This window comes from Mus musculus, chromosome 19 (genome assembly GCF_000001635.26).
Source record: "Mus musculus strain C57BL/6J chromosome 19, GRCm38.p6 C57BL/6J".
In the NCBI taxonomy this organism is placed as follows: Eukaryota; Metazoa; Chordata; class Mammalia; order Rodentia; family Muridae; genus Mus; species Mus musculus.
Window position 1 is genome coordinate 39,958,154 of NC_000085.6, and position 68,861 is coordinate 40,027,014.

Genomic DNA, 68,861 nt, shown 5'->3' on the forward strand with positions numbered 1-68,861 from the left:
TGTGATTTTTTTTCACTTGAATGTCAGTACAAGACATTTTAAATCTTTCGTACACATTGCATAAATTCAGGTTTCTTCAAAAAATAAAACCTCTAAAGACAATAAAGATAATTTATTATAATGGATACAATTCTGGCATAGTAAAGAAGTCACTGCAATATGTTTAAAATTAAAATATCACTAACCTTTATGAACAATGCTATCTAATCACTAAATTCTTCAGAAAAATATTATAAGAAAATGATTTGTAGAGGAAAATTTAGAATTTTGAATCTTGGTTGCTTAGTGTTTGTTTTTCAGATATGTACTTATGTCATTATGTATGTTACTGAAAGACGCACTATCAAATTCAGAAAAAGATCTATGCCACAGAGGTGACCCTGTGCCACAACTATCCACACCCTAATCCAAGCTGAAGAAAGCTGGTCTCCCAGGAGTGCTGACACATCTAAAATCACAGGTGAGACCAACACTATAACCCCAATACCAGGCCCAAGTGGGTCCTTCCCTGAGCTCACAGGACCGAAGAAATGATACTTCCAATTTCCATCTATGCCCTGGAGATGAACCTGTGCCACAACTATCCACACCCCAATTCTTCCCGGAGATAGCTTGTCTCCCAAAAGTGCTGACACACCTAAGATCACAGGCTCACAGGCTCACAAGAGGGACAAGCTCCATTCAGAGACAGCAAAACGAGCTAGCACCTGAGAAAACTAGGTGGCAAGAGGCAAGTGTAAGAACATAAGCAACAGAAACCAAGGTTCCTTGGCATCAAGAACCCAGTTCTCCCACCACAGCAAGCCCTGTATAGGCCAACATACCTGAAAAGCAAGATTCTGATTTCAAATTACATCTCACAATGATGGTAGAGGACTTAAAGAAGGACATAAATAATGACGTTAAAGAAATACAGGAGAACACAGGTAAACAGGCACAAGTCCTTGAAGAGGAAACACATAGGTTCCTTAAAGGAATACAGGAAAACACAACCAAACAGGTGAAGGAATTGAACAAAATCTTCCAGGAACTAAAAATGAAAATAACAATAAAGAAATCACAAGGGAGAAACGACCCTGGAGGTGGATAGCCTAGGAAAGAAAACAGTACTTTTTTATAATTTAATGAAAATTGTAACCTCCCCCAGCCTGAAGCTGGCTGAGCCAGACCTCGACTTTGCTGCCACTAAGGAGATTACCTAAGATGGAGCCTCCCTAGATCACTCTATTGTTCAGCCACTGTTGCTGTTCCTCTTCATGGTACTGCTACTTGCTGGGAGACCGCTGAGCTATTCCTGAGACTCCACCCTACTCTGCACGTGGTCATCTGCAGCTGGGCTCCAAGGATGAATTGGCAGGAATGGACCTCCCCCCTCCTTTATAAGCGCATCCGCATCCGCCATTAAACATTTGAGCCTTGAACAGACTAGTTGTCTTGGTTTCCATTATTTCTCGACCTGCCTAGGTTCCCTCTTCTCTTTCAGCTCTGGTTTTCTCCCAGGCTCGAACCTGGACATGAGAGCCACAGGCCAGCCCCAACAATTTGGCATACCAACTCAGGACCTGGGAATGGCAGAAGACACTGGAAGAAACACTGCTGGTATGGAGCTCCACAGATAGGAAATTCATACCAGGGCACAAAACAACGGGTAAAAGGTTGCTAGGGGTGCGGTATGGTTCAAGCTGGAACAGCGCTGACCCACGCGCTGGATTCACTTAGGTTCAGCAGTGATATCAGGATCTAGGAACGCGGCAGGCAGTTGGCCAGAGCTTTCAGAAGCTGCTTTTTAGGCAAGAGAAATAAAAGGGTGTAAATCAATGGAACAGGCAGATGGCCACAGTTGGGAACTGCATCAGAAGGGAGGAAAATGGATTTTGAAACTCTCCCAGAGGCAGAGAGAAATGTCGGGGGGGGGGTGCCCTGCCTTTTTCTCTCTAGCCCCTACAGCAGAAGTTCTCTGCCCTCTCTGGGTTGTCTAATGTCCGGTGCATGGTCTGTTCATGTGTTCAACTCATGTGTGTTCCTGTCTCCTCATCTGAATGACTAAATGTTCTGTTTCATGTTGGAAAATAAAGATGGCTAAAACATTATCTGCTGGTTCAGCAAGAGAATGGCCACATGCTTTAGCCAGGATCAAGCACAGCAGTAGGACTCCTGCTGGAAAAACAGTTTTTTGAGAAACGAAGTTTGTAAACTCTTAGTTTTAAGGCAAATAGGCTGGTAGTTGTTCCTTCCTAATAAAATTCTCTGCAATCATGATTATTGCGTTTAGTTAATGACAAGGTGCTTTTTTTCTTATAATTATGGCTAGAAAATTTGAAATTCTTTGATTAGTCTAAATTTATTAGACTCGTGTAGCCGCTTCATTTGTCTGGTCTTAGAGGTAATATGCTCTGTGTATCTTCATTACAGTGTTAGTTTATTGTTATTGTTATTTGATATGATCAAAAAGGTATAATACAGGTTACTAGAAAGTTGGCTTTAAATTGGTAACTCAGGTTTGGAGTCTTTCAAACACGTGGCATAAGGCAGGCCAAGAGGCTGGGCCTCTTAAGATACTTTTAGCTGAGATAATATTTAATGTGATTCTTATCCTAGAAAGTAGAATTCAAGATAAGATTTAAAGCAATGTCTCTTTAATAAAGCATTGAAGCTTGCACTGTCATGCATTCATAGGTATAAATTGGCAGCCAAATTTCACAACGTGGTAGTGAAGTTTTAATGTTGATTCTAAGGTGATAAATTGTTTTGAAATTGGGTTTTGCTTTCCCAAGGTTGTAGTTATGTCTAATATTGCAAAAGAAACTTAATAATTCTGATATCTGACCTCAAGGCAAGAGGAACTAAGCTCAGAGCAGCTTCTTTGAGGTTTGTGTAACTTCCTTTTGTCTTGCAAATGGTGCCTAAGGAAGCTCTGGAAACTTGCCTGTTCCTGCCTTCAGGAGAGAATTCCTTTTAGCTATAAGAGCACCTTTGCAGATCTACCCAGATGTTGTTCTAAATAAAGTTTAAATTCTAAGTTTATAAAAGGTCAATCAGGCTGTAGAATTTATCAGGACATTGTGATTTGACTTGACCAGTTATTCTAACTCAATCTTGGACTGGTCTAGTAATAATTCCAGTATTAGAGATTCTTAGGAAAGATAGCTAAAATCTTAATTACCTAGCAGAGTTAATTTGGAGCACAGCCTCCTCTCCCAGAAAGATTGCAGCCTTTCTTTGATTCTCAAGGCTAGCTCCCCCCACACCAGGAGCTCAAGATCTAGCTTGGTCGTTGCTAACTTGCAATGAATGGAGTACCTAGACTTCCCCAAAGAAGCTTGTATACTATTGTCTTTCACTGTCTTGACTTTGTTTTTCAAGCAGGTCAGTCAACGCCTTCAGCCTGACTGCAGAAGGTGTACACCCTAGCCTCCAACAGCGCAGGTGGCAGTTATTAAATGTTGGTTGAGGAAGCATTCTAAGTACATATTGCGGCTTTGGTCTGAATTTGGGAATAAGGTTTGCTATGAGGGCCGGACAGTCTAAGACAGGCACCCAGATCTCAGAATCATATCACTCTAGACAGAGGTACATGCTAAGAGGCCATGGTTTATGAATAATACACCACAGATTCATGTAAAAGATTGGAGGCAAAGGTTAATGTTTTAGAAGTAGTAGTCTTAACAATAGGGCAGGACATTAGCATATATTAAGGCTAGAAAGGCAGAAATTTCAGATAGTAGCAATAGTCACTTGGACACTTGGAACATTCATGAATTGGCAAGAGATTTAAAAAATAACCTAAGAGCATTGAATCCCCTGGATTGGGTTCAATATATATTCCTACTTGCTATTATTATTGGCATTTTTTTATTAGTAAGTCATTGTGTTCCCACTCATCTTTAGAGTACTTCTGAGATCTGTATCTATGATGAGGCGGGACTGAAGAATAAAAAATTACTGAACTCTTCCTCACCCCAAAGCCCGACCCCTCCCATCTAGAGAGTGTTCCCAGAACACTCCTGAACTCTTCACCCCAGAATGCATTCCTGAACTCCTCACCCTAGAGTTCGAACCCTCCCAACTAAAGACTGTTCCAAGAACATTTTTGAGATAAGGGCCTCCTGGAACAACCTCAGAATAAACCGGGTACATTGCCAAATAATAGGACATGACCCCTTAGTTACGTAGAATCCCTTGGCAGAACCCCTTGTCCCTTGGCAGAACCCCTTAGTTATGTAAACTTGTACTTTCCCTGCCCCGCTCTCCCCCCTTGAGTTTTTCCTATATAAGCCTGTGAAAAATTTGGCTCGTCGTCGATTCTCCTCTACACCACTAGGTGTATGAGTTTTGACCCCAGAGCTCTGGTCTATGTGCTTTCTTGCTGATGCTTTATTAAATCTTGCCTTCAACATTTTGAGTTCGGTCTCAGTGTCTTCTTGGGTCCGCGGCTGTCCCGAGGCTTGAGTGAGGGTCTCCCTTCGGGGGGTCTTTCATTTGGGGGCTCGTCTGGGATCAGCGCGACCACCCAGAGGTCCTAGACCCACTTAAAGGTAAGATTCTTTGTTCTGTCTTGGTCTGGTGTCTGTGTTCTGTTTCTAAGTTTGGTGCGATCGCAGTTTCGGTTTTGTGGACGCTCAGTGAGACTGCGCTCCGAGAGGGAACGCGGGGTGGATAAGGATAGACGTGTCCAGGTGTCCACCGTCCGTTCGCCCTGGGAGACGTCCCAGGAGGAACAGGGGAGGACCAGGGACGCCTGGTGGACCCCTTTGGAGGCCAAGAGACCATCTGGGGTTGCGAGATCATGGGTTCGAGTCCCACCTCGTGCCTTGTTGCGAGATCGTGGGTTCGAGTCCCACCTCGCGTTTTGTTGCGAGATCGCGGGTTCGAGTCCCACCTCGCGCCTTGTTGCGAGACCGTGGGTTCGAGTCCCACCTCGTGTTTTGTTACGGGATTGTGGGTTCGAGTCCCACCTCGTGCAGAGGGTCTCAATCGGCCGGCCTTAGAAAGGCCATCTGATTCTTTGAGTTGCTTGTGGTCGACGCGAAGTCGCCGCCGCTTTTGGTTTCTTTTTTGTCTCAGTCTCGTGTTCGCTCTTGTTGTGTCTACTATTATTCTGGAAATGGGACAATCTGTGTCCACTCCCCTTTCTCTAACTCTGGAGCATTGGAAGGAGGTGCAGGTCAGAGCCCACAACCAGTCGGTGGAGGTCAGAAAGGGTCCGTGGCAGACCTTTTGCGCCTCCAAGTGGCCGACGTTTGGAGTGGGCTGGCCACCAGAAGGTGCTTTTGACTTGTCACTAATCGCCGCCGTCAGGCGAATTGTTTTTCAGGAGGAAGGGGGTCACCCTGATCAGATCCCCTACATTGTGACCTGGCAGAATCTCGTCCAATTCCCACCTCTGTGGGTCAAGCCTTGGACCCCAAATTCTTCGAAACTGATGGTCGCGGTTGCCCAGTCTGATGCAGCCGGAAAGTCCGGCCCGTCAGCACCCCCCAAGATTTATCCAGAGATTGACCACCTCCTCTGGATGGACTCCCAACCTCCCCCTTACCCCCTGCCCCAGCAGCCACCTGCAGCCGCCCCACCACAGGGACCAATAGCGAGGGGGGCTCAGGGACCGGCGGGGGGGACTCGGAGCCACCGAGGCCGAAGCCCCGGGGAGGAAGGGGGGCCGGATTCAACAGTTGCCTTGCCACTTAGAGCACATGTGGGAGGGCCAGCACCAGGACCTAATGATCTCATTCCTTTACAGTACTGGCCTTTTTCCTCTTCTGATTTATATAATTGGAAAACTAACCACCCTCCCTTCTCAGAGAACCCCTCTGGGCTTACTGGGCTCCTTGAGTCACTTATGTTCTCCCATCAACCCACTTGGGATGATTGTCAGCAGCTTTTGCAGGTTCTTTTTACCACAGAAGAAAGAGAAAGAATCCTGATGGAGGCGAGAAAAAATGTTCTGGGAGAGGACGGCACTCCCACTGCCCTCCCTAACCTTGTGGACGAGGCTTTCCCCTTGAACCGCCCCAACTGGGACTACAACACCGCGGAAGGTAGGGGACGCCTCCTTGTCTATCGCCGGACTCTAGTGGCAGGTCTCAGAGGAGCCGCTAGACGGCCCACCAATTTGGCTAAGGTAAGAGAGGTCTTGCAGGGGCAGACTGAACCACCCTCAGTCTTCCTTGAGCGTCTCATGGAGGCATATAGGAGGTACACCCCTTTTGACCCCTCGTCAGAGGGGCAGAGAGCCGCTGTAGCCATGGCCTTCATTGGTCAGTCCGCTCCCGACATTAAGAAAAAGCTGCAAAGGCTGGAGGGGCTCCAAGATCATACGCTCCAAGATTTAGTAAAAGAAGCAGAGAAAGTCTATCATAAGAGGGAAACAGAAGAAGAGAGGCAGGAGAGAGAGAAGAAAGAAATGGAGGAGAGGGAAAATAGACGGGATCGCCGTCAGGAGAGAAATTTGAGTAAAATTTTGGCCGCAGTTGTAAATGATAGACAGTCAGGAAAAGGTAAAACAGGGCTCCTGGGCAACAGGGCAGAGAAACCGCCAGGTGGCAGAAAGATACCACTGGAAAAAGACCAATGCGCCTATTGCAAAGAGAAAGGACACTGGGCTAGAGATTGCCCTAAAAACTGGGAGCGATCCAAGGTCCTGACCCTAGAAGATGATTAGGGAAGTCGGGACTCAGACCCCCTCCCTGAGCCTAGGGTAACTTTGTCCGTGGAGGGGACCCCCGTCAACTTCCTGATAGACACCGGAGCAGAGCATTCAGTACTCACTAGCCCCCTAGGCAAGCTAGGCTCTAAAAAGACCATGGTGATTGGAGCCACTGGTAGTAAATTTTACCCCTGGACGACCGAACGAGCCCTACAGATAAACAAGAACATAGTGACCCACTCCTTCCTGGTGATACCCGAGTGTCCTGCTCCCCTCTTGGGGCGCGATCTGCTAACCAAGCTAAAGGCTCAAGTCCAATTTACTTCAGAAGGCCCACAAGTAAGCTGGGGAAAAGCCCCCGTTGCCTGCCTTGTCCTCAACACAGAGGAAGAGTACCGGTTGCATGAAGAGCAACCCAAAAATGCAGTCTCTTCAGGCTGGCTAACTGCGTTCCCCAATGTCTGGGCAGAACAAGCAGGAATGGGGTTGGCTAAACAAGTGACTCCGGTTGTGGTAGAACTTAAAGCTGATGCCACCCCCATCTCAGTAAGACAATACCCCATGAGCAAGGAAGCTAGGGAGGGCATCCGGCCTTATATCCAGAGGTTGCTAGACCAAGGAGTTTTAGTGGCCTGTCAGTCCCCCTGGAATACACCACTTCTGCCGGTTCGAAAACCAGGGACTAATGACTATCGCCCAGTGCAAGACCTCTGGGAGGTTAACAAAAGGGTCCTGGACATTCACCCCACAGTCCCGAACCCGTACAATTTATTAAGCTCTCTCCCACCCGAGAGAACATCTTATACAGTCCTGGACTTAAAAGATGCCTTCTTTTGCCTGCGTTTGCACCCTAAGAGTCAGCTCCTGTTTGCCTTTGAATGGAGGGACCCAGAGGGCGGACAGACTGGTCAACTAACCTGGACTAGGCTACCACAGGGGTTCAAAAATTCCCCCACCCTGTTTGACGAGGCCCTCCATCGGGATCTCGCGCCTTTTCGCGCTCGAAACCCTCAGCTTACCCTACTACAGTATGTGGATGATCTCTTGGTCGCGGCGGCCTCAAAGGAGCTGTGTCACCAGGGAACTGAGAGGCTCCTCACAGAACTGAGTGACTTGGGGTATCGAGTTTCGGCTAAAAAGGCACAAATCTGTCAAACTGAGGTAACCTACCTGGGGTATACCCTCCGAGGGGGTAAAAGATGGCTCACAGAAGCCCGGAAGAAGACTGTTATAATGATCCCATCGCCAACCACCCCACGGCAGATACGTGAGTTTCTGGGGACTGCTGGCTTTTGTAGACTCTGGATTCCAGGCTTTGCAACCCTAGCGGCACCTCTATATCCTTTGACTAAGGAAGGGGTTCCTTTTGAGTGGAAAGAAGAGCACCAAAGAGCTTTTGAGGCTATCAAGTCGTCTCTAATGACTGCCCCCGCGCTAGCATTACCAGACTTGACTAAGCCTTTCATCCTATATGTGGACGAGAGAGCGGGTGTAGCCAGGGGAGTGTTGACAGAAGCACTGGGACCCTGGAAGATACCTGTAGCCTATTTGTCAAAAAAATTAGATCCCGTTGCTAGTGGATGGCCCACATGTCTGAAAGCTATTGCAGCAGTAGCCCTGCTGATCAAAGATGCTGACAAATTGACAATGGGACAGCAGGTGACTGTTGTAGCCCCTCATGCCCTGGAAAGTATCGTGCGGCAGCCACCTGACAGATGGATGACAAATGCCCGAATGACACACTATCAGAGCCTGCTGCTAAATGAGCGTGTAACCTTTGCGCCCCCTGCCATCCTCAACCCAGCTACCCTTCTCCCTCTAACAAATGATTCCGTCCCAGTACATCAATGTACAGACATCCTCGCTGAAGAAACTGGGACCAGAAGGGACCTGATTGACCAACCCTGGCCTGGAGCTCCCAGTTGGTATACGGACGGCAGCAGTTTCCTGATAGAGGGGAAGCGAAAGGCTTGAGCTGCGGTGGTGGACGGGAAAAAGGTAATTTGGGCAAGCGCTTTGCCTGAAGGAACATCGGCACAAAAGGCTGAACTTATAGCGCTTATACAAGCCCTCCGAGAGGCTAAAGGTAAGATCGTTAACATCTACACTGACAGCCGCTATGCTTTTGCTACCACACACATCCATGGGGCCATCTACAGGCAGCGAGGGCTATTGACTTCGGCTGGTAAAGACATTAAAAACAAAGAAGAAATTCTGGCCCTGTTGGAAGCCATACATGCACCTAAGAAGGTAGCCATCATCCACTGCCCCGGCCACCAAAGAGGAGAAGACTTGGTGGCCAAGGGCAACAAATGGCAGACTCAGTGGCAAAACAAGTTGCTCAAGGGGCCATGATCTTAACTGAAAAAGGTGATCCGCCCAAAAGCCCTGAGGATGAAAGGTATAACATAAAAGAGCTATTGTGGACCAGTGATCCCCTCCCATACTTTTTTGAAGGGAAAATAGAATTGACTCCCGAAGAAGGAATAAAATTTGTGAAAGGACTACACCAATTCACCCACCTGGGAGTTGAAAAAATGATGAGACTAATTAAAAATTCCCGATACCAAGTCCCCAACCTGAAGTCAGTGGCTCAAAAGATTATAGACTCCTGCAAACCATGTGCATTCACTAATGCGACTAGAGCCTACAAAGAACCTGGAAAGAGACAACGAGGAGACCGTCCTGGAGTGTATTGGGAGGTAGATTTTACTGAAGTTAAACCTGGAATGTATGGTAACAAGTATCTGTTAGTATTTGTAGATACTTTTTCAGGATGGGTTGAGGCATTTCCCACTAAAACTGAGACTGCCCAGATTGTGGCCAAGAAGATCCTTGAAGAAATCCTGCCAAGATTTGGAATCCCTAAGGTAATCGGGTCCGACAATGGACCAGCCTTTGTTGCCCAGGTAAGTCAGGGCTTGGCCACTCAGTTAGGCATCGATTGGAAATTACACTGTGCTTACCGCCCTCAAAGCTCAGGACAGGTAGAGAGGATGAATAGGACCTTAAAAGAGACCTTGACTAAATTAGCCATTGAGACCGGCGGGAAAGACTGGGTGGCTCTCCTCTCTCTTGCGCTCTTCTGAGCCCGAAACACCCCTGGACGTTTCAGGCTCACTCCTTTTGAAGTTCTGTATGGAGGACCTCCCCCCTTAATGGAAGCTGGTGGAACATTGGTTTCCGACTCTGACCCTGTCTTACCCCCCTCTTTGCTTATTCATTTAAAGGCCCTAGAAGTGATTAGGACCCAAATTTGGGACCAACTGAAGGCAGCCTATACCCCAGGGACCACCGCAGTACCCCACGGGTTCCGAGTTGGAGACAAAGTCTTGGTCAGACGGCATCGAACCGGCAGCCTCGAGCCACGGTGGAAGGGACCCTATTTGGTGTTACTGACAACCCCTACTGCGGTAAAAGTTGACGGGATTGCCTCCTGGATCCATGCCTCCCACGTCAAGAGGGCCGCCAGTCAAGATGAAGAAAACCACGAAGACAATTGGACAGTGGCAGCCACTGACAATCCTCTTAAGCTTCGTTTGCACCGCAGACGCCACCCTGAGCCTAGGGAACCACAACCCTCATGCTCCAATTCAACAGTCTTGGGAAGTGCTTAATGAGGAGGGAAACATTGTGTGGGCAACCACTGCAGTCCATCCCCTCTGGACTTGGTGGCCTGATCTCACACCTGACATCTGTAAGTTAGCGACAGGATCCCCCAATTGGGACCTCCCCAATCATACTGATCTTAGCAACCCACCCTCTGAACAGCGGTGTGTCCCGGGCGGGATAGGGAACTCGTATGGATGTTCGGGGCAGTTCTACCGAGCTAATCTTAGAGCTGCACAATTTTATGTTTGCCCTGGTCAGGGTCAGAGCAAAAGGCTTCAACAAGAATGTGGGGGGGCATCAGATTACTTTTGTGGTAAATGGACATGTGAAACAACAGGGGAAGCTTACTGGAAGCCCTCCTCTGACTGGGACCTAATCACGGTAAAACGAGGAAGTGGCTATGATAAGTCAAACCAAGGAGAAAGAAACCCCTATAAATATCCAGAGAATGGGTGCGCTTTTAAAAACAGCCCCCCGGGATCATGCAAAGGTAAATACTGCAACCCCCTACTTATAAAATTCACTGAGAAAGGGAAACAACACCGTCTGAGTTGGCTTAAAGGAAATAGGTGGGGTTGGCGAGTATACATTCCACTAAGAGTTCCTGGGTTCATTTTCACGATCAGGCTGACAGTGAGAGACCCGGCGGTGACACTCGTTGGGCCCAACAAGGTCCTTGTAGAACAGGGCCCCCCAGTCGTACCGGCTCCCCCAAAGGTCCCAGCCGTACCAGCTCCACCAATTCCACAGCCCAACACAGTGGTACCCTCCCTAGGGACTAATACTCCCCTCATAAAGCCTACCTTGGCTTCCCCACCGCCCCTAGGTACAGTCTAGTCCAGGGAGCTTTTTTAGCTTTAAATAGGACTAACCCTAATATGACTCAATCATGCTGGTTATGCTATGCCTCTAGCCCCCCTTATTATGAAGGAATAGCTCAGATCAGGACTTATAATATTACTTCAGATCATTCTCAATGCCTTTGGGGAGAAAACAGAAAGTTGACTCTAGCAGCAGTTTCAGGAAGAGGGCTTTGTTTGGGCCAGGTACCTCAGGATAAAGGGCACCTCTGTAATCAGACCCAGAACATCCAGTCTAGCAAAAGTGGTCAGTATCTAGTGCCCCCCCTAGACACAGTGTGGGCTTGCAATACCGGTCTCACTCCTTGTGTGTCTATGTCTGTTTTTAATAGTTCCAAAGATTTCTGCATTTTGGTTCAGCTTATTCCTAGACTCCTGTATCATGATGATAGCTCCTTTTTAGACAAATTTGAGCATCGGGTCCGCTGGAGAAGAGAACCCGTTACCTTAACTTTGGCAGTTCTATTAGGATTGGGAGTAGCGGCTGGAGTAGGAACAGGAACTGCTGCCTTAATTAAGACCCCCCAATACTATGAAGAACTACGTGCAGCTATGGATGTTGATCTTAGAACTATAGAACAGTCTATAACCAAATTAGAAGAATCTTTAACTTCCCTGTCCGAAGTGGTGCTACAGAATAGAAGGGGATTAGACTTATTATTCCTTAAAGAAGGAGGACTCTGTGCTGCCCTAAAAGAAGAATGTTGTTTTTATGTTGACCATTCAGGAGTAATCAAAGATTCTATGGCCAAACTTAGAGAACGCCTAGATATACGTAAAAGAGAAAGAGAAAGCCAACAAGGATGGTTCGAAAGCTGGTTTAATAAGTCCCCTTGGCTCACCACTCTCCTCTCCACCATAGCAGGACCTTTAATTACACTTATGCTTTTGCTTACTTTTGGCCCCTGCATCCTTAATAAGTTAGTAGCTTTTATTTAGAGAAAGGATAAATGCAGTACAGGTTATGGTACTAAGGCAACAATATCGGGTCCTTCAGGAGGTTGAAAACTCGCTCTAAGATTAGAGCTATTTCCTAAAAGGAGTGGGGAATGAAGAATAAAAAATTACTGAACTCTTCCTCACCCCAGAGCCCGACCCCTCCCATCTAGAGAGTGTTCCCAGAACACTCCTGAACTCTTCACCCCAGAATGCATTCCTGAACTCCTCACCCTAGAGTTCGAACCCTCCCAACTAAAGACTGTTCCAAGAACATTTTTGAGATAAGGGCCTCCTGGAACAACCTCAGAATGAACCGGGTACATTGCCAAATAATAGGACATGACCCCTTAGTTACGTAGAATCCCTTGGCAGAACCCCTTGTCCCTTGGCAGAACCCCTTAGTTATGTAAACTTGTACTTTCCCTGCCCCGCTCTCCCCCCTTGAGTTTTTCCTATATAAGCCTGTGAAAAATTTGGCTCGTCGTCGATTCTCCTCTACACCACTAGGTGTATGAGTTTCGACCCCAGAGCTCTGGTCTATGTGCTTTCTTGCTGATGCTTTATTAAATCTTGCCTTCAACATTTTGAGTTCGGTCTCAGTGTCTTCTTGGGTCCGCGGCTGTCCCGAGGCTTGAGTGAGGGTCTCCCTTCGGGGGTCTTTCAGGACCTTCTGGAACTTCAGCAGAAATATAATAAAGGGGAAATGCCATGCACACTCCAGTGAAGTTTGCTTGGCAGGCTGAGAGGCCTGGGAGCACTCACAAGGCAAAGAGTTTCATGGAAACTCACCTCCTGAAACTTTGGCATTCTCATAACCCATATATTCTTACCCTATCCCCGCATTAGTCTGGTGTATGGATCTACGTGTTCTCTTTTAGTATTATCTTATTATAAGTGCCTTTTAAGATTGAACTGACATAGCTAAGCCTTCGCCAGTGTTCCAATGTCCTAGAAAGACCTTGAAGCCAACAAACTTGGAATTCAGTAGGAATTCAGTAAGGAAGTTACCTATTCAGTAACTAATTAAGCATTACAAAGGACCAAGCTGGAATAGCTCAGGTCTAGTCTGCAGAGTGTTTATTTGAGGCAGTAATCAGTCTTACCCAAACACAATGGCCTATCGAATAGGTGGGTTTACCATGAGAAAAGTTAGAGAATCTCACTGAGACAGGTTTCTTCACTAGGCCTAAAGAAGTCAGGCAGAACTATAGAGCATAAATAAATTTTATTCCTCAGTCCAGCTTTTTTTTTAATATTAATAACAGGTAGGAAATCGTAACCTCCCCCAGCCTGAAGGTGGCTGAGCCAGACCTCGACTTTGCTACCACTAAGGAGATTACCAAAGATGGAGCCTCCCTAGATTGTTCAGCCACTGTCACTTTTCCTCTTCAAGGTACTGCTACGTGCTGGGAGGCCGCCGAGCTATTACTGAGACCACACCCTATCCTGCACGTGGTCACCTGCAACTGGGCTCCAAGGATGAATTGGCAGGAATGCCCCCCCCCTTTATAAGTGCATCTGCCACTAAACATTTGAGCCTTGAACAGACTAGTAGTCTTGGTTTCCATTATTTCTCGAGCCACCTAAGTTCCCTCTTCTCTTTCAGCTTTGGTTGCCTCTCAGGCTCGAACCCAGACATGAGAGCCAGACCGGCCCCAACAGAAAATGAAGGCACAACATACACAAACTTATGGGACACAAGGAAAGCAGTGCTAAGAGGAAAACTCATAGCTCTGGGTGCCTCCATAAAGAAACTGGAGAGAACATACACTAGCAGCTTGACAGCACACCTGAAAGCTCTAGAACAAAAGGAAGCAGATATACCCAAGAGAGTAGACAGCAGGAAATTACCAAATTCGGGGCTATAATCAACCAAGTAGAAACAAAAAGAACTATACAAAGAATTAACAAAACCAGGAGCTGGTACAATGAGAAATTTGGAAGAGCAGAGGTGTCAGGGAGAGATAGAGAGAATAAGTCAGAAGTCAGGGCCTGGCCAAACAGGTGGGGGCTGTCCCAGAATCCCTGAGGTAGAACATCCCAGGTAAGTTGGGTAGAAAACTGGGTGTCAGGATCTATCCAGGTAAAGGCAAATATGTCCTATGACTGGGCATCTAGAGGGATAGAGAAAAATGTATCCTTGAGATCTAGGACTGAAAAATGAAAAGTTCTCAAGGGGATAATGCAAATAAGTATATAAGGGTTAGCCACAATAGGATGTAGGGGAACCACTCTAAAATTAATATGCCTGAGATCTTGAACCAGGCAACACGTACCATTAGCTTTCTTAACTGCTCATATAGGCATGTTAAAGGGGGAAGAGTTTTTTCCTTAAGAGGTCAAAAATGATAGGCTTAAGTCCACTGAGGCTCTGGAGAGAGATGGGGTAATGAGCATGGTGTTGCTATACCTGGCAGAGTCTAGTAACTGGATGACAGCAGGAGAATGATGTTTAGCAACAGGGATTCTGGACAGCTCAGAGGTCTACCTGAGAAGCTGGGAAAAGAAGTAACATGTTAGTGTTAGTAAGTTGACTGGCTAAAAGAAAAAGCAAAGGAACTGCTTGCAAACTTGGGTTTAGGCAAATGGGGGAAGCAAAGGAAATAGAAGCTCCCAACTTAGCTAAAAGATCCCTTCCCAATAAGGGGAAAGGACATGTTGGCACTACCAAAAAGGAATGGGTGAGAGATATACCCCTAAATATGTAACTAAGTGTTGGGGTCTTGTGAGGAAGGTAAGTTTGTCCTCTTACCACAACCATAGGGAAACACGAAGGGGAAGTGGGTCACCAAAATCCCTTCAGGCCAGAGGGTCCAATGTCTAAGTGGAAGGTGATGGGTTGCCCACATACCATGATGGCTACCCAGGGCCCCCGGCTAGTGATGGCCATGGTTGGCTTGAGAGAGCTCTGGCCTCTTCAGTTGTTTATAGTCAAGCCTAGGAGATCAGGTGGAGGGTTACCTGGGAGTGGTGTCCCTCACTCCTGCTCGATATGAGGGCAATCAACAGCCCAATGTCACTCCTTATGGCACCTAGGACATGCCCCCCTTGGACTGTGGGGTTGGGGGTAGGGCAAGCCATAGCCCAAATGACCTTGTTGACCACATCTATAGCAGGGGTCTGGTGGTCTCTGAGCCTTAAAAGACCAGGAGTCCTAGGTAGTAGCTGAGGCCTGTTGGACAGCTTTTACCTGTATGTGCTATTTTTGTTTTTTAGGGCTTTCACATATCTCTCATGGTACACCTTGAAGGCCAGCACCAAGACTTCTACCTGTGGAGTTAGGGGCTCCTTATTCAACCACCTAAGTTTAGCTTTTATGCCAGGGTCCAGATTAGTGTATTGTAATAAAGCCTTTGTGAAGCATTCTAAAAATTGAGATGGGTTTTTTTGCTTGTCCTGGACAACCTCTTGGAGTTTTTCAAAATTTGCTGGCTTTAGGGCTGCCTTTCTTAGGCTGGCCAAATGGCAAATTATAAATCTATCTCTGGCTAAAATACCACCTGAAAAATTATAATTCCATTGAGGATCCTGGTCAGGTACTGACTCAGATCCAATTGGATATGCTCTATCAGTTTGATGAATTTCATCTGCATGCTTTCTTGCTTCTTGCCAAACTTTCCTGTGTCCATCAGGAAGTAAATTATTAGGAAGGATCATATGTATATCATGGAAAGTCAAGCTACAAGATTTAGTAATATACTGGAACTCTTTAATAAAGGCAGAGGTGTTAGAGGTATAGGAAGCCAGTCTGCTTTCTATTTGAGAATGTTCACTGAGCAAGAAAGGAACATGTACTCTGACAAGGCTGTCTACCCCAGCAACTTCCCTTAGAGGAAGTGCCAATGCTAGGTCATGTGTCCCTGGGGATTTTGCTGTGGCCTTAGAGTACATGATAGGAGGGATAAAGGTCAGTCCCATTGCAAGGTGATTGGAGCAACTGGCAGTTTACACAGGAAGAGGGGAGAGGTCTGGAGATGTTAAGCTAGTAGCCTCTGGGGTATCCTGGTTAGAAGGAGAAATTGGGCAGCAATTTGGGTTTTCAGTGGTGTGGAAACATGTCTGTGGCAGAAGAGAGGTAGTTCATTAGTTGTATCAAGAGTTGTAGCATCATCTAGTGGAGGTTGTGTTAGTTTCATTGCTAAGAAAATTTGGCTGGAGAACAAGAGGAGCACATGGAGGGACTGGAGTGAAGATAAATGAATGCTTGGACATAGGGAACCTCTTTCTATTTAGCAGACCACTGGCAGTATGTACATATATCTGGGGCCTCGTACCAGTTAGTGTATGCTACCTGGTTGGTGGCTCAGTGTCTGAAATCTATGGGTTTCAGGTTAGTTGAGACTGTTATGATAGGAGAGTGGCTCGCATATGGATAAATCAAATACCATGCCAAAGCAGTTCCATGTGGCAGAGGTTTATTGTGGAGAATAGGGCAAACAGGGTAGTGAAAAAGAGGGGTGGGGAGAGATAGAAATGGCAGAGGGGTCTGCCTTTTATTTGGATAGTGGAATAGCTGCTTGAAGTTAAAGGTGGGCAGTGAGCCAAGTGGATTCTGGGAATGTATAACAGTTTCCAGGGCTACAAATGTTCAAGTCACTGTCACCAAGTGTGATTTCAATGAGTTCAGAGCTGATTCTGATACCAACAGGGGCTGCTGCTCTTCCTATGGGGTTGCCTTCCTCTACAACAAACCTCAACTGATAAAAGAATTTTGAAATAATTCCATGTCTCTTATCAGATCACCACAGACCAAGGATAGATTTCAATAACAACAAAAACAACAGAAAAAAACAAATATCCATGAAAACCGAACAAATTTCTACTCAATGGTCAGGGAAGAAATAAAGAAATCAAAAACTTCCTGAAATTCAATGAAAGTGATGGCACAGCATACTGAAACTTATGGGACACGATGAAAGCAGTGCTAAGAGGAAAATTCATAGCACTAAAAGACCAGGGAATGACATTGGAGAAATCTTACACTAGCAACTTAACAGTACACCTGAGAGCTCTAGAACAAAAAAGGGCACACACAGCCAAGAGGAGTATTAGGCAGGAAATAGTCAAACTCAAGGCTGAAATCAACCAAGTTGAAACAAAAAGAACTATACAAAGAATCAACAAAACCAAAACTGGTTCTTTGAGAGAATCAACAAGATAGATAACCCCCTAGCCACACTAACTAAAGGGCCCAGATGCAATAACTAAATTAACTAAATCAGAAATGAAAAGGGAGATATAACAACAGGAACTGAGCAAATTAAAAAAAAAAATCAGATTCTAATACAAAAGCACACACTCAACTGGAAAATATAGATGAAATGGATGATATTCTAGACAGACACCACCTATCAAAGTTAAGACCTATCTAAACAGTGTTTTTCTGTATTTCTTTAAGAAATTTGCTTCCTCTTTAAAGACTTTACCTGTTTGCCTGTGTTTCTCTGTATTTCTCAGTGAGTTATTTCTATCCACTTTAAAGGACTCTATTATTTTCATGAAATAGGATTTTGAGTCAGCATCTGCATTTTCAGGTGTGATGGTGTATTCAGGTTTGCCATTGTGAGAGAACTGTGTTCTGATGTTGCCAAAAAATATTGGCATCTGTTGCTTGTGGTCTTGTGTTTGCCGCTCATTATCTAGTTATCTCTGGTGTTAGCTGGCCTTGGTGTCTTTGTCTGAAGCCTGCCTCCTGCCTCCTGTATCCCTGGGTTGCTACATGTCTACTGGGAGGCAGTGGCACTGGCTGTAGCAGATATCCTGGGAGACCTTCAGGCTGTGTGGTCTTCAGAGGTGCAAACCTTTATTTATTATTATTTATTCTTATATTTATTTATTATTATTTATTCTTTATTTCTCTCTCCTCTTCCTGCTCTGTGCCTTCCAGCATCCACTAATCTACTAATATTCCATTGTAATATTCCAAATACATATCCACAGGTGGGGCCATATGTGGTGATTTTTTCTGTGTCTCCTTTATTTCATTTTTTGTGACAATTACTACTTCCATTAACACTGTAAGTAAAACTACATTAGAATGAAAGTAAAGCACTTTATCAAATATAGAGACCATGTTTTCTTTATCCATTCATCAGAAGATGTACACTTAAGTCACTTGCATACCTGATCTACAGTGAAAAAATCTACAGTGAAAAGAGCTACAATAAACAGAGGAGGGCATAGTGTCTCCAATATGCAAATAGTACTACATCCCCCAGAAAAACTGGTAGACAAAAAAGCATTTTAAAAAGGAGAGATCACAATATCCTAAGTCCAAAAGGGATGAATTAATGCATGACACAAGCCTACTTAAATATCTAAGGGCATGTCCTTTTGTGTCTGGATTACCACATTCAGATGATATTTTCTAGTACTATCAGTTTGCTTGCAAAATTCATGATATCCTTGCTTTTAATAGCCAAACAATATTCCATTGTGTAATTGAGCCACATTGTATTCATTCTTTGGTTGTGGGACATAAGGTTTATTTCCAGTTTTGTCTATTAGGAAAGAGACTGTTATGAGCATAGTGGAACACATATCCTTTTGGTATAATGGAGCAACTTTGGGTATACTCCCAGAAGTAGTATACTAGGTCTTTAGGTAGAACTACTTCCAGATTTCTGGGAGAATGTAATATTGATTTCCAGAATAGTTGTACAAGTTTGCAATCCCACCAGCAATTGGATGTGTGTCATCTTTCTCACATACATTGGATGTACTAACTGATAAGTGGATATTAGCCATAAAATACAGAATACCCATGATATACCTCAAAGACTCAAAGAAGTTAAAAGGAAGGCTCAAATAAGAGTGCTTTAATCTTACTTAGAAGGGGGAACAAAACAGTCATGGGAGTCAGATAGAGGAAGGAAGGGACTTCTTTGGGATCAGGAGAGGAGGAATGGGGGATCTTATCAGGTATGAGAAGAGACAGTAGAGAGTCCCAAAGGACAAGGAGAAGGAATCGAAATCTGCAGCTGTAGGGAATGGTGGTGGAGAATCTTTAGGCAGTCCCTGAGACCTAGGATGAGAGAAGTTCCTAGGAGTGAAAATGGGAGACCTTAGCTGATATGAATAACAATGAGGACATGGAACCTGAAAAGACCATGTCCTATAACCAGGCAGGATGACCAGTAGATGAATAAGGATATCAACTCCACCAGAAAACTTTCTAAGCAAATTGCATCCTGTCTAAAATAAATGTATGGACAAATACAGAGCAGAGACTGAAGGAATGGCCCATCAATAACTGGCTCAAATTGAGACTTATCCCAAAGGCAAGCACAAACATCTGACACCGTTAATGATCATGCTATGCTTATAGATAGAAGTCCAACAGTACTGTTTTCTGAGAGGCTCTACCCAGAAGTTGAATGAAACAGATGCAGATACCCACAACCAAACTTTGGATGGAGAACAGGGACCCTTATGTAAGAGTTGAGGGACTAATTGTAGGTCCTGTAAATGATAGGAACTCCACAGTAAGACTAACTATGTAAACTAACCTGAAACCCTGGCAACTTTCAGAGATTGATCCTGCAACCAAATAGCATACACAGACTGGACTGAAGCCTGGGACACATACATAGCAGATGGCCTCCTTGTCCTGCCTCAATGGAAGAGAATGAGCCTAATTTTACAGATATTTGAAAGAACAAGATGGAGGAATACATGGAAATCTAGGCCCTCAGAGGCAAAGGGAAGGAGCATTTGGGTAGAAGGACTCTGTGATAAGAGACCAGTAGAACAGCATTTGAAATGTAATTAAATAAATAAAAAATTATAAAAATAACAAAAGAGATCTATAGACAACTAAGGAGTGCTGAGAGTGGGAGAAAGAGCATTCCCCATGGAAGAGTTCACAAACTGGTTAGCAAATATTAAATGATCAACCCAGAAACATATAGAAAAGGCAATATTATATAAAATTAGCAAATGATATTAGATATTAAGAAGTATATGTGTGTGTGCTTATATACATATACACAAATATGTAAGAACCATTAATGAAGAAAGAGAAGACACAAACACATGAATATTATATATGAGTCTGAAAGCTACACTGAATTCCATCCTGGCAAAACAAGGCCACTGTTGTAATAACAACCTGAATACTCTTGGAGTCAGCAACCACTTTCTGAGTGAATTTAAGGCCCACTGTACGAGATAGAACTCATACCTAGAATTATTATTAGGGCCAAAACCCATCAATACCACAATAGAGCTAGCTACTAATACTTTGAAAAACATAGTACTTAAAAAATGCCTAAAAAGAAGTTAGTTCCATTTAAAAAAAAAAATTATACAACAGTTAACATCATGACCCAAGACTGTTCAGAATAAAGAGACTACAATATTGCAGAGTATTTAATCCTGAGTGGGACCCTTTTCACAACCTCACCTTCCAAGAGTCAGGAGTCACTGTAAAACCTGGGTCTAATTGATCATAAAAGGCAGCTTCCCTGTCTGAGCCAGTGTACATTGGGCTCAAACTTGGTGGCCACCCCCACAGCCCCCAGAAGATGCTCCATTCTCAGGTCCCTAGCACACCCAGGATCTTAGGATCAGTGGTGAGGAGAACACAAGATGTGTTTCAACACAACCAGAAATAACTGGAACAAGCAGGATCCATGGTTGCAAGAAAACCACCCGACCAGTGGCTCGAGTTCATTCCAATCAATGCCAGTCTACTTGGGTGTGAACTCGGTGGCTACCAGTCCTACAACTCCCAGAGGAGGCTCCACTCCCAGGTGCTCTAGCACTACCAGGATCTTAGGATCCCAGGAACCCAGGATCCCAGAAGCTTGGTCACACCAGGATCTCAGGGTAACAGACTCAGCTTGACTCCTGGGAACTCTGACACACCCAGAATATCAGGACCACAGGATCACAGAATCACAGGATCACAGAGAGAGCTGGACACGGAAGAGTTCTGACTTAACCAGGATTACAGTAAGGACTGTCTCCAGTCGTTTATAGCTACGGGAGGGAGCACTAGAGATAATCAGATGGTGGGAGGCAAGCATAAGAAGAGAAGCAACAGAAACAAAGGCTACTTGGCATCATTAAAACCCAATTTTCCCACCATGCAAAGTCCTGGATACAACATCACAACAGAAAGCAAGAGTCGGATCTAAAGTCACTTCTCATGATGATGATGGAGGACTTAAGAAAAACATAAATAACTCCCTTTAAAAAATACAGGAGAATATAGGTAAACAGGTAAAAACCCTTAAAGAGGAAACAAAAAATTCCTTAAATAATTATAGGAAAGCACAATCAAACAGGCAAAGGAAATGAAAAAAACCATCCAAGATCTAAAAAAGCAAATAGAAACAATAGAGAAATCACAAAGAGGGACAACCCTGAGATAGAAAACCTGGGAAAGAGATTAGGAGTCATAGATGCAAACATCATCAACAGAATACAAGAGATAGAAGAGAGAATTTCAGGAGCAGAAGATACCTTAGAAAACATTGGCACAACAGTCAAAGAAAATGAAAAATTCCCAAAGATCATAACCTAAAATCCAGAAAATCTAGGACACAATAGGAAAACCAAACCTAAGGATAATAGATATAGAAGAAAGTGATGATTCCCACCTAAAAGGGCCAGCAAACATCTTCAACAAAATTATAGAACAAAACTTATCTAACCTAAAGAAAAAGATGCACATGAACATACAAGAAGTCTACAAAATTGCAAATCAACTCATCCAGAAAGGAAATTTTTCCTGCCACATAATAATCAAAACACCAAAAGCACTAAACAAAGTAAGAATTTTAAAAGTATTAAGAGAAAAATGTCAAGTAACATATTAAGGCAGACCTATCAGAATTACACCAGACTTCTCACCAGAGATGATAAAAACAAGAACATCATGAGCAGATGTCATACACATGCTAAAAGAACATAAATGCCAGCCCAGACTACAATAACCAGCAAAACTCTCAGCTATGGAGAAACAAAGATTTTTCATGACAAAACCAAATTTACACAATATCTTTCTACAAATCCAGCCCCACAAAGGATAATAGATGGAAAACACCAACACAAAGAGGGAAACTATGTGATAGAAAAAGAAATAAAGTAATCTTTCAACAAATCCAAAAGAAGATGTGCACACAAACATAATGCCAACTCTAACAACAACAACAAGAAAACTGTGAGCAACAGCCACTTTTCCTTAATATCTCTTAACATAAATGGACTCAATTCTCCTATAAAAAGACATAGTCTAACAGACTGAATACATAAACAGGACCTAGCATTTTGCTGCATACAGGAAATTAATCCCAGTGACAAAGACAGACAATACCTCTCAGAGTAAAAGGTTGAAATACAATTTTCCAAGCAAATAGTGCCAAGAAACAAGCTGGAGTAGCCATTTTAATAGCAAATAAAATCGACTTTCAACCACAAGTTATCAAAAAGGATAAGGAACTCTCAATTCTGAACATCAATGCGCCAAGTGCAAGGGCACCCACATTTATAAAAGAAACTTTACTAAATCTCAAAGCACACATCCCACTTCACACAACAGGAGTGAGAGACTTTAACACCCCACTCTCACCAATGGACAGATCATGGAAACAAAAACTAAACATAAACACAGTGAAACTCACAGAAGTTATGAACCAAATGGATCTAACAGATATTTATAAAACATTTCATCCTAAAGCAAAAGAACATACTTTCTTCTCAGCACGTCTGGGAACCATCTCCAAAATTGACCATATAAATGGCCACAAAACAGGCCTCAACAGATATAAGAATATTGAAATAATCCCATGCACCCTGTAGGATCACCATGGACTAAGGGTGGTCTTAAATTCCAACAAAAGCAATGAAAATCACACATACACATGGACAGTGAACAACACTCAACTCAATGATAACTTGGTCCAGGAAGAAAGAAAGAAAGAAATTAAAGACTTTTTAAAATTTATTGAGAATGAAGACAGTTCGTACCAAAACTTGTTAGATACATAGAAAGAAGTGGTAAGAGGAAAACTCATAGCTCTGAGTGCCTCCAAAAAGAAACTGGACAGAGCTTACACTAGCAGCTTAACAGCACACCAGAAAGTTCTAGAACAAAAGGAAGCAAATAGACCCAAGAGGAGTGGATGGCATAAAATAATAAAACTCCGGGCTGAAATCAAGCAAATAGAAACAAAAGGAACTATACAAAGAATCAACAAAACCAGAATCTGATTCTTTGAGAAATCAACAACATAGATAAACCCTTAGCCAGACTAACCAGAGGATACAGACTCAGTATCCAAATTAATAAAATTAGAAATGAAAAGGGGATTAATTAGGGAAGCAGAAAACCCGGCCTGATCAGGGTCACAAGTCCCTTCCAGTCCACACCAGCACCGGGGTTCTTTGTGCACAGAGTCTCCAGACACCCGCAAGGTCCCCCACAGGACTATCCATGGGATCTTAAGACCTCTGGTGAGTGGAACACAACTTCTGCCAGGAGGCAGGTTCAAACAACAGATATCTGGGCACCTTCCCTATAAGAGGAGAGCTTGCCTGCAGAGAGTACTCTGACCAATAAAACTAAGGAGAGAGATAGTCTCCAAGGTCTGCTGATAGAGGGTAACATAATCACCTGAGGAACAAGCTCTAACCAGAGACAACTATAAAAACTAGCTCCAGAGATGACCAGATGGCAAAAGGCAAACGTAAGAATCCTACTAAGAGAAATCAAGACCAATCACCATCATCAGAACGCAGCACTCCCACCCCACGTAGTCCTGGGCACCCCAACAATCCCAAAAAGATAGTCCCAGATTTAAAAGCATATCTCATGATGATGATAGAGGACATCAAAAAGGACTTTAATAACTTACTTAAAGAAATACAGGAAAACACTGTTAAACAGGTAGAAGACCTTAAAGAGGAAACACAAAAATCCCTTAAAGAATTGCAAGAAAACACGACCAAACAGGTGATGGAATTGAATAAAACCATCCAAGACATAAAAAGGGAAGTAGACACAATAAAGAAAACCCAAATTGAGGCAACACTGGAAATAGAAACCCTAGGAAAGAAATCTGGAACCATAGATTCGAGCAACAGCAACAGAATACAGGAGATGGAAGAGAGAATCTCAGGGGCAGAAGGTTCCATAGAGAATCGGCACAACAATCAAAGAAAATACAAAATGCAAAATGATCCTAAATCAAAATATCCAGGAAATCCAGGATACAATGAGAAGACCAAACCTACGGATAATAGGAGTAGATGAGAATGAAGACTTTCAACTTAAAGGGCCAGCAAATATCTTCAACAAAATTATAGAAGAAAACTTCCCAAACTTAAAAAGAGATGTCCATGAACATACAAGAAGAATAGAGAACTCCAAATAGACTGGACCAGAAAAGAAATTCCTCCCGACACATAATAATCAGAACAACAAATGCACTAAATAAACAGAGAATATTAAAAACAGTAAGGGAGAAATGTCAAGTAACATATAAAGGCAGGCCTATCAGAATTACACCAGACTTTTCACCAGAGACTATGAAAGCCAGAAGAGCCTGGACAGATGTTATACAGACACTAAGAGAACACAAATGCCACCCCAGGCTACTAGACGCGGCCAAACTCTCAATTACCATAGATGGAGAAACCAAAATATTCCACAACAAAACCTAATTCACACATTATCTTTCCACAAATCCAGCCCTTCAAAGGATAATAACAGAAAACAAACAATACAAGGATGGAAATCACGCCCTAGAAAAAGCAAGAAAGTAATCCCTCAACAAATCAAAAAGAAGACAGCCACAAGAACAGAATGCCAGCTCTAACAACAAAAATAAAAGGAAGCAACAATTACTTTTCCATAACATCTCTTAACATCAATGGACTTAATTCCCCAATAAAAAGACATAGACTAACAGACTGGCCACACAAACAGGACCCAACATTCTGCTGCTTACAGGAAACCCATCTGAGGAGAAAAGACAGACACTACCTCAGAGTAAAAGGCTGGAAAACAATTTTCCAAGCAAATGGTCTGAAGAAACAAGCTGGAGTATCCATTCAAATATCAAATAAAAACAACTTCCAACACAAAGTTATCAAAAAAAACGAGGGACACTTCATACTCATCAAAGGTAAAATCCTCTAAGAGCAACTCTCAATTCTGAATATCTATGCTCCAAATGCAAGGGCAGCCACATTCATTAAAGACACTTTAGTAAAGCTGAAAGCACACATTGCACCTCACACAATAATAGTGGGAGACTTCAACACACCACTTTCATCAATGGACAGATCATGGAAACAGAAACTGAACAGGGACACAGTGAAACTAACAGAAGTTATGGAACAAATGGACTTAACAGATATCTACAAAATATTTTATCCCAAAACAAAAGCATATACCTTCTTCTCAGCACCTCACGGGACCTTCTCCAAAATTGACCATATAATTGGTCAAAAAACAGGCCTCAACAGATACAAAAATATTGAAATTGTCCCATGCATCCTATCAGACCACCATGGCCTAAGGCTGATCTTCAATAACAACATAAATGATGGAAAGCCAACATTCACGTGGAAACTGAACAACACTCTTCTCAATAATACCTTGGCCAAGGAAGGAATAAAGAAAGAAATTAAAGACTTTTTAGAATTTAATGAAAATGAAGCCACAACATACCCAAACTTATGAGACACAATGAAAGCATTTCTAAGAGGGAAACTCATAGCTCTGAGTGCCTCCAAAAAGAAACTAGAGAGAAAACACACTAGCAGCTTGACAACACACCTAAAAGCTCTAGAAAAAAAGGAAGAAAATTCACCCAAGAGGAGTAGATGGCAGGAAATAATCAAACTCGGGGCAAAATCAACCAAGTGGAAACAAGAAGAACTATTCAAAGAATCAACCAAACGAGGAGCTGGTTCTTTGAGAAAATCAACAAGATAAATAAACTCTTAGCTAGACTCACTAGAGGGCACAGGGACAGCATCCTAATTAACAAAATCAGAAATGAAAAGGGAGACATAACAACAGATCCTGAAGAAATCCAAAACACCATCAGATCCCTCTACAAAAGCCTATACTCAACAAAACTGGAAAACCTGGATGAAATGAACAAATTTCTAGACAGATACCAGGTACCAAAGTTAAATCAGGATCAAGTTAATGATCTAAACAGTCCCATATCCCCTAAAGAAAGAGAAGCAGTCATTAATAGTCTCCCGGCCAAAAAAAGTCCAGGACCAGATGGGTGTAGTGCAGAGTTCTATCAGACCTTCAAAGAAGATCTAATTCCAATTCTGCACAAACTGTTCCACAAAATAGAATTACAAGGTACTCTACCCAATTCATTCTATGAAGCCACAATTATTTTGATACCTAAACCACAGAAAGATCAAACAAAGATAGAGAACTTTAGACCGATTTCCCTTATGAATATCGATGCAAAAATACTCAATAAAATTCACGCTAACCGAATCCAAGAACACATTAAAACAATCATCCATCCTGACCAAGTAGGTTTTATTCCAGGGATGCAGGGATGGTTTAATATACGGAAATCCGTCAACGTAATCCATTATATAAACAAACTCAAAGACAAAAACCACATGAACATCTCCTTAGATGCGGAAAAAGCATTCGACAAGATCCAACACCCATTCATGATAAAAGTCTTGGAAAGATCAGAAATTCAAGGCCCATACCTAAACATGATTAAAAACAATCTACAGCAAACCTGTAGCCAACATCAAAGTAAATGGTGAGAAGCTGGAAGCAATCACTCTAAAATCAGGGACTAGACAAGGCTGCCCACTTTCTCCCTACCTATTCAACATTGTAATTGAAGTCCTAGCCAGAGCAATTTGACAACAAAAGGAGATCAAAGGGATACAAACTGAAAAAGAAGAAATCAAAATATCACTTTTTGCAGATGATATGATAGTATATATAAGTGACCCTAAAAATTCCACCAGAGAACACCTAAACCTGATAAACAGCTTCGGTGAAGTAGCTGGATATAAAATTAACTCATACAAGCCAATGGCCTTTCTTTACACAAAGAATAAACAGGCTGAGAAAGAAATTAGGGAAACAACACCCTTCTCAATAGTCACAAATAATATAAAATATCTCGGTGTGACTCCAATTAAGAAGTGGAAGATCTGTATGATAAGAACTTTAAGTCTCTGAAATAAGAAATTTAAGATCTCAGAAGATAGAAAAAACTCCCATTCTCATGGATTGGGAGGATCAACATTGTAAAAATGGCTATCTTGCCAAAAGGAATCTACAGATTCAGTGCAATCCCCATCAAAATTCCAACTCAATTCTTCAGCGAATTAGGAAGAGCAATCTGCAAATTCATCTGGAATAACAAAAAACCTAGGATAGCAAAAACTCTTCTCAAGGAAAAAAGAAACTCTGGTGGAATCACCATGCCTGACCTAAAGCTTTACTACAGAGAAATTGTGATACAAACTGCATGGTACTGGTATAGTGACAGACAAGTAGACCAATGGAATAGAATTGAAAACCCAGAAATGAACCCACACACCTATGGTCACTTGATCTTCGACAAGGGAGCTAAAACCATCCAGTGGAAGAAAGACAGAATTTCAACAAATGGTGCTGGCATAACTGGTGGTTATAGTGTAGAAGAATGCGAATTGATCCATTCCTATCTCCTTGTAATAAGGTCAAATCTAAGTGGATCAAGGAACTCCACATAAAACCAAAGACACTGAAATTTATAGAGGAGAAAGTGGGGAAAAGCCTTGAAGATTTGGGCACAGGGGAAAAATTCCTGAATAGAACAGTAATGTCTTGTGCTGTAAGATTGAGAATTAATAAATGGGACCTCATGAAACTGCAAAGCTTCTGTAAGGCAAAAGACACCATCAATAAGACAAAAAGGCCACCAACAGATTGGGAAAGGATCTTTACCTATCCTAAATCAGATAGGGGACTAATATCCAATATATATAAAGAACTCAAGAGGGTGGACTCCAGAAAATCAAATAACCACATTAAAAAATGGGGCTCAGAACTAAATAAAGAATTCTCACCTGAGGAATACCGAATGGCTGAGAAGCACCTGAAAAAATGTTCAGCATCCTTAATCATCAGAGAAATGCAAATCAAAACAACCCTGAGATTCCATCTCACACCAGTCAGAATGACTATGATCAAAAATTCAGGTGACAGCAGATGCTGGCAAGGATGTGGAGAAAAAGGAAGAATCCTCCATTGTTGGTGGGATTGCAAGCTTGTACAACCACTCTGGAAATCAGTCTGACGGTTCCTCAGAAAACTGGACATAGTACTACTGGAGGATCCCACAATACCTCTTCTGGGCATATATCCAGAAGATGTTCCAACTGGTAAGAAGGACACATGCTCCACTATGTTCACAGAAGCCTTATTTATAATAGCCAGAAGCTGGAAAGGACCCAGATGCCCCTCAACAGAGGAATGGATACAAAAATTGTGGTACATTTACACAAAGGAGTACTACTCAGCTATTAAAAAGAATGAATTTATGAAACTCCTAGGCAAATGGTTGGCCCTGGAGGGCATCATCGTGAGTGAGGTAACACAATCACAAAAGAACTCAAATGATATGTACTCACTGATATGTGGATATTAGCCCAGAAACTTAGTATACCCGAGATATGAGATACAATTTTCAAAACTCATGAAACTGAAGAAGAACGAAGACCAAAGTGTGGACACTTTGCCCCTTCTTAGAATTTGGAACAAAATACTCATGGAAAGAGTTACAGAGACAAAGTTTGGAGCTGAGACAAAAGGATGGACCATCTAGAGACTGCCATATCCAGGGATCCATCCCATAATCAGCCTCCAAACGATGACACCATTGCACACAATAGCAAGAGTTTGCTGAAAGGACCCTGATATAGCTGTCTCTTGTGAGACCAGGCCAGGGCCTAGCAAAAACATAAGTGGATGTTCACAGTCAGCTATTGGATGGATTACAGGGCCCCCAATGGAGGAGCTAGAGAAAGTATCCAAGGAGCTAAAGAAATCTGCAACCCTATAGGTGCAACAACATTATGAACTAACCAGTACCCCGGAACTCTTGACTCTAGCTGCATATGTATCAAAAGATTGCCTAGTCGGCCATCACTGGAAAGAGAGGCCCATTGGACATGCAAACTTTATATGCCCCAGTACAGGGAAATGCCAGGGCCAAAAAGTGGGAAGGGGTGGGTAGGGGATAGTGGGGGAGGGTATGGGGACTTTTGGGATAGCATTGGAAATGTAATTGAGGAAAATACCTAATAAAAAAATATTTAAAAAAAAAGAAATGAAAAGGGAGATATAACAATGGAAACTGGAGAAATTCAAAAGATCATCAGATCCTACTACAAAAGTTTACACTCAACTAAACTGGAAAATCTGTATGAAATGGATAACTTTACAACACATACAAGTTGCCAAAGTTAAAACAGGATCAGATAAAGCATCTACACAGTCCCATAACCCCTAAATAAATAGAAGCAGGCATTAAAAGTTTCCCAACTTAAAGAAGCCCAGGACCAGATGTATTTGTGCAGAGTTCTATCAGACCTATAAAGGAGACCTAATTCAAATACTCTTCAAATTATTCAAGAAAATAGAAACAGAAGGTACACTAGCCAAGTCATTCTATGAAGCAACTATTACACTTATACCTAAACCACACAAAGTCCAGTCGAAGAAAAAGAACTTCAGACCAATCTCCCTTATGAACATTGATTTAAAAACACTCAATAAAATTCTTGCCAAACGAATCCAAGAACATATCATTCAACATGATCAAGTAGGCTTCATTCCAAGGATGCAGGTATTGTTCAATATATGGAAATGCATCAACATAATCCACTACATAAATAAACTCAAAGGGGAAAAAAACACATGATCAATTCATTAGATGATGAAAAGGCATTTGACAAAATTCAACATCCCATCATATTAACAGTCTTGGAAAGATAACCAATTCAAGACCCATATATAAACATAGTAAAAGCAATATACATCAAACCAGTAGCCAACATCAAAATGAATGAAGAGAAACTTGAAGCAATTCCACTAAAATCAGGGACAAGACAAGGCTGCAAACTCTCTCCCTATCTATTCAACATAGTACTTGAAGTTCTAGCTAGGGCAATTAGACAACAAAAGGAGATCAAAGGGATATAAATTGGAAGGAAGAAGACAAAATATCACTCTTTGCAGATGATATGATAGTATACATATGTGACCCTAAAAATTCCACCAGATTTTATGATAAACAGCTTCAGTGCAGTAGCTGGATATAAAAATAACTCAAACAAATCAGTGGCCTTTCTCTACACAAAAAGAACAGGCTGAGAAAGAAATTAGGGAAAAAACACCCTTCACAACAGTCACAAATAATATAAAATACCTTGGTGTGACTCTAACTAAGGAACTGAAAGATCAGTATGATAAGAACTTCAAGTCGCTGAATAAAGAAATTAACGATCTCAGAAGATGGAAAGATCTCTCATACACATGGATTGGCATGACTAATACTGTAAAAATGTCTATCTTACTGAAAGCAATCTACAGATTCAATGCAATCCCCATCAAAATTCCAGCTCAATTCTTTGTAGAGTTAGAAAACACAATTTGCAAATTCATTTGGAATTTAAAAAAAATTATAGCATAAACTACTCTCAAAAATGAAAGAACTTCAGGGGGAAACACCATGCTGGACCTCAAGCTTAATCATAGAGCAATAGTTTAAAAAAAATACTTCATGGTATTGGTATAAAGATAGGCAGGAAGATCAATGGAAGAGAAATGAAGACCCAGAAATTAACCCACACATCTATGGTCACTTGACCTTTGACAAAGGTGCTAAAAGTATCCAGTGGAAAAAAGACAGCATTTTTTAACAAATGGCGCTGGTTCAACTGGCAGTCAGCATGTGGGAGAATGCAAATCAGACAATTCTTATCCTCTTGTACAAAGATCAAGTCCAAGTGGATCAAGAACCTCCAAATAGAACAACATAAACTGAGACTTATAGAGGAGAAAGTAGGAAAGAGCCTCAAACAAATGGGCACAAAGAAGTAAGAGCACAGATTAGTGAAATCAAAATGTGATGTATGAAATTCAAGGAATTAACAAAGACATATTGGAAAGGTTCTCCTCTCTAAGGGATTTATTTCCTGCATTATAGGAATGGATCAGCCAACAGAAAAAAAAAAAGGATAAACTGAGAATAAACAACCATTCTTCCATGTGTAAAATGATGCTGCTGTTAAATAACTATACAGCACTTACTTATCGAAAAACTAAGTTCTGTGAATTTGGGGAAATATAGGGCAATGTGCATCACAACAAATTACTGTTTACTGTGTTGTAGACTGGCAAAAAGCCCGTATCACAAAGTTCAACAAGTTATAAAAGCAAACTTTTCTGAACTCCATGCAATAAAAACAGTGATAACCTTATTTGCCAGATCTTTGTTTATTTTGTTTGATATTGATTAAAGTTGTTTTTGAAGCATAGGGCAAAGTCAATAAATATGTTGGATACAAGCAAATGGAATGTTACTGTGCAGGAAAACAACAGTAGGCTCAAGGCCTTCCATACCATTTCTCTCTGCTTTCATCAAGGTTATGAATCTATAAATCCCAGTTTCTCATGCTCAAATGGAAATAATCATTCTTTAAAAAGAAAGTCAATCACACATAAAAGAGTAAATGAGTGAAAATTGCCAGAACTGCCTCAGGAATCTGATGTCAATGTTTTCTATGGTATCTTCTGCACCTGAGATTCTCTTCTATCATTTGTATTGTTGGTGATTCTTGCATCTATGACCACTGATATCCTTCTTAGGTTTTCTATCTGCAGGATTGTCTCCCTTTGTGATTTCTTTATTGTTTCTCTGTGCATTTTTAGATCCTGGATGGTTTTGTTCAATTCCTTGACCTGTTTGGTTGTATTTTCCTGTAATTCTTTAAGGAGTTTTTGTGTTTCCTCTTTAACGGTTCTACATGTTTACCTGTGTTCTCCTGTATTTTTTTTAAGGGATTTACTTATGTCCTTCTTAAAGTCCTCTATCATCATCATGAGATGTGATTTTAAATCAGAGTCTTTCTTTTCTGGTGTGTTGGGGTATCCAGGGGTTACTGTGCTGGGTGAACTGTGTTCTGATAATGCCAAGTAGCCTTGGTTTCTGTTGCTTATGTTCTTTCCCTTACCTCTTGTCATCTGGTTATCTCTGCTGTTAGCTGGTCTTGTTCTCTCTGACTGTGGCTTTCACTTCTCTGCAAGCCTCTTGTCAGTACTCCTGGGAGATCAGTTCTCTCCTGGATGAATTTGGGTATGAAGATCTATAGCACAGGGTCAGCTCCAGAGTGCAGACAGAAACCAGAATGATCCTGTCCCCAGATGTTCCTTGGTTGCTGTGTCCTGATGGCTCTCAGTGGGTCCCTCATGGGCAAGTAATTTGAGCAGAAGTGTTGGTCTTACCTGTGCTCTCACATGTGTCAGCACTCCTGAAAGATACGCACTCTCCCAGTGGTATTTGTGTATGGAGTGTTGTGGCACAGGATCAGCTTCCAGTGCAGATGGAAACCAGAAAGATTGTGTGATAACATCTTTACAGAGGAGCCTTTGATTGAACAATGTCATTACCACTTAAATAATACAAGTCATTCTTCTAGTGATGAAGTTCCTTTGATAACTTAAGCCAGGCATTCAATTCTGCAAACCTTGGTCTTTTATAGGAAATGGTTTTGATCCTTAAACAGAAAAAAAAAAAAAAAAAGCAAAGAGCCGGAGATGTTTCAAAGTCTAGAAAGTACACTACTCCAAATGTGTTTATATATTGTCTTCTGCTCAGACATGGAAATCCAGGCTAACTTCTGAAATACAGGGACATGGAGAATCTTAAAAATTTGAGAATCTGTGGTAAATTCAAAGGCAGTACCAGAAACCATGAGATAATCACATTGAATCCTAAGTTTGTCCAGCTATGAGCTCTTAGAAACTGGCAGATTTTATGATATGTTAAACTGTTACATATAGAAAATACAGTAATTTTAACCTTCCACCATTGGGTTCCACAGTAGTAAAAGCCACACAGGTTTCTCTATATTGCAACAACATTTGTTTTTTTACTTAAAAATTTGTGCCTAATATATGAGAATTTTTGCTTAGTTATATAGCTCCAAGCATAAATTATGTAGTTGTAAGGAATCACTAGGCAGAATGTATGTCCAACTGCTTGTTTTGCTAGAACCACTTTAAATACACAGTTAAATATAGAAATAGTAATGTATGCATATATTGCTACTCATGGAGGAAACAGAATATGAACATTAAGTTTGAGGCTAGCCTGAACTTCATAGGGAGACAAACAAAAAAAAATCAATAAAACATAAGTCTTACATGAACACAAACCTGAGAATAGAGACTTTTGAAGAATTTCCATTTATTTAAAAGTTAACTAAATTGAGTGTGTCTCTAGGGAAGTCAGATGGTACACCCATTGTTTCAATTGAACAACTCTCTATACTTAATGTAGAGAACAACAGCAGTAGACACACTTACATGGAGAACTCAACCCTACACAAAGCACTACAGAAAATGTGGAAAGCTGACAGATGCAGAAAGAGTTTTACCCAAGATAGAGAACAATTGGTTATACAATTTCAAATGATCAGTCCTGAAAAATACCAAACAATCACCATTATACAGATTTAGCATGCTATACTTATATTTTTAGAAATATATATGTGCATAGAAATATGTATATAACAACTGTTAAAGGGAAAAAAGGTCATGGATTATTGAGAAAATAAAGAATTATAAATAGGAGAGTTTTGGGATGAGAAAATGAAAGAAAAAAGACACAATGATACTATAAATCTCATAAAATAATTTTTAAAGATTAAAGTATTTTCAAGAAATAAATATTGATATTGTAAAGATTTCTTTTAATGTTCATATTTATCAGCAATATTGGTCATACACAACTCAAGAAATTAAGGCAAAGTCTCTTATGGGTGCCGCATAAAAAGCAAGGTAAAAGAAGTTCTTTTTTGTCCTAGTATTGTAGCAAAGTCTAGTTGAATGAGAGATTAAGCAATGTTTGATTAGTCAAGAATATTCCAAAGTGCAATCAATTGATCTACAACTGCACTACAAAAACCTGCCCCCAATCACAACTGTGTCAGTAAGAAGAATCTCCATGGATCCAATCCTGGTCCTGGTGCTCACTCTCTCCTGTCTGTTTCTCCTCTCACTCTGGAGACAGAGCTCTGAAAGGGGGAAGCTCCCTCCTGGCCCCACTCCTCTTCCAATTATTGGAAACATCCTTCAGATAGATGTGAAGGACATCTGCCAATCCTTCACCAATGTAAGTATGCCTTATGCTCCTCCAGTATTTTGCACGGGGATATATTAGTCATGATGCTTTCAATAAAATTCTATCACTGGAGCAATATTATTTTAAAATGTTAAGTAAGAAACTGTAATGTGTCTATTTTGTCACTAGTCCTGGTTGGTAAATTACTAAAGAGCAAGGTTTCAGGTTGAAGAACAGTTTTGTCATTGCATTTTATAATATAATCAAAGAATTTTAAAGTTATGCTTATTCAAATCCTTATTTTCTAAACATTTCCTATTATTTTGGCTGAAGGTGGAGACTGTTGAATATTTCATTCAATCAGTCAGAAGTTTAGACACCAATTGTTCCTGGATTAGCATGTGATGCTTAACTCTAAAGACCTAACTGATGCTTGACATGAGGGGAAATCTCTGGACATGGCCTCACACGGGAAATGAAAGCCACAAACAGTGTGTCATAGGATATATCATAGCTTGCCAATCTATTTTTATTACTTACAAGACCTGTCCCTTGGGTCCAGAACACTTCCTGGTGATAATATGTTTTCTCCACAAGTGCTGCATTCTGTGGTGCACTTGCTATGATGCCTGCTTTCTATAGGTTGGTAACAATTATAAAGAACTAGACACTTTCATTACTTGTGACTGAGGAATTTAGGTTTCATTGTCATGGGTTCTGCTTTTTCCATAGGAGAAGTTTCACATCTAATCCTGCTGCAGTCATATGACTACTGATGGCTGTTTCTGTGTGAAGTGAGCATGAGCATCCAATAGAGAATAAGAAGAGTTCTATTTAATTCTTTACTTTTTTTTGCAATAGTGCCCTAGAAATGAAAGTACAATTATCATTCTTCAGTTTCTTTGTGAAATAAGATGAAGAGACATGCCTAATATCATAGTGTGATATTTTACAGTCATCAGTATGTCAGCTGTCTGTGTGGTCTCTTGTCACACTATAGATCATTCACATGTGATAAATACTCAAAATTCAAAATACATGCAATTAAAAAAGAGTCTTTCTAGATAAAAATATTATTGCACAGTACTATTACCAGTCTAAAAGTGTTCTAAACCATTGAGAATAAAGTGGCATTTTCCTAATATTTCCATTTTCTTTCTATTTCTAGTTATCAAAAGTTTATGGCCCTGTGTATACTCTATATTTGGGCAGGAAGCCCACTGTGGTGTTGCATGGATATGAGGCAGTGAAGGAAGCTCTGGTTGACCATGGGGAGGAGTTTGCTGGAAGGGGAAGGTTCCCAGTTTTTGATAAAGCTACTAATGGAATGGGTAAGTATACATGTACTGCATAGTATGCATAGTGAGCTAAAGGATGGAGAGCAGAGGCCAACTCTGCTCCTGAGGCACAGTTTGGGATTCTATGGCTACAACCAGGCATCTCATTCTTCTGTCTCCAGGATGTACTCTCTACTGAGTGTTCTTATTTCTTTAGGCCTTGCATTTAGTAAAGGAAATGTATGGAAAAACACGAGGCGTTTCTCACTCATGACGCTGCGGAATTTAGGCATGGGAAAAAGGAGCATTGAGGACCGCGTTCAAGAGGAAGCACGTTGCCTTGTGGAGGAACTTAGGAAAACCAATGGTAAGTGTAGGTTTAGAACCTGATCTAGGTATGGCAGTATGAGTGATTTTGTTCCTATCATATTTGAATTATTTTTTTCTAATGAGGTGTATAGGTCTCATGTTAATGTTCCAGTGAATGGCCAATCCATGCATTGCCATTAGCATAAATGGAGCATAGAATATATAAAGTATCTTAAAATGATAACAAGGGCAAGGTGTCTTCTATGTGTATTTTAATAATATTTTACACTTGTTTCCAAATTTTCAGGCTCACCCTGTGATCCCACCTTCATCCTGGGCTGTGCTCCTTGCAATGTCATCTGCTCAATTATTTTCCAGGATCGTTTTGATTATAAAGATCGGGATTTTCTTAACTTGATGGAAAAACTGAATGAAATAACAAAGATTCTGAGCAGCCCTTGGTTGCAGGTGAAGTCATGATTCCTTGATTCTGAGAACACACTTTGCTCTTTCTTACTCGTGAGTCACACTGAACAAGGACCGAGTAGTGAGGTGACCAGACATCACAGTTCTGACTAACGTATTATGGAACTAATATTTGGAAGCAAGTTCTAAACCTCTTGCTATACAAATGGAAAACCAGAAGGGGCAATGCCAAGATAGCTTTGGCCTGCTTACTAACACCCTATCCTTTGATTTCCCTATTAACTTCCCCACAAATCTTTTGATTAAGTACTGTATTCACTTCTAGAAAGTTGGCAAGTCACTCTTAGGACATTCTTCTACTATGTAAATTTATTGGCCTCTTTTCAACAATTACACACATCTTCATCATATTACCAGCAAGGAATATCTTAGTACAGAAAGACTATTCTCTTAAAGAGAAAGAATATGGGTGGCAATGAAAGCTGCCAAGAAGCAGTTACTTCAGTGGCTTGGTGCATAAGCAAGAACTCTAGTTTACAGGGTAAGAGGAAGAAGTTACAAGGTGCATGATTTCATTCTGTGTGGATCATAAGCATCCTCCCAGAATTGTCTTATGCTGAACTAGCCTTTCATGAAAACTGAATAAAGAATGGCTGTATGGAAAACCCCACACAGGTTTTGGTATATAATTTATTTTATGGAATAAACTCTTTTGTGTAAAAAGCTGCTTGGTAAGAATAAAATCTTCAGGTATCAAATTTCTTCTGTAAATCCAGTCACCCAGACATCTTAAGTTCTTCTGTAGAGTATGAGTGTAAGTAACTTGCATATGTGGTATTTCAAACACGAGATTAGAGTTCTTGGAGCTATCAAAGAAGAGACATGAACATATTTTGCACAAAAAAGATATGTGAGTGTGAAATTTTTTGCTATGTTCTTTGGTCATTTGGGTAGCAATTTCTCCCTCATATTTCTCTATTAGAATAGAGAATTGGGATGTATGAAAAAAAATTACCTATGTAAGATGAATTAAAGTACATATTTTGATCTACCAATGCCAATAAATCATGTGGTATGATATAAATATACTTTAGTTACGTCATTACAATGTATTCATTTAGTAAACTCTTGAATTCCCTATAGATTTGCAATACATATCCTGCTCTGCTTGATTATTGTCCAGGAAGTCATAAACAATTTTTTAAAAATTATGCTTCTATTAAAAATTTCCTTTTGGAGAAAATAAAAGAACATGAAGAATCATTGGATGTTACAATTCCTCGTGACTTTATTGATTATTTCCTAATTAATGGAGGCCAGGTAAGGAGTTTATATACATTTATACAATTACTAAATTGATCCAGTTCTTTACAGTACACTGAATACTCACTAATATCAAATGACGTCTAAAGTCGTAACAAAACTATGTGAAAAACAATTTAGTAATTATTATTTTGTTTGAGTATGAATGGAAGAAATAGAATTAATTTGTTAATTGACACTGGTTTTTAAATTACAAACAAAAGTGAGAAATTAAAACCATCTTGTGAGTTGAAAGGCAACAGAAAAGGTAGATGGGATGAAGCAAATTCCAATTTACTCATGCATCATGAACTGTCCTATCTTACCATGGACACAGATATCATCATACCACAGTAATGGATCACTAACATCCTACAGGTTAAAATTGATAGTGAGGTACTTGTACTGATAGACAGGGGATCTTGAAAGGACTGAGTGAAGTAGGGAGAGGTGTGCCTTGGTAAGAGTGGGTAGATGAAAGAGTAAAGCTTTGAATATGATCTCCAATTAATTTGCCCCAGTGGGGATAGAGATGGGAATTATTTGGGCATGTTGTAAGGATTAACTGATGGTATTGTATAATTTGGGAAAAACACAGATTCCCTACAGTTTCTGAGATATTCTCACGTAAAAAAGCAATCACTAATAAATATCCGTTATTATTGGGGAGAATCAGATCTGCTCCCCTCATCTCTTTATATCCTTTGCTAGCAGTCCAGTTCACATGGATTCTTTCCTGAAACACTTTAACAATATTTAAAATGTGAGCTCCTCAATGTCAGTACTCATTTTGCCAGACTGCTTGACCATTTCCATTTGAATTTACATTTCCATTTGAATTTTAAGATATATTAGCACTTTCTACAAAGCAGCCAGTGGGTACTCATACAAAAATTGCACTTAATCTCGCAATCATTTTAAAGAGTTGTTCCATTTTTAAAACAGACATAAAACTAACATATGATGCTAATAAGCGTATTTTGAATGCACTGTAGTATTATTTAACACATTTGGAAATACTGCACCGACCAAGTATCTTGTTTCAAGATGATATCTCATTCTCCAAAACATACCACAGTAATTAACAATTACTCCTCAACCTCCACCACATTATTAGTAACTGTTAGAGTAATTTCTGTCTTTATAGAGTTTTCTCTGTCTCTGAGACTGAGTAAACTGACATCTAAACCAGCTCTTTGTGTATGAGACTTTATTTTCTGTCTTCTTGCACTTACATAAAATCTTAGATCTTCCTGTAAGTGTAGTTTGCTTCCATACTTCCTACTTCTTTTACAGCAAATTTCATTTACAAGATTGAGAACCACAATGCAGATATTCATCATTCATGTATCTTTGTGTTATTTCTACGTCTATCTTACCTAAGTAATTTATCTGGGAATACATATGTATATGATTTTTGATATCATGTTTTCATTTTATGTATGCATATATCCAAAACCTGTGGTTTCTAATTCAAATGGTAATTTCATATTTATCTTTGTAAAGAACTGCTGTAATTTTCAAAAGACAATATATAATTTAATAGATAAAAGATCCTTTAGTTTTTTTAACTTTGATTTCTTGTGCGAGGCAGTTTGTTCTGAATATCTAGACATTTAAGTTCTTTGGGTCTTTATACTGATCCTTGGTCAACACTGCAACACTTTAATTTTTGTAGTTTGTCTATAGTAAGTTTCCACATTTGGGGAATATTCTCCACAGTTTCATTTGAATCTGGGGATTATATATCCCGTTTTAAATTTATTACTGTTGGAAGTGATTAATTACATTGCTTTGAGGAATATTTCCATTATTTGAAAAAAATTCCAATTTCAAATACTTTTTCACGAGCAATTTTCCACTTACTAATATAGTTTTTGTTTCTTACTATCAGAAATGGTTTGAAGTGTGTACATCTTTTATGTCTTTGATTATGAAATCTTGCCTTTTTTCCACTACTATAAATGTGATTATATCTTTGATTTCATTTTAGTTCACTAATTTCAATTGTAGAGAGTCATAACTAAGTTTAATTTTTAACCTTGAAATTATACTGACACAATTTACTACTATTAGGGCTATTAGGGTTTTCTCCTATTTTGATTTACATAGGAATATATATATATATATATATATATATATATATATATATATATATATATATATATATATATATACTTTGTATGGCATTGATGCAATTAATTTTATTGAGATTAGGTGAAGCTAACATTTCTCTTTCCTGAAGAATATTTACTTCTGTGGTGAATGGAGTATTCTGTATAGGTGTTTTAGACTTAGATAATTTCTATTGTTCTAAAAGTCATTGATTTCCAATCAATTCATTCTTTCTAGATGCTATGTATACAATTGAATATTATTATAAATTTCATACTTTTATTGTAAAACAGTTCATTAGTCTTTGAAATTTCTGCATCCTGCTCATTGAAGGTCACTCATTTGATGCAGATGCATTTACAATTCTAGTATTTTTTAATTTAGCACAATTATAAGGTCAACTCTATATCTTTATTTTTTTCCTTGTTTGATTTGATATTTTCTTTATTTACATTTCAAATACTATCCCCTTTCATGGTTTACCCTCCAAAAATCCCCTGTCCCCTTTCCCCTCCACCCCAAAGCACACCAACCTAACCACTCCCACCTCCACACCCTGGTATTACCCTACACTGGGGCATAGAGTCCTCACAGGACCAAGAGCCTCTCCTCCCATTGATGACTGACTAGGCCATCCTCTGATGTTACCATTGTTCAGATAGTTTTCAAGAAAAACATTTTTGAGATGGTCATAGCTTCCCTCTCATATCTAGAAGAAGCAATCTTGCAGCAGATATCCTATTCCCCTGGCTCTTACACTCTTTCTTTCTCTTCGTCCAAGATATGCCCAAGTTTTAAATATCAGAGTTATATTGTAAATGTTATAATTCAGGAGAGAGAAACCCATAGTCAGTTGTTCTATGCAATTTAAATAGTTGATTCTTTCTCCATTTGCTCCATAAAGAAACTTTATTGATGAAATGTAAAAGCTGCACTAGTCTATTGGTACTAAGAAAATTATTTATAATACAGTTAAGAAGTTTAATAGTTTAAGAATTATTACTTCAATGGAATAGTTGGGTAGGTTTCCACTAACAGCATGACTCCCATATTGTTGAGCAATCCTTAAATACATGTAGACAGATGTTTGTTACTGTTAAGATATAACTTCCACAATTGCACCATTTTGTATCCAAATGCATTCCAGAATAAGGAAATAAAATTACCATTTCAATGTACGGAAATAAAAGTATTAGTTTTTTAGTGTAAACCTTTATAGGTATTTGAGGATAATTTTGATGCAAGCCATGCTATATTTGTGGTTAGAAAATGATTTGGAGCTGCATTACAGAGATGAGTGGTTTTATATGGCAGATATGAATACAGAGAAAGTGATTTAATAATGTTGGTTATACAATATTAAACACACAAGAAGCCACTTAGAGATTATAAAATTATGATCAATTTGATATTTAAAAATGATAATGACGTTTTATCTATTATCCCCTGTCAGAGCATTTAAAGCTCTAGCCTTGTTGATAATTCTGCAGCACATCATCTTCTCAAATTCATGAACTGCTTTTCTCCTAGTATCTCTGTGATCCCTTGATGGTCATGAGTGGTTATCACTCTTTCTTTGTGACCTATGTCTCCTCAGATCAGGTAGTCCTTCCATCCCTCCCTATTCCATAGACCATGTTGCTAGTTGATAACACATGCAATGGACCCAGGTCATATTCACTGTGTCAATATAATCTTGCTAGATATGCTTTGTTAACTCTTTTACACTATTTGAACTTTATGTTAAGTCTACAGCAATTTGAGTCCATGAATAACTTTTTTTAAAGTTAATACCATATAATTCTTTATATAATTCTCTATAATTTTATGAAGAATTAACAATTCTTCATAACATGTTTGCTACAGATCTAATACCAAATTTGTAGTTTTTCACTTGCTATTAATTTAAGTTTCCTCACAAATAAAAAGAAATCTAGTTAGGAGTACTCTATCAAGAATCTATTGAACTTAGGAACAAAGAGACTTCTTGTAACTCTGTGTTGAAATAGTATATTAGGCATAAAGCATTAGAGTCAAGTGTCTGCTAAAGTTTTTATTATGTTTATCATATGAACTAAACAGATTTAAAAAAGATTTTAATGAGAGAAAATCGACATAAGGAAACAAAATCATCTTCTTTTTTCCATATTTTCTATAGACTTATCAAACATTGTACATAAAAACATACACACACCTGGGCAGATAATCTTTGGAATTCAATTTTAGACAAACTATATATATATATGGAATTTAGACAATCAATACCACAATACCTGAAAAGTCATATTAGTTTCTGCCACTATTTTATGTACATTTAGAGACAGAGTGTTGGCCACAAAATGAAGTTGTGCAATATTGTAGATTTGTTGTAGTTTTGTGTTAAGTAAAAAAATAAACAAATAAATCAAAGTATTGTATCAAACAATTCTTAGGAAGATGGCAATCAACCATTGCAAAATAGGCTTGAACACCTGGCAATAACAGTGACTGATCTTTTTTCTGCTGGGACAGAGACAACAAGCACAACACTGAGATATGCTATCCTACTCCTCTTGAAGTACCCACATGTCACAGGTGAGGATGATACAGGTATTGAACTACTGTGCTCTTGTAAGATGCTAAGATGGTGGCTAACCACCTGAATCATTGAATTTTAACAAATATCTGCATGTTGACATTTAACGTCTCAGTATTTCATTTTCTGTTCCACTGTCTGTAATGAGAAGGGTGACTAAGAAAAGTAGAGACTAAGTGTTCTAGGTTCCCAGGCAGGTGGTAGGCACCATCTGAATATATTGGACTGTGGTTGCATATTGTTTTATCCCACTAATGGAGGATGTTGGAACATACAAATAGGTTTTACTTGATTCTTGTCACTGTTGCATAATGAGAAAATAGTTGGAGAATATACTTTCAAACTACATATGTATGCATGCATATAAATTGTAAATAAATATGGAATTTTAACAAATATCTGATTCCAAATGTCTTTCATCAATGACTATCATAACAGGTAACTATACTTAAATTTATTGTTTAAAATATTTAATTACCTATATTTTATTATGACTCCAAATGATAAATATATGCTAATGAATAATAATCCTAATTTGATAGGACAGTATCATAAGTCATAGCAGTTCTGTACACCTGAATTTATTCTTGATCATGAAGTGTATGTTTATAATTCTGCTGAGGCATAGACTCCATGCACTGGGTAACCTTGCATTATTGTAACAAACATGCCACATTTCCCAAAGCCCATTTTAAATGTTGGATATGGTGGCCCATGCTTGTAATCTTATCACTGGATATATGAAGAAAAGATAACTGATGTGTTCACTGGATAGATGTTCTAGCCTAATCAATTCACTGAAGGGTGTTAGAATCTGAGAAGAAACAAGGAGAATGACTCCTGAAGAACACCTAAGAATGTCATTCTGCCTCCAATGCCTAAGTAAATGTGGGCAAATTCACATGTATAAATGTGTATTTATAGACAGACAGAGAGAGAGAGAAAGAGACAGAGACAGAGAGAAATACTTTACACACAAGTAGTAACTATTGTAAGTGAGTGAGTGATAGGGATACAATTGCAGTGTATATGGTCTGTGTGTGTGTGTGTGGTGTGATCTGTGATCTCTGTGTGTGTGTGTGTGTGTGTGTGTGTGTGTGTGTGTGTGTGTGTACCGATCAGAGACCTTTTCAAAACTTTTACTAGTAAATAACACTTTAAGGCACCTTCATTAGGCCCTAGATAGGCCTGCATTGTTGTGAAAAAAAAAAAAACATGTCACTTCTCTCCTTTCCAACACCTCCCACTGTGACCAATAAGCTAAAGTCCAGGAAGAAATTGAGCATGTGATCGGCAAGCACCGAAGCCCATGCATGCAGGACAGGAGCCGCATGCCCTATACTGATGCCATGATTCATGAGGTCCAGAGATTCATTGACCTCATCCCCAACAGCCTTCCCCATGAAGTGACCAGTGACATTAAATTCAGGAACTACTTCATCCCCAAGGTAAGCTTATGTTTTTGCATCTCTATGCTTTTGATGCTCCTAGGTTCACAATGTGACTCCAATCCACAGAGTCATATAGTGCTATGAGTGCCTTATGCTGATTCATGGATGGGATAGCAGCTCTACAGGAAGCAGGGTCATAGCAGTGTTGCTTCCACATTTGCTCTTCTTTCCAAATATTTTAGTAAACCTTGGGTGCTTACATTTCCATGTTTATGTCCCAACTTTTTCTCGATTTTTCCAAAAACTCCTCTGGACATTGTTAGAATTATTAAAATATTAACAATTAATTACAAAGAGTTTATATCCTGAATTCTTCAATTCATCCCTACGTTTTTGTCATTCCTTTATTTGGACTGTTTATTTTTTGGTGTAATACTTTCTTTTCAGTGATGTAGCTTATTTTCTTACACTTTTATTGAAATATCTTCTCGGACTTTTACTGAATAGTTAATGCTCTCTTACTATAATTTTTCTAATGTCTTTGAATTTTTAAATGGTTTGTAGAAACAATTTATTTCATTATTTTATTTTTTCTTTCTTTAACTACCATTACAATATTAACTAATTCTTCTATTCATTTATCTGTAAGAGTATGTGAAATTTCAAAGTGTTTTCTGAGTTAATATTTCTATGTATTTTTCATATTCTTCTTAATTTCTGCTTATGTTACTATTGCAGCAGTCAATAAATTACAGATAATACTTAACAGAGCTGCTTTTTAATTTCTACACTCATTGAAATCCAATGATGATGATAAATAATTGAATAGAAAGATGTAAAATAACTCAAATTAATAACTCAAGCTATTGATTCATTTAACCCTCCCAGAAAACAGCTGATGTAGATATAAATGCTATAAGATAGAAATGATTGAATGAAGAGGTTCAACTAATCTAACGGCAAACCAGTTTTATTTCTGATCAACAAGCAGTATAACTTGAAGGTTCAAGACTATAGTCACGATTGATGTCTTAAGATTTTTAGTTGTTATCAGAATAAGACTATAATCTCTTCCTTTGACATGAATTTTAGTTATACAAGTGTGGACATTCTTTCCAAGTTTACTTTCTGCACCCATAGTTACAATCAATGTATTGACTAATGTTTTATCTCTAAGTATAACTACTGTAAGCAAATGAATTCATTTGAATTTGATCTAACATCTTCTTCCTTGCGATGTCATTAATGTAGAACTCTGCCCCTGATCTAGAATTGGATATGACTGAAAAATATTATATATATACTTCATAAAATAAAATGTATATATGTCAGATTAATTATGAGAGAGTCTACTAAGTTTAGAATAATAACCTTTTGACTAGCATCTTCAGGTACTCTCAAATTCATACCTACATAGACAGATATTTTAGTTAACAATATAAAGGCTTTCTATTTTATTATTTTAAAATAATATATGTAAAGATTCTATTTTGTGGGGAACATTAATACGAATAATTACAAATTTCATTCTATGGCAAAAGTTGAATTGACTTTACAAAGTGGTAATGGGTCATACCCTATGATCAGACTTGGTGGAATGTTCGTTCTTTTGTTTTGGACAAAGCACATACCTGGGATAATATTTTGCTTTTCAGTAGTGAAGTTTATGCTATTATAATGTTTATGCCTTTACACCTAACTAAATGCTAAATAGGCTAAAGATTATGACAGGAGTGACCTATCTCCCTGATCCCCTCCTTGGGTTTACTGTCATATTTAGAGTGTTGCATCTGCTGAACTCAAACTCCTTCATGGCTTTGCTAGCTGTTCCTGATGTGACTGTTCTCTGTTGGGTGTGGTGAGCTAGAGCAATGCACTCTTTCCTATATAAAAATCCTGGTACAGAAATAAACATCCAGATGTAGCTGTGAACACAGGATTTTACAATAACAATGCTGTCACAAACATGTGACTCTCTTTGTGCACCTGGAGCCAAAGATCTCAGTAGAGATAGCAGGCTAAGATAAGAAACAATCAACTTTGCCTGCAGCATTCCCAATGCAATAAGGCATGAAAATGCTGCTAGTTCTTTGAGTTCTGTCATTGTAGGAGAGAGCAGTCATTGATGCTCTGCAAACAAATGAGGGGGGCTGTAGACCATAGTTATGGAGTCTGAAATGTAATTTTCACAGGCTTTCCACACACCAAAAATAGTCTTTCATTTTTTTTTATTTAAAACACATTTAGTTAAGTTTTCATGCTCAGAGTCAGATGGAGAGAGACACAGACAGACAGACAGACAGACAGACAGCAGAGAGACAGAATGGAGAGAGAGCATTACAGCCTGTGAAAGCTTAATACAGAACATTCCCAACTGTGAGAAGTTTGAGGATTATGTGATATCAGTTTTATTATGTGAAGAGAATCTGCCAGCACCAGCTCAAACCATCTACATGCATCTTCAGAAGCTGTTTCTTTTTTAGCTGTAATTGCACTGAAAACATGACCATCACTACTTAATTTTATTTTATTTTCATTTTATTTTTACCTATTCACTTTATATCCACTGCTCACTGACTCCACTCTGGATCACTGCCTCCCACAATCCTTCCCCCATAACCCCTTCCCTTCTCCTCTGATCAGGTGCTGCTCCCCTACACACACAGCTGCCTGCCTAACTCCACCTTGGCACTTCTAAGAGATTAGGTACTTCCTCCCCAACTGAGGCCTGACAACACTGCCTACCTAGAACACCTCCCACATATGGAATCAGTGTTTTGTGATTACCCGTGCTGCAGTTGCTTGGTACCCACATGAAGACCAGGCTGCACATTTGCTAAATATGTGCACGGAGGTCTAGGTCAGCTTGGAGTATATTGTTTGGTTGGTGGTTTAGATTCTGAGAGCCCTGCAGGTCCAGGTTAGTTGACACTGTTGGTCTTCCTGTGGAGTTTCTGCCCTCTCGGATTCCTGCAATCCTTCCTCCTATTCTTCCATAAGAGTCCCTAAGATCCATCCACCATTTGGCTGTGGGCGTCTGTATCTGTCTGAGTCCACTGCTAGGTATAGCCTATCAGAGGACAACATGCTCCTCTCTGGAAGCATAAGAGATTATTATTAATAATGTTAGGGATTGGTCCTTGCTTGTGGCATTGGTCTCTAGTTGGGCTGCTTATTGGATGGCCATTCCTTCATTCTCTGTTCTACCCCAAGTGCCTGCATTTCTTGTAGACAAGACAGATTTTGGGTTGAACATTTTGAGGGCAGGTTGGTGTCTCTATTGCTCCACTCGGGTTCCTGACTGACTATAGGACATGGCCCCTTCAGGTTCCATATCCCAAGTATAGTGAGTCACAGCTAAGGTCACCTCCGTTGTTTCTTGGACTTCTTCTGTATCTTTGTTCTCTATATCATCCTGGAGATTCCCCTCACCTCCTTACCCCATCAATTGCAGATTTCCATTCATTTTCATGGCCATTTAGCCATCACTCCTGTCATTCCCCACACCTAATCCTGAAACCCTCATTCTCCTCCCAGTACCCTCTTCCTAACAATTCCCTCCCTCCATCTGTTTCCTATGACTATTTTATTCCCCCTTCTAAGTGAGATTCAAACTTCCTTGCTTAGGCCTCAATTCTTGTTTAGCTTCTTTGGCTCTGTGGAGTGTAGCATGGTACCTGTACTTTATGGCTGATTTATAAGTGAATACATGCCATGCATGTCCTTTTGGGACTGAGTTACAGATTAGTGCTTGCCCACGGGATGGATCCCCAGTTGGACTGGTCACTGGATGGACTTTTCTTCAGTCTCTGCTCCATTTTTTGTCCCTACATTTCGATTAGAAAGGAACAATTCTGAGTCAAAATTTTTTCCAATGTGAAATGAGAAAATTTATTGACAATTTTTTAAACTTTTTTATAGATTTTATAGATTTAAACATTTTTATTAGATATTTTCTTCATTTACATTTCAAATGCTATCCCAAAAGCCCTCTATAGCCTCCCCCACTCTGCTCCCCAACACACCCACTCCCACTTCCTGGCCCTGGCATTTCCCCTGTACTGGGGCATATGATCTTCGCAATACCAAGGGCCTCATTCCCATTGATGGCTTAATAGGCCATCCTCTGCTACATATGCAACTAGAGACACAGCTCTGGGGGATACTGGTTAGTTCATATCGTTGTTCCTCCTATAGGGATACAGACCCCTTTAGATCCTTGGGTACTTTCTCTAGCTCCTTCATTAGGGACCCTGTGTTTAAATATGCATTGGTGAGCCAGTCCCTTCACTGGTTGTCTTGTCTATCTACTGAAGGTGGTCTCTCTAAGTTCTATCTCCTCACACTTGGACATATCATCTATGGACATCCCTGGAACTGAATCCAGGAGGCCTCTCACATCCCATGTCTCTGGGACTTTCTAGAGGACCCCATCCTCCATGCCCAATCCCACTCTGCTGCATATTTCTACTCATTCTCCTGGCCCTTGAGGCCTCTATCCTCTCTCCCCATACCTGATCATGCACTCCTTCCCCATCTTCTTCACCGCTCACAGCCACATCCTTCCCTCCCTCCCTCCCTCCCTCTACCTTCCATGATTATTCTGTTTCCCCTTCTAAGTGGAATTGTTCACACTTGAGCCTTCCTTCCTGTTAAAACTTCATATGGTCTATGAGTTATATCATGGATATTCTGAAATGTTTGGCTTATATCCACTTATCAATGATTATATACCGTACATGTCCTTTTGGGTCTGGGAAACCTCACTCAGGATCATACTTTTTAATTCCATCCATCTGCCCACAAAATTCATGATGACCTTGTTTTTAATAGCAGATCAGTATTCTATTGTGTAAATGTACCACATTTCCTGTATCCATTCTTAAGTTGAGGGATATCTAGGTTGTTTCCAGTTTCTTAATCACTCTTAATTTATTTTGTTTTATTTTATTTAACTTATCCTTATTTTCTGTCTTTCCTCCTTCCTATCCTCTTCCATCCTACAAATAGTCCCACGTATTTGTATTTATTCAAATATATAGATTCCATAAAAGGTAGACTCTTCTCTTTATCACATGATTATCTTTGTATATATGAATTTCCTAAAGGAACAAGAACAAGTGATATTTGTCCTTCTAAATGTTGTATACTTTGCTTAAGTAATCTTTTTTTTTTAATAACCACACAAAACATGGTATTCCATTTGAAACCATTATCTATGTGACTTGTGAAGACCACATAATGTACTCGAGATGCAGGTAGTGAGAATTTCATGCCCAAACCTGAGGCTAAGTGGAACAGAATCAGCAGTATTGGTCCCAAAATCCAAAGTTGTGACTTTAAATGTCACTGATGGCATGTTAGCCACATCGCTGGGACTGATCTCAGATTCCACCTTGCTTCTAACCTGCTCTGTGTTTTGAAATACCACTGGTCTCATTTATATTAACCCCTTCTTTTTATGCATCTTTAAGTCTACTCCACTTATCAACCTGCTTATTTCTGTACCAATACCATGCCGTTTTTATCACTATTGCTCTGTACTACATATTGAGGTCAGGAATGATGATTCCTACAGAGGTTCTTTTATTGTTCAGAATTGTTTTGGCTACCCTGGATTTTGTTTCCATATAAAGTTGAGAATTGCTCTTTAAATTTTTCAACACAAAATTGTATTGGAATTTTGATGGGAATTGCAATAAATCTGTAGACTGCTTTTGGTAAGATGTCTATTTTCACTATGTTAATCCTACAGATTTATAAGCATGGGAAATGTTTACACCTTCTGAGGTGCTCTTTGATTTCTTTCGTCAGTGACTTGAAGTTCTTGTCTTAGAGGTCTATCACTAGCTTGGTTAGAGTTACACCAAGATATTTTATATTATTTGTGGCTATTGTGAAGTGTGTTGTTTCACTAATTTATTTCTCAACCCAATTATCATTTGTATAAAGAAGGTTCACTGAATCCTTTGAGTTAATTTTATATACAGACACGTTGCTGAAGTTGTTCAACACCTATAGGAGTTCTCTGGTAGAATTTACATATACCATCATATCATCTGCAAATAGTGATGCCATGAGTTCTTCTTTTCTAATTTGTATCCCTTTGATTTCCTTTTGTTGTTTATTGCTCTAGCTAAAAATTTCAAGCACTATATTGAATAGACAGGGAGAGAGCAGGCAGCCTTGTCTTGATCCTGATTTTAGTGGGATTGCTTCAAGTTGACTATTGGCTTGCTGTATATTGCTTTCAACAGTTAACATAATAAACATAATTTAGGTATATACACTGAATTCCTGATCTTCCCAAGACATCTAGCATAAATGGTCAGTGGATTCTGTCGAAAGCTTTCTTTTTCAGCATCTAATGTGATGATCATGTTTTTTTTTTCTTCAAGTTTGTTTATATAATGGATTGTGTAAAATAAAATCATGCCAGGAAGCTTGGAAGGTAGAACAGGTTGAGACCTGGAAGACTCGGTGGGCACAAACCTGAGACAGGGAACTCCTCATTCACTGACAGACTCCTAGCCTAGAACAGGTGCCATGTTACTCAATTAAAGAAACTTTCCTGTGGTCACATAGGCCCAAAAGAGAGTTCTCCTTGCTAATGAAGTACCTATAGGCCCTGAGGGCTTAGCCAATAAGCTTTCTTTCCCAGACATTCCTCCCTGCAAAAGGTATTTGATCTCAAATTAGACCCTGAGAAAGGGTTTATGCATCCAATTTATACCATGAACATCTAATATACTATATGGTTAAACATGGACTGTTGCTTAAATCAAGACCAATCATGAGGAACCAGAAGAAGGCCTTTCTCTACAGACCCGCAGTACATTCTCCTATATAGGATCCCTCTGCTCTTCCAGCATGCCTCCAATAAGCTAAGGACAATCACCCACCTCTGTGACAAATTGGAGCTCCCTTTCCCTCAGCCCCATGCTAGAGACTGTCCCCAGTCTAAGTCCCCAATCTCCATTATCAGCTCTTCTGTGACTCCCAAAAGGGTCTGGATATCCAAGAGTCTGAGAACCCAAAGTTCCACTCTCTTTGCAGGCCCAGGGACACCCAAACCATTTCTGGCTTTCCCACATCTCAAACTATGCTTTCCCAGCGTGCTTGTTTGGTGTCTTGGTGCTTCCCAGAAGTGGCATGGGATAAGCTCAGTCAAACTCACTGAATTCAGCCTCCCCAAGAAGCCAATCCCAGTGGCAGGGCAGATAAGGCCTACAACAGAATATATTGGTAGATTTCCATGTATTGAGCCATCCTTGAATTCATTGGATGAAGCCTACTTTATCATAGTGAATGATGGTTTTGATATGTTAATGGATTCCTTTTGCTAGTATTTAATTGAGTATTTTTACATCAATGTTCAGAAGAGAAATTGGTATGAAGTTCCCTTTCTTTGTTGAGCTTTTGTGTGGTTTAGGTATCAGGGTGATTGTGGTTTCATAAAATGAGTTTGGAAGCGTTCCTTCTGTTAATATTTTGAGGTGTAATTTGAGGAATACTCGTATACGCTCTTCTTTGAAAGTCTCCTAGAATTCTGAACTGAAACCATCTGGCCCTGGGCTATTTTGGGTTGGAGGTTTTAATGACTGCTACTCTTTCCTTAGGGGATATGAAATTGTTATGATAATTTACCTGATCTTGATTTGAATTTGGTACATGGTATCAATCTAGAAAATAATTCATTTCATTGAGATTTTTCAGTTTTTCTAAGTATAGGTATTTAAAGCAAGACCTGGCAATTTAAAAAAAATTAACTCCTTTTATGGAAGAGACAGCAAATTATTTTCCTAATATGTTTTAGCTCCATAATTTCTTTGTAATTGGTGTCTCTGTTGTGTGTTGTTCCAGGGAACAACTGTAATAACATCACTGTCATCAGTGCTGCATGACAGCACGGAGTTCCCCAACCCAGAGAAATTTGACCCTGGCCACTTTCTAGATGAGAATGGAAAGTTTAAGAAAAGTGACTACTTCATTCCCTTCTCAACAGGTAATGCAAACTCATTTTCATGTGTCTGGTTTACAGTTTCAATTGGTGTCATAAAACACAATGACCTAAAGCAATTTGAAGACAAAATTTCATCTTGTAATTTGTACTCTCACATCAAGAAAGTCTGAACAGGAATTCAAGACAGGTAACTGGAGTCTATAAATGATGTGGAAGCCATAGAGGAGTGTTGCCAACAAGTTTCCTTCAGCCTGCTATCTAAAGAAACCCAGGGCCACCAACTGAGAAGGGTCACTACCCACAGTGAGCAGGGTCCTTCCAAATCAATCATCAATCAAAAATATGGACACACAGGCTTACCTACAGGGCAATCTGGTCAGGCATTTTCATGAATGAGGTTTCCTGTTTCTAAATAACTCTAGCTTTGGTCAAGTTGATGTAAATTAGCCAGCATAAACTTGCCAAAAGCTAGGCACATTGTGACTGTTGGGCCTTATATGATGACTCCCATAAGGTTAGTAAATTTGCAATTTATGCATAATCAGGAGCATATTCCAAGTGCCCAGGCATTGCCCTTGTTGAAACATGTTCCCTGTCAAAAGATAAAAAAGTGAGACCTTAGTATTCACAATCATTTATGACAATTTGAGAAAAAAAACTTTATGTTTGCATTCTGCCTTTAGCTATATCACAAAGAATCCAAGAAGTCGGTAATGACTTCTTCAGGAAGTTAAATTTCATTTAGGCTTCATTCACTTATCATGAATTTTGAGATTGTCATATTTTAGCTTCTTCATTCTTGTTACTCCTTCCTCACCTCCTGGATTAGGTAAGCAGAAATAGGTTTCTAAAAACACAGAGAAACTCCAAAAATCAAGTTCAGTCAGAAAAACATGTGAGTGAACATAGTGATACAGTTATACTAGTGCAGTAAGAGAAAATGGCATATCACTATCGCAGGGAACTGTTAAGAATAATCACATTGTTTCTTTAAATGTTTTTATTGATTATTTTAATTATTTACATTTCAAATGTTATCTCCCTTCTGGTTTTCCCCTCTGCAAACACCCTATATTGTTCTCCTAACCCCTGCTTCTATAAGGGAGCTCCCACACCCACATACCCATTAGTGATAGAGATCAGGAACAAAAAAATGCACAATATTTAAAAATATGTAATTATTATGAATGTTTCTTACTTGCATCCAATATATTTTTAACAAGTTCACTGGCACTTTATCCCTCCAGGCCTCCCATAAGCCCCAGCACCATTCTCTCTCCTAATTTTATGTGACTACTGAGACCTCTATATGATGCTACTGTGTGTATGAGTATAGAGTCATCCACTGCAACTTTGGTAACCTACCAGGGGCCACATCCACTATTAAATTAGCTCTCCTTCTCTCTATACCTATCACTTGCCAATAGCTCCTCATTTCGGATAAGTCATTATGAGCATGTACCTTCAACTTTCTAGAATGGGCCATTTTTACAAAAGTAAGAATGGGTTTGAAGACATGACTCAGCAGTTAAGATAACTTGCTTCTCTTATAAAGGACCTGAGTTGAATGCTCTGCAACCATATTCTATAGCTCTTGCTATTTCCTTAAGACTGCATGCTCTTTAGGAAATAAATGTGACCCACTTTTGTCAACTTGCCTAATAGGGTATCTTCTCAGCCATTCGTCCATCTAACCATACATCGAATAACTCAACAGTTATTCTTAACCTCCAATATTAGTTAAGAGTTCTGTGTGTCTCAGGCTGACACTTGTGAATAAGGCATAGTTACCTCTTTGACATTTTTACACAGGGAAACGGATATGTGCAGGAGAGGGCCTGGCACGCATGGAGCTGTTCCTGTTCCTAACCAGCATTTTACAGAACTTCAACCTGAAACCTCTGGTTCACCCAAAGGACATAGATGTAACCCCAATGCTCATTGGATTGGCCTCGGTGCCTCCTGCTTTCCAGCTCTGCTTCATTCCTTCCTGAAAATCAAATGCCTGGCTCCAGCTGGGACATCTTCTGTGATCACCCTGAGGCTTTAATTCACTGCTTTCCACACTGGAAACACTGACTTTTATCCAGTTCTTTTGCCTCCTCATAATTTCATAAGGTTCTATGAACAAACATTTACCAATTTGCAGATTCTGCACAAATATTTCTGACAGTTCCTATTTTCTAAAACACTGTTACCATATGCTGTGGTGATATGTACCTGATCCCAAGTTAAATATACTCTCATAAAATTGAAATTACTATTGCAGGATAATTCACTGTCACTTCTCTTCTGCATTTTCTTAATAATAAATTGTTTTGGTATACCTATTCTTAGACTTTTCTTTCAGTTCAAGTAATAAATGAAAGAAAATGGATTTCTAATATATCATTTAGATCCACTTAAAGAGACATATAAAGGATGTGATAAGAGAGTGCCAGAGAAAACAACTTGATACACCTGCCACATCCTTCTTCCAAAGAGTTACACTGGATTATACATCCTATCCTTGAAAGAATACTTTGGACAGCTCTATGCTCACCATATTTTACATGCTCCACTATGACATCTAAGACTAGCATAGTACTACAGTAAGGAAAATTCTACTCTACCATAAAACTGCACCCCACCATGTAGACACTGAGAGGAAAAGTCACAAGGAAAAACATACACCTGCAGGGTGGTGACCATGGCCTACTTTACTTTTATCTGGAAGGTAAACATTCTAAATGTGATTTTTCCCCTTGTTATCAGCTTAGAACAAAACATGCTATTGCATTCCATTTGTTTGGTGTGCCTCTCTTATCTTTAATCAAGAATAATCAGCCAAGGATGCCATTGCCATTATTTCTAGTTGCTACTTTCCCTTACCACTGCATTTAAAGTTACTAATTGAAAAATAATATCACTCAAGATCCCTTTCTGTGTCAGTCCCAAAGGAACCACTTTGCCTGTTCTTAGCCATTATGTTGCCACCTAATGTAGACATATGTCTGCACATATATACATGCACAGACATGATATGGAACTGACACACAGATAGTTGTTATACAGAATGTGAGTGTTTAAACTCTAAATAATTATATTTTGTAGAAGGATCAAGTAAGAAGTTAAAGACATGCCTAAAAGACCCTCCCAAAATTAAAAATATGGATTCAAAAATTATATATTTAATTTTACATCCAAATGATACATACAGATTTAAAATCAGACTTGCCATATCTCTATTACTATTACCAACTGACCATCATACAGAAACAAAACCAGACAAAAGAACATTCAATCAAGATACTTTGAACTCAATATCAAAGCCAGCAACAAAGGTAACATTCTCAAGTACTAAAAGACCTGGTGGGGTTACACAGGATGGTGCATTTACCTTAACAGTAGAACCAGTTCCTCTTTTATTTTACGTTGATTGTCCAGCAGACCCTGGCAGCTATTATTTCTTTTTTCATTGGCATTTTGTCCTGTCCAGCAGGACCTAGTTATTCTGTGGGTCGAGAAGGACCGAGGCCTGCAAGAGAAGCGGGTGGAGAAAGGGGAGCGAGACCAAGCAAAGAGTCCTGGCGACCTTTAAACATTCTGCAGTTTATCTTGAAGTGCCATAAACAGTCCCAGGCACCAAACGGAGACATGGAGGAGGAGGTGAAGCTGCCTTAATCTAAGCAGTTCTAGGCGCCAAGTGAAGGAGGGAGTGAAGCTGGCAGTCTCAGGCGCCAGGTGGAGGCAATGAAAAAGAGGGTGACATAATTCCCTTCAAAGGGTCAGCCAGATCTTTAGGGTGAGAGTAACTGCAGGACTTAGTTTCCCACAGTTTAGTCTCTCACATCTCCCCCTTTTTTCTTTATTAAAGTTGCAGGGTGGCCATGAAAAGAGGGTCGGTGAAGCACCTGTTAGGCCTCTTCCGTGGCAAGCGTCCACGTCCAATATTGCAATAGCTAAGCCTTTTCAGGTCCTGGGTGGGCAAGGCCCCTGTCTTAGGCTATGTGAGTTGCCTCCACTCCCGGCACCACATCTTATTCCAATAACTTGATCAGGCCACTGATAGTAGTGATGGGCACCCAGGCAGTGGACCCACAATAATCCGGTCATTGGGTAACCTTGCAGCCAGTAGGCAGTGTGCATCTGGCTCATGGCACCACAAGATCCCAACATTGGTAACTCCACAGCTTATGGCCCTCAGCCACTATAAGATCTGGAGGTCACCTCATCCATCATTGTAGTTTCCACAGCTTATGGAACCAAGGTTTCTGCAGCAAGGGTGGAGAACTGAAGGCCAAGGGCTGCCCTCTCTGCATCGTCCAATGAGAGGTCTTCAGCTGATTCTCTGATATCTAGTCAATGGTAGTGGACTGCAACTGTTTTGTTTAATGAAGAAACAATCTGGGACTTAATAAAACTGGTTAATCTGTTGAAAGCCCAAGGGCCAAATGACAAAAGCATCAGAATGTCCACGAAGTGTCCCAAAAGGCTAGGAAGCAAGGTGGAGAGCCAGGGTTTGATTTCACACTTCAAACAGGGGCAAGGTGGGGGGAAGCATCTGGGGTCCCAAAAGACAGAGACCAATACCAGATATTTGGCCAAGAGTCAGCCCTTCTTTAGACTCCACTTGTCATCTCAGAAAGAAAGTATCATTGGTGGCAATCACCTCTCCAAAAAGGGCTATTCCTTCATAAAAAGGAGGCTGGGACAAATAACAAATCCAACAGTCCCTAGCTGTTGAGGCCAGTCTGTGTCTCACATGTCCAGATTTGAGCCTGGAAGGCATCTTGGAACTGGAAGAAAAGAGGGAGTCTAGGCGGGTTGAGAAACAATGGAACCAAGACATGCTAGTCTGTTCAAGGTTCAACTTTAAAGTCGGGGAACATGCCTTATAAAGAAAAGGGGAGAAAGTCCATTCCCGCCAATTCATCCTTGGAGCCTGGAACCAGCTGCAGGTGATGACGTGCAGAATAGGGGCATAGTCTCCGGAATAGCTCCAGGGCCTCTCAGCAGGTACCAGTATCTTGAAGAGGAAAAGTTGCAGGCAGAACCATAGACTTATCTAGGGAGGAAGGCTCCACCCTAGATAATCTCCTTAGTGGCATCGAGGTCAAGTTCTGGCTTAGCCTGCTTCAGGCTTATGGAAGGCTATATCTCTTCCCTGTTATTAATATTAGAAAAAAGCTGGACTGAGGCATAAAATTTATTTATGCTCCATAGTCCTGCCTGGGAATTATGGTGGCTGGTGGCCGTACCTGTCTTAGAATCTCAGATCCTCTCGAACCATCCAATTCTGTTATCAGAAGTTACATGCAGCTAGTTTGTGTTATAATTCACACAAACATGGCTCTGTGGTGTGTTATCAACAACCACTGTCTTTTGGCATGTACCCCTGTCTTTGATATGATCCGGGATCTGGTTGCCAGCAATCCTTCTGAGGTTAAAGATCTAGGGGAGGTTGGATCAGAACTCCCTTTAGGACTATCAAACAAATGTTTCAACTCCCTTGTAGTATGCTTTAAATAGGGGCAAAGCCAATTAATATCACCTAACAATTTTTGAAAATCATTCAAAGTCTTTAAGTTGTCTCTGTGAATAAATATCTTCTAGGGAAAAACAGCTTGATTAGTAAGTCTAAAACCCAAATAATTACAAGGATCTTGAGTTTGTATCTTTTCAGGAGCTATCTGTAATCCTTATCAGCTAAAGCTTTTTGTAAATCTCTATAACACAAAAGCAAATCCTGGGGGTCTTTTTCAGACAACCAAGGACAATTTCTTAACTGTCCAAAAACAGTCTTTTTAAAGGAACAGTATTTTTTCTTATGAGTTTCATAAGCAAGTGCAAGCTTGAGAATTAATAGCATTTGAGGGATGAACAATTTTAACCAATTGTAAGCTCTGAGATATATATATATATATATATATATATATATATATATATATATATATTAATAAAGATACAAATTAAGTTTGATTGTTCAACATTTTAAAACACCATCTACAGCACATAATTTAATTATCTGTGTTGAAGCAGGGGGAAGCTCAAAAGAATAAGCGTGTGATCCAAATCACATATACTTTTCTCCAATAAGAGGGCTGTTTTTAAACACAATAATTGGGATGCGTGCATGCATGAATTTATAGAAGATATAAAAGCATGCATAAAAACAATTTTTAACTTATCTTTTATTATTTAATATGATGGTATGCAATAGATCAAATATTAATATTCTGTATTAACCAAATTAATTGTTGTTTGGAACAAGGAACAGACACTTAGGTTTTAAGACACAATTTTTGTTATAGTTTTTCTAAAATATATGAATTTATCTTACAATTCTTTTTTAGCACCACAGCGGCTTAATAGGATACTGAAACTTTACTTTGAGGTGAAGAAGGATGATTTTTACAACAATGTTTTCTCTAGCCAAGGAATTGTTGTGGGCACATTCAATAACCAATAATAAAAACAGGCAGCTAAGATTTAATTACCATTGATTATAATTGATAACAACTATAAAAGCTTTCTTTGATTTCTGCAAGGCCTTTTGTTCTTTGCCAGTTAATTTGTGTCTCACTTAATAGCACCTGACAAAAGCTTAAGTTCTTCAGTGGTGAGTTTAAGGTGAGGTTTTAGCCAATTAACATCTCCTGGAAGCTTTTGAAAATAAAATCTTGAAGCAAATCAATTTTTCTTTCTAGATTTTCTGGACCACGATTTTCTAGTATAGCTAAAAACCTAACTATTAAAAGATATTGCCTCTGACTCTTAAGGAATCTTCCCTGACGGCAGGGAGATGTGCGATTCCCCAGTCACTGTTTGCGAAACAAAAGAAGTGCCACACAAACCTCACTGAGACTGCTCTGAGCTGAGCTCCACATCAACCCAAACACAAACATTTCTCAATCTGAGCACTCTGCCAGAGTCCTGGCCCAAAGATTATCCCTATTTTGAAGTATCTTTAAAGACCTGTTTTCCTGGGTTTGTTCATGTTGTCTAGAATGACTCCAACTCTGAGTTCCCACTTTTAAGATAACTTTCTGTTACAAGCAAAAGGCTGCTTGTCCCTTTAGGAGCTGCATTTGCAATCAGCTCCCAGCAGGGCTTTTCCAGTCACACAACACTTCTCTAAATTTTCACATAGCTCTAAACACATACACAAAACACACAGAACAGAAACCAACAGATCCTGTACTGGCTAGTTTTGTGTCAACCTGACACAGCTGGAGTTATCACAGAAAAAAGGAGCTTCAGTTGAGGAAATGCCACCATGAGATCCAACTGTAATGCATTTTCTCAATTAGTGATCAAGGGGGAAAGGCCCCTTGTGGGTGGGACCATCTCTGGGCTGGTAGTCTTGGTTCTATAAGAGAGCAGGCTGAGCAAGCCAGGGGAAGCTAGCCAGTAAAGAACATCCCTCCATGGCCTCTGCATCAGCTCCTGCGTTCTGACCTGCTTGAGTTCCAGTCCTGACTTCCTTGGTGATGAACAGCAGTATGGAAGTGTAAGCCAAATAAACCCTTTCCTCCCCAATTTGCTTCTTGATCATGATGTTTGTGCAGGAATAAAAACTCTGACTACAACAGATCCAGACACGTGCAACCCTTACTCGTCCTCCACAAGCAGGCAAAAGAATTAGAAGGGTAAGCTTCCATTTCATAAACAAAAGTTGGTCCCTCTGACCAATCTCCAGAGACTGCCAGACATCTCTGGGTCTCCCTACTCCCCAGGGAGTCTCCTGGGGAGGTAGCAGTCTTCCTAGCACATCTGCTGACCACAGTCCTCAGTCCCTACAGCCCAAAGAAACAGCTGCAAATACCAAGTGCACGTTTCAGAAAACCCCATCATCTATAAACACCAGAGAAACCAAACTCAGGCAGATCTAAACTCAGACTGCGCCATGTTTCAGAGACACAGGGCGAAACATAGACAACGAACTAACACAACGAGCACATGTTTGTTTCCGGAAACATAAGACAGACACTCAAAACAAAGACACCAGCCGGCACACACACAAAAGGGGATTCCCTGATTTTCTCTCTGTCCCTGGGAGAGTTTCAAAATCCACTTTTTTCTTTCCTGATGCAGTTTCCAACTGCAGCCACCTGCCTGATTATTAAATCCCTTTTATTAAACCCTATTATTTCTCTTGCCTAAAGAAGAGCAGCTTCTGGAAGCTGCGACCAACTGCCTGCCTGTTGAGTTCCTAGTTCCCGATAGCTCACTGCTGAACCTAAGTGAATCCAGCACACGGGTTTAGCGCCACCACCTTAGCCCATACCAACCTTCTCTGGTACGAATTTTAATTCTTTTCTTCTTCCTTGGAGCTCCAAACCAGCAGTGCTTCTTCCAAATGTCCTCTGTCTTTCCCAGGCCCTGCATTGGTTCACCAAATTGTTGAAGCCAGCCAGCAGCTCACATGTTTAGGTTCGAGCCTGGAAGGCATCTTGGAACTGGAAGAAAAGAGGGAGCCGAGGCAGGTTGAGAAACAATGGGACCAAGACACCCTAGTCTGTTCAAGGTTCAACTTTAATGTCAGGGAACACGCCTTATAAAGAAAAAAGGAGAAAGTCCATTCCTGTCAATTCATCCTTGGAGCCTGGAACCAGCTGCAGGTGATGACATGCAGAATAGGGGCATAGTCTCCAGAATAGCTCCAGGGCCTCTCAGCAGGTACAAGTATCTTGAAGAGGAAAAGTGGCAGTGGCAGAATCATAAACTTATCTAGGGAGGAAGGCTCCACCCTAGATAATCTCCTTAGTGGCAGCTAGGTCAAGTTCTGGTTTAGCCTGCTTCAGGCTTATGGAAGGCTACACCTAGCAAGGGTAGAATTGGCCTTATGAATGGCTTGTAGTGAGGCATTAACCAAGGTAACAAGTTCTACCATACATAACTATAATAAGAATTCTAAACTTACATTGTTAAGCTTGCCCTGAGATTTCTAATTCTATGTACTGGATAGTAAAGCCTGATTTCTTCCACTAACTCTCTAACAATACTAGAGGCAATTATGAATGTCACTGAATAGGCAACATTCTTCTAATATCTGAAATTTCTGTCTTTGTAGCCTTAATATTTGCTATATCCTGCCTTATTGTTGAGACTACTACTTCTAAGACATTAACCTTTGCCTCCAATTGTTATATTTAATAAGTTGCTCTGACAAAGCTATGGAAATATTCTTATGCATATAATTAGCAAAATGAGCAGTATGCAGCTGCTGATCTAAAGCTGTGGTAGATATTGAAGTTAAAATTGCAATTAAAGCAGTAAATCCTAAAATTGCTCATTTGACTTTTTCCAAGTTTGCATTCTCAGATTTTTAAACCAACAATCATTTCCTAACTCTAATAGGCAGCAAAACATAAGCAGGTCCCTTTAACAGAATCATAACAGCAGATTCTTTATCTACAATAGGATCTACACAATTAGTTAATTGACAAGAATTACAATGAATATGAAAAGACTTGTCGAGATTGGTGATCTTAACTCTTAAAATTATCTAACAATATAGCATATAGGTAAGGTACACAAGCTTTCACAGCTATAGGAGAATTGGCTTGAATGGTCAAAAACAGTGTCTCTGATGAAATCTTGTTAAATACACTGTAGCAGTCCCTCTGCTTCATGGGTCATCATTTTTAGTTGTCCCCAAGTTGACACCAGGTCGGCTCTCCTTGCTGTAGCCCATGGCGGAAATAGAAAGTTTCTTCATCTAGTTTGCAAGTGGCTGCTCTCCCTGATTCCTCTTTCTCTGTGTGCTCAACACAGCTTTCTTGTCACCAGTGTCAGGGCACTCAGGAACTCATAGGTCAGTCTGCCACACGAATCATTCTGGAAGCTAGCATGCTTCTGCAGCCTTCTGTGGAAAAAACAGAGACACCTCCTCTCTCCCCCATATTAACTTTCTGTTCAGGATCATGCCATGTGTCAATAAGTGGATCCTTTTCATCTCACCTAGACATGATTATGTCTAGTTTTAAGATACTATAAGGCATTACGTTCTTTGACATCCAAATTTCAAAAGTCTTAAAAATAAAAGTACGATTTAAATAATGTGCAAGGGGCTATAATTTCTCCCCTTCTTTGTTTTTAAGAATATAGAGGTTTTTAAAGTTCCACAATACCTTTTCTTTGAGAATTATTAAATTGTTGACAAAACATCTTAAATACTTGACTGTTATAGTCAGTTTTAATATAACATGGGCAGTGAATAATTACACTTTCAATTGTTTCTCTTGAAGAGCGGTTGGACCTAGAATGCATGAAAAGTTATTATAGTCATATGTGCATAATTTATTTATTTATTAATCAGAAATAATCACATTCATTTGCAGCAATTGATTAAGTATAGGTCCTCAAGAATTAACACAATTATGTGGAAACAGGTAGGAACTTAGGACACCAGAGCAAATTTTTTACAATTTGACATGCACATTCTCTAAAAATACCAAAATATTATCTTAAACCATTACTATTTTGAATATATAAAGAACAAGATTATATAGTTGTAGTGGCTATTCCTGGTTGTCAACTTGACAATATTTGGAATGAACTACAATCCGGAATTGGAAGGCTCACCAGTGACCCTTATCTGGAGGCTTGGAGATCCTTATCTGGATCTTGGTTTGAAGATCTTGAGCCATAGTGGCTATGGATTCCAGAAGATTGAATCTCCGAGTTAAAGAACACACCTTTAATCTGGGCTACACCTTTTGCTGGAGACAATATAAGGACATTGGAAGAAGGGAGTCTAGCTCTTGCTCTTGCTCCTTCGCCTGCTTGCTGCGTGAGACTGAGTAACTGCTAGATCCTTGGACTTCCATTCACAGCTGCGACTGAACCATTGTTGGGAATTGGGCTGCCGACTGTAATTCATCAATAAATTCCTTTACTATTTAGAAATTATCCATAAGTTCTGTGACTCTAGAGAACCCTGACTAATACAGAAGTTGGTACCAGGAGTGGTTCTAGAGTAACAGAAGTACAAGGATGAATCTTTTAAAATACTGGAATTGGCTTGTTGATCCACCAGCACTTTCAAATATTGAAACCTCTCCAGATTCTCTCCCTCCTGGGAGCTCAGAGAATTTTGAAGACCCATGGTTGAAACTATATTCCGAACTTAAAGAAGCTAATGCCCTTGATTTTCTTAATGAATTGGGTGATTCAGTGCACAAAGCTTTCTACAAGATGGGGAAAAAATCGAAAAATGATTTTACTGGCTGGCTGCTCTTAGTATCTGTGGAAAAAATGATGAATGAAAGGAAGGAGTTGTGTGATAAAATCGAAAGGCTCCAGACACAAGTAAACGATCTAAAAGTTGCTAAGTGTGTCCTTGAGGAGAATCTTCTCTCTTGTAGCAATAGAGCTCAAGTTGCAGAAAATCAAACAGAAACTCTCATTGTAAGGTTGGCTGAACTACAGAGAAAATTCAAGTCTCAGCCTCAGAGTGTGTCGACAGTTAAAGTAAGGGCTCTAATTGGCAAAGAATGGGATCCTACAACATGGGACGGGGATGTGTGGGAAGACCATGTTGAAGCTGAGAATTTTGAATCCTCAGATTCTCAAGGGTTTGCCCCACCTGAGGAAGTAGTACCCTCAGCCCCACCTCTTGAAATAATGCCTTCCCCACATGAGGAAATTAATTTTGCAGAGTCTGCTCATGGCCCACCAATAGTTTCTTCTAGACCTGTAACCAGACTCAAAGCAAAACAGGCTCCTAGAGGGGAGGTAGAAAGTATAGTCCATGAGGAAATTCGCTACACTACTAAGGAGCTTAATGAGTTTGCTAATTCATTCAAGCAGAAACCTGGTGAATATGTGTGGGAATGGATTTTAAGGGTGTGGGATAAGGGTGGAAGGAACATAAAACTAGAGCAGGCTGAGTTTATTGACATGGGTCCTCTGAGTAGAGATTCTAGGTTTAATACGGAAGCTCGCATAGTTAAAAAAGGTGTCAAAAGTTTGTTTGAATGGTTGGCTGAGGTGTTTATCAAAAGATGGCCTACTGGAAATGACTTGGAGATGCCTGATATTCCGTGGCTTAGTGTTGATGAAGGGATTTTAAGACTTAGGGAAATTGCAATGCTAGAGTGGATATATTGTGTAAAGCATAATTGTCCACAATGGGAAGGTCCAGAAGATATGCCTTTCACCAGCTCTATAAGACGCAAATTGGTGAGAGGGGCACCAGCACATTTGAAGGGTTTTGTTCTTTCCCTTTTCCTTGTGCCAGATCTTAGCATTGGAGATGCTTCTGCTCAATTAGATGAATTAAATTCACTGGGTTTAGTTGGATCCCGAGGTAACAAGGGCCAGGTGGCAGCATTGAATCGCCGGAGACAAGGTGATCCTAGTTATTATAATGGACAGCGTAGACAAAAGAATGTTTATAATAACATACCCAGTAATGGTCAGCACAGGAGAGGTGAAATTTATAATGGCATGACTCGCTTGGACCTTTGGTACTGGCTAATCAATCATGGTGTTTCCAGGAATGAAATACATAGGAAGCCTACTGCATATTTGTTTGATCTGTATAAGCAGAAAAATTCTCAAACAAATGAAAGAAAGGCTACATTAGATCGTGGTAAACAGCAATCTCGGCCAGTGAATCAATTTCCAGACTTGAGACAGTTTGCAGATCCGGAACCCCTTGAATGAAGGGGTGGCCAGGTTCCTCTGAGGAAGGATCTTGATAAGACACTCAAAGGTTTTGCTGTTACCCTTTCTCCAGTTCTTCCCCAGAGGGACCTACGGCCTTTTACAAGGGTAACTGTACACTGGGGAAAAGGAAATAATCAGACTTTTCGGGGTCTGCTGGATACTGGTTCTGAGTTGACACTGATCCCAGGGGATCCCAAGAAACATTGTGGCCCTCCAGTTAAAGTAGGGGCTTATGGAGGGCAGGTGATTAATGGAGTTTTGACTGATGTCCGACTCACAGTAGGTCCAGTAGGTCCCCGGACACATCCTGTGGTGATTTCCCCAGTTCCAGAATGTATAATTGGGATAGATATACTCAGAAATTGGCAGAATTCTCATATTGGTTCCCTGAACTGTAGAGTGAGGGCTATTATGGTTGGAAAGGCCAAATGGAAGCCTTTAGAGTTGCCTCTGCCAAAGAAAATAGTGAATCAAAAACAGTATCGTATTCCTGGAGGAATTGCAGAAATTACTGCCACTATCAAGGACTTGAAAGACGCAGGGGTGGTGGTTCCCACCACATCTCCGTTTAACTCTCCTATCTGGCCAGTGCAGAAAACAGATGGATCATGGAGAATGACAGTTGATTACCGAAAACTAAATCAGGTAGTAACTCCAATTGCAGCTGCTGTACCAGATGTAGTTTCCTTACTTGAGCAAATTAACACATCTCCTGGCACCTGGTATGCGGCTATTGATCTGGCAAATGCCTTCTTCTCAGTACCTGTCCATAAGGACCACCAGAAGCAATTTGCTTTCAGTTGGCAAGGCCAACAGTATACCTTCACAGTTTTGCCTCAAGGATATATTAACTCTCCTGCCCTGTGTCATAATTTAGTTAGAAGGGATCTTGATCGTTTGGATCTTCCACAAAATATCACATTGGTGCACTATATTGATGACATTATGCTGATTGGACCAAGTGAGCAGGAAGTAGCAACCACTTTGGACTCATTGGTAACACATATGCGTATCAGAGGATGGGAAATAAATCCAACCAAAATTCAAGGACCATCTACCTCAGTGAAATTCTTAGGAGTCCAGTGGTGTGGGGCATGCAGAGATATTCCTTCTAAGGTGAAAGATAAGTTATTGCACCTGGCCCCTCCTACAACCAAGAAAGAAGCACAACGTTTAGTGGGTCTATTTGGATTCTGGAGACAACACATCCCTCACTTGGGTGTGTTACTTAGGCCTATTTACCAAGTGACTCGGAAAGCTGCTAGCTTTGTGTGGGGCCTGGAACAGGAGAAGGCCCTTCAACAGGTCCAGGCTGCTGTGCAGGCTGCTCTACCACTTGGACCATATGACCCAGCAGATCCGATGGTACTTGAGGTGTCTGTGGCTGATAGAGATGCTGTTTGGAGCCTCTGGCAGGCCCCTGTAGGTGAATCACAGAAAAGGCCTTTGGGATTTTGGAGCAAAGCTCTACCATCATCTGCAGACAACTATTCTCCCTTTGAAAAACAGCTCTTGGCCTGCTATTGGGCCTTAGTGGAAACTGAACGTCTGACAATAGGACACCAAGTCACTATGCGACCTGAACTACCCATCATGAGCTGGGTACTATCAGACCCTGCAAGTCATAAAGTGGGACGCGCACAGCAGCAGTCTATTATCAAATGGAAGTGGTATATACGTGATCGGGCCAGAGCAGGTCCTGAAGGCACAAGCAAGTTACATGAAGAAGTTGCTCAAATGCCTATAGTTTCTACTCCTGTTACAATGCAATCTGCTGCCAAGCATGCACCTATAGCCTCATGGGGTGTTCCCTATGATCAACTGACCGAAGAGGAGAAGACTAGAGCCTGGTTTACTGATGGCTCTGCACGTTATGCAGGCACCACCCAGAAGTGGACAGCTGCAGCATTACAACCCCTTTCTGGGACAACCTTGAAAGACACAGGTGAAGGGAAATCTTCACAGTGGGCAGAACTTCGGGCAGTACACATGGTATTACAGTTTGTTTGCAAGAAGAAATGGCCAGATGTACGATTATACACTGACTCATGGGCTGTAGCCAATGGATTGGCTGGATGGTCAGGGACTTGGAAAGATCACAATTGGAAAATTGGTGAGAAAGACATCTGGGGAAGAAGTATGTGGATAGATCTCTCCAAATGGGCAAAGGATGTGAAGATATTTGTGTCCCATGTAAATGCTCACCAAAAGGTGACTTCAGCTGAGGAGGAGTTCAATAATCAAGTGGATAAGATGACCCGTTCTGTGGACAATCAGCCTCTCTCCCCAGCCATCCCTGTCATTGCTCAATGGGCACATGAACAAAGTGGCCATGGTGGTCGAGATGGAGGTTATGCTTGGGCTCAGCAACATGGGCTTCCACTCACCAAGGCTGACCTGGCTACAGCTGCTGCTGATTGCCAGATCTGCCAACAGCAGAAACCAACACTGAGCCCCAGATATGGCACCATTCCTCGAGGTGACCAGCCAGCAACCTGGTGGCAGGTTGACTACATTGGACCACTTCCTTCGTGGAAAGGACAGCGTTTTGTTCTTACTGGAGTAGATACTTATTCTGGTTATGGATTTGCCTTTCCTGCACGTAATGCCTCTGCTAAAACCACCATTCACGGACTGACAGAATGCCTCATCTATCGTCATGGTATTCCACACAGTATTGCTTCTGACCAAGGAACTCATTTCACAGCCAGAGAAGTACGACAGTGGGCTCACGATCATGGAATTCACTGGTCTTACCACATTCCCCATCATCCTGAAGCAGCTGGGCTGATAGAAAGATGGAATGGCCTTTTGAAGACGCAGTTACAGCGCCAATTAGGTGGTAACAGCTTGGAAGGCTGGGGCAGAGTTCTTCAGAAGGCAGTATATGCTTTGAATCAGCGCTCGATATATGGTACAGTTTCACCCATAGCCAGGATTCATGGGTCCAGGAATCAAGGGGTGGAAAACGGAATAGTTCCACTTACTATCACTCCTAGTGACCCTCTAGGAAAATTTTTGCTTCCTGTCCCCATAACTCTAGGTTCTGCTGGCTTAGAAGTTTTGGCTCCAGAGAGGGGAGTGCTCCTACCAGGAGCTACAACAAACATTTCATTGAACTGGAAGCTCAGACTTCCCCCTGGTCATTTTGGGCTTCTAATGCCCTTAAACCAACAGGCTAAAAAAGGAATAACAGTGTTAGGAGGGGTGATAGATCCAGATTACCATGGGGAAATTGGATTACCTCTTCACAATGGTGGTAAGCAAGATTATGTCTGGAGTGCAGGAGATCCCTTAGGGCGTCTCTTAGTACTACCATGTCCTGTGATTAAAGTCAATGGGAAACTACAACAGCCTAATCCAAGCAGGATGACAAAGGACGCAGACCCATCAGGAATGAAGGTATGGGTCAATCCTCCAGGAAAAGAGCCAAGACCTGCTGAGGTGCTGGCTGAAGGTGAAGGAAATACAGAATGGGTAGTAGAGGAAGGTAGTTATAAATACCAATTAAGGCCACGTAACCAGTTGCAGAAACGAGGATTATAAAGTAATATGAATGCCCATTGTAAATTTACTAATGCGTTTGCGATTGTACGAGGGATAGTTATATCATGTTAGGCGTATTTACAACCTTGTTATTGTTTCATGTGAACATGAGATATTATTTGTGTCAAGTTGACAAGGGGTGGATTGTAGTGGCTATTCCTGGTTGTCAACTTGACAATATTTGGAATGAACTACAATCCGGAATTGGAAGGCTCACCAGTGACCCTTATCTGGAGGCTTGGAGATCCTTATCTGGATCTTGGTTTGAAGATCTTGAGCCATAGTGGCTATGGATTCCAGAAGATTGAATCTCCGAGTTAAAGAACACACCTTTAATCTGGGCTACACCTTTTGCTGGAGACAATATAAGGACATTGGAAGAAGGGAGTCTAGCTCTTGCTCTTGCTCCTTCGCCTGCTTGCTGCGTGAGACTGAGTAACTGCTAGATCCTTGGACTTCCATTCACAGCTGCGACTGAACCATTGTTGGGAATTGGGCTGCCGACTGTAAGTCATCAATAAATTCCTTTACTATTTAGAAATTATCCATAAGTTCTGTGACTCTAGAGAACCCTGACTAATACAATAGTCAATATTTTTAAAGTATGATGAGCACGTTCAACTATTTTTTGTCTCATGGGGTTATAAGGAATTCCAGTTTTATGTTTGATGTCAAATTCTTCACAAAATGAAGTAAAATTCTTGCTAGAATAGGTTGCCCCATTATCTGTCTTAATAAGTTTAGGCAATCCAGTGTCATTAAAGACTTGTAGGCAATGATCAATTACATTTTTAGAGGCCTCTCCTGTATGCAGAGAAACAAAAGGAAATCCTGAACAAGTGTCAATATAAACATGTATATACTCTAATTTTCCAGATTCCACATAATGAGTTACAT

The 68,861-nt window shown here is 40.3% G+C and overlaps 1 protein-coding gene across 1 annotated transcript; it reads left to right on the forward strand.

The window, feature by feature from the left end:
* Positions 1 to 34,270: 34,270 nt before the first annotated feature.
* Positions 34,271 to 54,090, forward strand: Cyp2c37 (cytochrome P450, family 2. subfamily c, polypeptide 37). The gene is made up of 9 exons (NM_010001.2): positions 34,271 to 34,454; positions 35,572 to 35,734; positions 35,898 to 36,047; positions 36,297 to 36,457; positions 37,559 to 37,735; positions 42,265 to 42,406; positions 43,668 to 43,855; positions 51,662 to 51,803; positions 53,574 to 54,090. The coding sequence occupies exons 1-9, from the start codon at positions 34,287 to 34,289 to the stop codon at positions 53,753 to 53,755; spliced, it is 1,473 nt and encodes a 490-aa protein (NP_034131.2). The 5' UTR covers positions 34,271 to 34,286; the 3' UTR covers positions 53,756 to 54,090.
* The last annotated feature ends 14,771 nt before the right edge of the window (positions 54,091 to 68,861 follow it).

Bases quoted from the DNA above. Each gene is read 5' to 3' on its own strand.
- Cyp2c37 (NM_010001.2), top strand. From the start codon at position 34,287: ATGGATCCAATCCTGGTCCTGGTGCTCACTCTCTCCTGTCTGTTTCTC. The intron at 36,048-36,296 runs GTAAGTGTAGGT...CCAAATTTTCAG, and splicing joins GGAACTTAGGAAAACCAATG to GCTCACCCTGTGATCCCACC. The intron at 42,407-43,667 runs GTGAGGATGATA...GTGACCAATAAG, and splicing joins GAAGTACCCACATGTCACAG to CTAAAGTCCAGGAAGAAATT.